This window comes from Taudactylus pleione, unplaced genomic scaffold (assembly GCF_031769625.1).
Source record: "Taudactylus pleione unplaced genomic scaffold, aTauple2 ptg000087l, whole genome shotgun sequence".
NCBI classification, from domain to species: Eukaryota; Metazoa; Chordata; class Amphibia; order Anura; family Myobatrachidae; genus Taudactylus; species Taudactylus pleione.
Window position 1 is genome coordinate 8,089,626 of NW_028284489.1, and position 72,089 is coordinate 8,161,714.

General features: G+C 44.3%; 9 pseudogenes; all 9 read left to right on the forward strand.

Annotated features, from left to right (window-relative positions):
• The first annotated feature begins 22,983 nt into the window (after nucleotides 1-22,983).
• LOC148529068 (5S ribosomal RNA) lies at nucleotides 22,984-23,102 on the forward strand (annotated as a pseudogene).
• A 113-nt stretch (nucleotides 23,103-23,215) lies between these two features.
• LOC148529069 (5S ribosomal RNA) lies at nucleotides 23,216-23,333 on the forward strand (annotated as a pseudogene).
• A 349-nt stretch (nucleotides 23,334-23,682) lies between these two features.
• Nucleotides 23,683-23,801, forward strand: LOC148529070 (5S ribosomal RNA; annotated as a pseudogene).
• Nucleotides 23,802-23,916: 115 nt separating this feature from the next.
• LOC148529071 (5S ribosomal RNA) lies at nucleotides 23,917-24,035 on the forward strand (annotated as a pseudogene).
• Nucleotides 24,036-24,858: 823 nt separating this feature from the next.
• Nucleotides 24,859-24,977, forward strand: LOC148529072 (5S ribosomal RNA; annotated as a pseudogene).
• Nucleotides 24,978-25,794: 817 nt separating this feature from the next.
• LOC148529073 (5S ribosomal RNA) lies at nucleotides 25,795-25,913 on the forward strand (annotated as a pseudogene).
• Nucleotides 25,914-26,028: 115 nt separating this feature from the next.
• On the forward strand, nucleotides 26,029-26,147 carry LOC148529074 (5S ribosomal RNA; annotated as a pseudogene).
• A 111-nt stretch (nucleotides 26,148-26,258) lies between these two features.
• Nucleotides 26,259-26,377, forward strand: LOC148529075 (5S ribosomal RNA; annotated as a pseudogene).
• A 1,031-nt stretch (nucleotides 26,378-27,408) lies between these two features.
• LOC148529076 (5S ribosomal RNA) lies at nucleotides 27,409-27,527 on the forward strand (annotated as a pseudogene).
• The last annotated feature ends 44,562 nt before the right edge of the window (nucleotides 27,528-72,089 follow it).

A 72,089-nucleotide genomic window follows, 5' to 3' on the forward strand; every position in this document is an offset into this window, starting at 1 on the left:
ACCTCACTCTCCCCCTGCTGCCCAGACATTCCCCCACTTACCTTATGGATCCGGCAACGGCTACTTCCTCCACAGTCCACCAGCACTGCAGACGCGCTCCTCTTCATCTGCGGCTCACCCTACATTGGCGCGCCGTTACGTCATGTGCACTGACTCCAAAACAAGCTCGCGGGCCGGCAGCCAATCAGGAGCAGCCGCTACGGCCACTCCTGATTGGCTGCCGTTCCGCGACCTCAAGTTGGCTTGCGGCCACCCTGCTTCGATCTTTCTCCCTGCATCATTTGCTGCTGCTGCTGCAGCGGCGCTGCTACCCGGGGTTCCCCTCCCTTTACCCTCCCTCTGGGCCCGGGACTCGAGGCCCGGCGGTCCCCCCCTGATGGCGGCCCTGTGTATAGGCATGGTACTGTACTTCCACCGTCACTGCACATCACTCCCAGGTACAAATACTGAAGGGGATCTATACACTACCCTGTGTATTTGATGGACACAGACATGCACACATACACATTCACTGACACAGATACACCCACGCTGACATATACGCACACACGCTGACATATACGCACACACACTGACACAGATGCACATACGCTGACATGACATATACACACACGCTGACACATACGCACACACGCTGACATATACGCACACACGCTGACATATACGCACCTATGCTGACACAGATGCACCCACACTGACATATCTGCACCCACGCTGATATACGCACACACGCTGACATATATGCACACACGCTGACACAGATGCACCCACAGATGCACCCACGCTGACACAGATACACCCACACTGACACAGATGCACCCACGCTGACACAGACGCACTCACGCTGACACAGATGCACCCATGCTGACATATACGCACCCACGCTGATATAAGCACACACGCTGAAATATATGCACCCACGCTGACACAGATGCACCCACGCTGACATATACGCACCCACAGATGCACCCACGCTGACACAGATACACCCACGCTGACACAGATGCACCCATGCTGACATATACGCACCCACAGATGCACTCACGCTGACACAGATGCTCCCACACTGACACAGATGCACCCACGCTGACACAGGCACACCCACACTGACCAGACACACACACTGACACAGATGCACCCACGCTGACACACACACACACGCTGATATAAGCACACACGCTGACATATACGCACACACGCTGACACAGATGCACCCATGCTGACATATATACGCACCCACAGATGCACCCATGCTCACACAGATGCACCCACGCTGACATATACGCACCCACAGATGCACCCACGCTGACACAGATACACCCACGCTGACACAGATGCACACACGCTGACACAGATGCACCCACGCTGACATATACGCATCCACAGATGCACCCATGCTGACACAGATGCTCCAACACTGACACAGATGCACCCACGCTGACACAGACACACCCACGCTGACCAGACGCACCCATGCTGACACAGATGCACACACACAGACACAGACACACCCATGCTGACACATGTACACACACGTTGACACAGACGCACCAACGCTGACACATACACACGCTGACACAGACGCACACATGCTGGCACAGATGCACCACGCTGAAACATATACACACACACTGACACAGACACACCCACACTGACATAGATGCACCCACACTGACACAGATGCACCCATGCTGACACATATGCACCCACGCTGACACAGGCATACCCACGCTGACACATATACACACACGCTGACATATACGCACCCACGCTGCAATGTGCACACACGCTGACACAGATGCACCCACGCTGACATATACGCACCCACAGATGCACCCACGCTGACACAGATACACCCACGCTGACACAGATGCACATACCTGCCGACTATCTGGCTGCTCCTTCCGGGAGGGAGCAGCCAGATCGGCAGGACAGGGGGGGGGCGTGGCCGGGACAAGGGGGTGTTGTCGGGTGGGTGACATCACTTGTAGGCGTGGTGGGGGTGGGGTCACACGATCACATCAGTTTGGCCCCGCCCCCGCTATGCAATGCCGATAAAATAGGCATTGTGAAGCAGGGGGCGGGACCAAAATTACCAAATCGGGAGGGTAGGCAAGTATGAGATGCACCCACGCTGACATATACGCATCCACAGATGCACCCACACTGACCAGACGCACCCACGCTGACACAGATGCACACACACTGACACAGACATACCCACGCTGACACATATACACACACGCTGACACAGACGCACCCACGCTGAAACATATACACCCACGCTGACACAGACGCACGCAAGCTGACACATATGCATCCACGCTGACACAGGCATACCCACGCTGACACATATACACACACGCTGCAATGTGCACACACGCTGACACAGATGCACCAACGCTGACATATACGCACCCACGCTGACACAGATACACCCACGCTGACACAGATGCACACACGCTGACACAGATGCACCCACGCTGACATATACGCACCCACGCTGACACAGATCCACCCACGCTGACAAAGATGCACACACACTGACACAGATACACCCATGCTGACACAGATGCACCCACGCTGACATATACGCATCCACAGATGCACCCACGCTGACACAGATGCTCCCACACCGGCACAGATGCACCCACGCTAACACAGACACACCCACGCTGACCAGACGCACCCACGCTGACACAGATGCACACACGCTGACACAGATACACCCACGCTAACACAGATGCACACACGCTGACACAGATGCACCCACGCTGACATATACACATCCACAGATGGACCCAGGCTGACACAGATGCTCCCACACTGACACAGATGCACCCACGCTGACACAGACACACCCACGCTGACCAGACACACTGATGCTGACACAGATGCACACACACTGACACATACACACACGCTGACACAGACGCACTCACGATGACACATATACACACACGCTGACACAGACGCACACACACTGACACAGATGCACCACGCTGAGACATATACACACACGCTGACACAGACACACCCACGCTGACATAGACGCACCCACGCTGACACAGATGCACCCATGCTGACACATATGCACCCACGCTGACACAGGCATACCTATGCTGACACATATACACACACGCTGACATATACGCACCCACGCTGCAATGTGCACACACGCTGACACAGATGCACCCACGCTGACATATACGCACCCACGCTGATATACGCACACACACTGACACAGACACACCCACGCTGACATATACGCAGACACTCTGACATAGATGCACCCGCGCTGGCACAGCGCAGGTGCATCTGTGTCAGCGTGGGTGCATCTGTGTCAGCGCGGGAGCATCTGTGTCAGCGCGGGTGCATCTGACAGTTGCACCCACGCTGACACAGACCCACCCACGCTTACACAGATGTACCAATGTTGACACAGACACATCCACGCTGACACAGATGCACCCACGCTGACACATATACACACATGCTGACACAGACTCACCCACGCTGACACATATACACCCACGCTGAAACAGACGCACCCACGCTGACACAGACGCACCCACGCTGACACAGATGCACCCACGTAGACATATGCGCATCCACAGATGCACACACGCTGACATATACGCACGCACGCTGACACATATATACCCACGCTGACACAGACGCACCCACGCTGACACAGATACACCCACGCTGACACAGATGCACCCACGCTGACATATACGCATCCACAGATGTACCCACGCTTACACAGATGCTCCCACACTGGAACAGATGCACCCACGCTGACACAGACACACCCACGCTGACCAGACGCACCCACGCTGACACAGATGCACAAACGCTGACACAGATACACCCACGCTAACACAGATGCACACACGCTGACACAGATGCACCCACGCTGACATATACGCATCCACAGATGCACCCATGCTGACACAGATGCTCCCACACTGACACAGATGCACCCACGCTGACACAGGCACACCCACACTGACCAGACACACACACTGACACAGATGCACCCACGCTGACACACACACACACGCTGACACAGACGCACCCACGCTGACACATATACACACACTCTGACACAGAAGCACACACGCTGACACAGATGCACCACGCTGAGACATATACACACACGCTGACACAGACACACCCAGGCTGACATAGACGCACCCACGCTGACACATATGCACCCACGCTGACACAGGCATACCTACGCTGACCCATATACACACACGCTGACATATACGCACCCACGCTGCAATGTGCACACACGCTGACACAGATGCACCCACGCTGACATATACGCACCCACGCTGATATACGCACACACGCTGACACAGAAGCACCCACACTGACATATACGCAGACACTGACACAGATGCACCCGCGCTGACACAGCGCGGGTGCATCTGTGTCAGCGTGGGTGCATCTGTGTCAGCGCGGGTGCTTCTGTCAGCGTGGGTGCATCTGACAGTTGCACCCACGCTGACACAGACGTACCAATGTTGACACAGACACATCCACGCTGACACAGATGCACCCACGCTGACACATATACACACATGCTGACACAGACTCACCCATGCTGACACATATGCACCCACGCTGACACAGACGCACCCACGCTGACACAGACGCACCCACGCTGACACAGATGCACACACGCTGACATAGATGCACCCACGCTGACATATACGCATCCACAGATGCACCCATGCTGACATATACGCACCCACGCTGACACATATACACACACGCTGACACAGACGCACCCACTCTGACACAGATGCACCCACGCTGACAGATACGCATCCACAGATGCACCCATGCTGACACAGATGCTCCCACACTGACACAGATGCACCCACGCTGACACACCCACGCTGACACAGATGCACACACACTGACACAGACGCACCCACGCTGACACATACACACACGCTGACACAGACGCACCCACGCTGACACATATAAACACACGCTGACACAGACGCACACACGCTGACACAGATGCACCACGCTGAGACATATACACACATGCTGACACATATGCACCCACGCTGACACAGGCATACCTACGCTGACACAGACGCACCCACGCTGACACAGATGTACCAATGTTGACACAGACACATCCACACTGACACAGATGCACCCACGCTGACACAGATGCTCCCACACTGACACAGATGCACCCACGCTGACACAGACACACCCACGCTGACCAGACACACACACTGACACAGACACACCCACGCTGACACATACACACACGCTGACACAGACGCACCCACGCTGACACATATACACACACGCTGACAAAGACGCACACACGCTGACATAGATGCACCACGCTGAGACATATACACACACGCTGACACAGACACACCCACGCTGACACAGATGCACCCATGCTGACACATATGCACCCACGCTGACACAGGCATACCGACGCTGACACATATACACACACGCTGACATATACGCACCCACGCTGCAATGTGCACCCACGCTGACATATATGCACCCACGCTCATATACGCACACACGCTGACACAGACGCACCCACGCTGACATATACGCAGACACTCTGACACAGATGCACCCACGCTCACACAGCGCGGGTGCATCTGTGTCAGCGTGGGTGCATCTGTGTCAGCGCGGGCGCATCTGTGTCAGCGTGGGTGCATTTGACAGCTGCACCCACGCTGACACAGACGTACCAATGTTGACACAGACACATCCACGCTGACACAGATGCACCCACGCTGACACATATACACACGCTGACACAGACTCACCCATGCTGACACATATGCAACCACGCTGACACAGACGCACCCACGCTGACACAGATGCACCCACGCTGACACAGATGCACACACGCTAAAACAGATGCACCCACGCTGACATATACGCATCCACAGATGCACCCACGCTGACATATACGCACCCACACTGACACATATACACCCACGCTGACACAGACGCACCCACGTTGACACAGATACACCCACGCTGACACAGATGCACCCACGCTGACAGATACGCATCCACAGATGCACCCACGCTGACACAGATGCTCCCACACTGGCACAGATGCACCCACGCTGACACAGACACACCCACGCTGACCAGACGCACCCACGCTGACAAAGATGCACACACGCTGACCCAGATACACCCACGCTGACACAGATGCACACACGCTGACACAGATGCACCCATGCTAACATATACGCATCCACAGATGCACCCATGCTGACACAGATGCACCCACGCTGACACACCCACACTGACACAGATGCACACACACTCACACAGACGCACCCACGCTGACACATACACACACGCTGACACAGATGCACCCACGCTGACACATATACACACACGCTGACACAGACGCACCCACGTTGACACAGATACACCCACGCTGACACAGATGCACCCACGCTGACAGATACGCATCCACAGATGCACCCACGCTGACACAGATGCTCCCACACTGGCACAGATGCACCCACGCTGACACAGACACACCCACGCTGACCAGACGCACCCACGCTGACAAAGATGCACACACGCTGACCCAGATACACCCACGCTGACACAGATGCACACACGCTGACACAGATGCACCCATGCTAACATATACGCATCCACAGATGCACCCATGCTGACACAGATGCACCCACGCTGACACACCCACACTGACCAGACACACCCACGCTGACACAGATGCACACACACTCACACAGACGCACCCACGCTGACACATACACACACGCTGACACAGATGCACCCACGCTGACACATATACACACACGCTGACACAGACACACACACGCTGAAACAGATGCACCACGCTGAGACATATACACACACGCTGACACAGACACACTCACGCTGACATAGACGCACCCACGCTGACACAGATGCACCCATGCTGACACATATGCACCCATGCTGACACAGGCATACCTACGCTGACACATATACACACACGCTGACATATACGCACCCACGCTGCAATGTGCACACACGCTGACACAGATGCACCCGCGCTGACATATACGCACCCACGCTGATATAAGCACACACGCTGACACAGACGCACCCACGCTGACATATACGCAGACACTCTGACACAGATGCACCCGCACTGACACAACGCGGGTGCATCTGTGTCAGCGTGGGTGCATCTGTGTCAGCGCTGGTGCATCTGTGTCAGCGTGGGTGCATCTGACAGTTGCACCCACGCTGACACAGACGTACCAATGTTGACACAGACACATCCACGCTGACACAGATGCACCCACGCTGACACATATACACCCATGCTGACACATATGCACCCACGCTGACACAGACGCACCCACGCTGACAACGACGCACCCACGCTGACACAGATGCACACACGCTGACACAGATGCACCCATGCTGACATATACGGATCCACAGATGCACCCACGCTGACATATACGCACCACGCTGACACATATACACCCACGCTGACACAGACGCACCCACGCTGACACAGATACACCCACGCTGACACAGATGCACCCACGCTGACAGATACGCATCCACAGATGCACCCACGCTGACACAGATGCTCCCACACTGGCACAGACGCACCCACGCTGACACAGACACACCCACGCTGACCAGACGCACCCACGCTGACACAGATGCACACACGCTGACACAGATACACTCACGCTGACCCAGATGCACACACGCTGATACAGATGCACCCACGCTGACATATACGCATCTACAGATGCACCCATGCTGACACAGATGCTCCCACACTGACACAGATGCACCCATGCTGACACACCCACGCTGACCAGACACACCCACGCTGACACAGATGCACACACACTGACACAGACGCACCCACGCTGACACATGCTGACACAGAAGCACCCACGCTGACACATATACACACGCTGACACAGATGCACCACGCTGAGACATATACACACACGCTGACACAGACACACCCATGCTGACACATATGCACCCACGCTGACACATATACACACATGCTGACACATATGCACCCACGCTGACACAGACGCACCCACGCTGACACAGACGCACCCACGCTGACACAGATGCACACACGCTGACACAGATGCACCCACGTTGACATATACGCATCCACAGATGCACCCACGCTGACATATACGCACCCACGCTGACACCTATACACCTACGCTGACACAGACGCACCCATGCTGACACAGTTACACCCACGCTGACACAGATGCACCCACGCTGACAGATACGCATCCACAGATGCACCCACGCTGACACAGATGCTCCCACACTGGCACAGATGCACCCACGCTGACACAGATGCTCCCACACTGGCACAGATGCACCCACGCTGACACAGACACACCCATGCTGACCTGACGCACCCACGCTGACACAGATGCACACACGCTGACACAGATACACCCACGCTGACACAGATGCACACACGCTGACACAGATGCACCCACGCTGACATATACGCATCCACAGATGCACCCATGCTGACACAGATGCTCCCACACTGACACAGATGCACCCACGCTGACACACCCACGCTGACCAGACACACCCACGCTGACACAGATGCACACACACTGACACAGACGCACCCACGCTGACACATACACACACGCTGACACAGACGCACCCACGCTGACACATATACACACACGCTGACACAGACGCACACACGCTGACACAGATGCACCACGCTGAGACATATACACACACTCTGACACAAACACACCCACGCTGACATAGACGCACCCACGCTGACACAGATGCACCCATGCTGACACATATGCACCCACGCTGACACAGGCATACCTACGCTGACACAGACGCACCCACGCTGACACAGACGTACCAATGTTGACACAGACACATCCACACTGACACAGATGCACCCACGCTGACACATATACACACATGCTGACACAGACTCACCCACGCTGACACATATACACCCACGCTGACACAGACGCACCCACGCTGTCACAGACGCACCCACGCTGGCAGATGCACCCACGCTGACACAGATGAACCCACGCTGACACAGATGCACCCACGCTAACATATACGCACACACACTGACATATACGCCCACACGCTGACACAGACACACCCACGCTGACACATATACACACATGCTGACACAGACTCACCCACGCTGACACATATACACCCACACTGACACATTTTAACAGATGCTGACACAGACTCACCCATGCTGACACATATACACACATGCTGACACAGACACACCCACGCTGACACATATACACACATGCTGCCAGAGACGCACCCACGCTGACACAGACGCACCCACGCTAACACAGATGCACCCACGCTGACACAGACGCATCCATGCTAACACAGATGCACCCACGCTGACACAGGTGCATCCACACTGACACAGACGCACCCACGCTGACACAAATGCACCCATGCTGACACAGATACACCCGCACTGACACAGATGCACCCACGCTGACACAGATGCTCCCACACTGACACAGATGCTCCAACGATGACACAGATACACACACGCTGACACAGATGAACACATGCTGACACAGACACATCCACGCTGACACAGATGCATCAACACTGACACAGACGAACACATGCTGACACAGACGCACACACGTTAACACAGACGCACACACGCTGACACAGACGCAGACACATACGCACACACCCTGACAAAGCCTACACAGACACATACACCTCTTTCAAATACAGCCAGCCTGAGAGAAATAAATACAACAGATGCAAAAGTCATCTCCCGCCCCCACAGGCACCTTCCACCCCCGCTGGCACTGCACACTGGTACTCACTTGCAGTGCAGCTTCAGAGTGCTGGGGAAGGAGAAGGACTCCCCTTCTGACAGATGTCACCCGGCACCGGCAGCAAGCCCTCAGGATCAGCAGCATGCAGAATGATAGGACTGCCTTGAAGGGGCTGCGCGCTTTTGCTGCAGCTCCTCCTAATGTCAGCCCCAGCACTAGCAGGCTGCTCAAGTCATTCACAGTCATTCTCCTCGGTCAGGGAGCAAAGGTTCCAGCGTGCGGGGGGGCTGTGCGGGTATGATGCAGCAGAGCCGTCGGATGCCCCTGGGATTCCAGTTGCCCCTACGCATTTGCTTATAATGCCTATGCCTAGGGACAGCTCTGGGCCTGATTCATTACGGATCGCTATTGCGATCACAGCCGAGATTACACACACAGTTCTGCTGCAAAAATATGCTAATGCTAATGCTTGGAACTGCTTTGCCAGCAAAGACACTCAGGGCCTGATTCACAGCCGGACGCTATTTGCGCTCGCTCGTTCAGAAAAAGGGGCCGGCTATTCAAATTGAGCGCTCGCTCTTTGCAGTCTGTTGACGCTTCTATGTCTGAACGAGCGAACGAAATATGCGCTTGCTATTTTGTAAAGACGCCCCCTGGCCGCTCGCATCCTACGTCATCTCCGCTATTTGATTAATCGAGTACATCGAAAGGCATCTGAACTGCTCGCAGTGCTTGTGGTAGCATTTTCCTACCGCAATCATGCGAACAGTTCAGGCTAAGAAACAACCAAGTGACGTGGTCGATGACGCTGCTTTGTTAATTATGCACACCCTTAAAACGCCCGTTTTGACCTTTTGGCACGCCTGCGTTCGGATCTCCACTTCCCGTTTTCAAGCACCTTCCCCTGTTACCACCCATAAACGCCTCATCCTGTCACTCAAATTAGCAGGCACTCGCTGTTTTGCGAGCGCTCGATTTCCGACCGCAATGACTGGTTGGCGCATGCGCATTACGACCCATACGCATGCGCAGATGTGCAAACATCGCTCGGAGCGAACGAGCGGCCGCTTTCCAGCGGCTCTGAATCAGGCCCTCAGTCCCGCTATCTCACATCCGTGAGGCCTCGCAGTCCTGCGTATACATCGTAACATCAGCCCCTCACTCAGAATTACAGCAGGTCTGACCTGACTCAGAAATTGCAAGTCTCGTTGCACGCAGTGAGTACACAAGCTACGTATGCCATCTCAGTGGCTAATTTATGCACACCCATACAACACCATTCAAATGGACAGGCATGCCTTCATTTCTCCAACCACTCCCCTGTCACCACCCCCAAACGGTGATGTCCCTTCACTCACTCTGAGATGGCTTTGTATCTGCGTACGTGACTGCACTGTGGTGCATACACATGCGCAGTACGCACCATAGGCCAATCTGCGTACGCTGTTGCAATTGCGCTCCATGATGAATCAGGCGCATTGTTTTGTGCTTTTTTGATCAGACTTGTTTTGATATATCTAATGCACTGATTCTCAACCTGGGGTGCTCACTGCGATGTTTGGAGGGGGTGCACAGAAATTGTCTGTAATTGCAGGGTGGAGGAGAGGACATTCAGATGGTAATTAAACACATAGGGCTATCAGTGTCCTGTGATCACTGGTGTTAATTCCTGCATAGATAAAAATAAAGAGTTGCAGTTTTTGGAACCTCCAGCTCAAATGCCCATATCCCAAGTCCCTGGTTCTGCCTCTACATTTACTTTCCAGAAAGCGGGTCCTTCTGTAACAGATCAACGCGTATCGAGAAACACTCTTCCTCAGGGCTTGTCTAGCAACTCTTTATTTTTATATACATGCCTGAATATCACTGCTTTCTGGTAACGTCTCCATTCATTACCTGTGTGATTATTGTTTGTCAGGAACTTTTTTTAACTCATTTGGAAATTCATCGATTTTATGCATTATTGTCTATATTAAACTGTATTTTTTTATTGCACTATGTTGCAGCTTTATGCTTGATGTTTTTTATATATGAAGCACAGCCACATATGACTCAAAACTTCCCTTAAGGGATGAGGAAGAGAAGTTCATCATAATAAGGGAAGTGTGTTTTTTTTATTTTCACTCGTGTATATTGAGTGTTTTTGCTTTATATGTGGTAAGGGGATTAGCGCCAGAATTCTGGTCACCTTTCTTATTGTCATATTGCATTAGTGTTAAAAGGTGTTAACCCTGACTGGAAACTGGCAGCTTAGAATCCCCATATTCTCGCCAGGTTTGTTGTTCTACCTTCCTTTTTTGTATATTCTCAGTTCACTCTCTTAATGCACTCCTATTATTATATAATTTAAATTCCCTTATTAAGAGAAATTAATAGCGTGTGTATTCAGATGGCAATCTATAGTTTTTAGAAGATTGTTAAACTTCATTTGAGTCACTTATTTCCAGGTGGCTGTTTATAATATTATGGTCAGCTCGATTCACTATCATATACTACAATATCATTATAGCATGTTCAGGACCATAAGACGACACAGATAATATGCAATTGTACTGTTAATTAAATTCTGAGTGTAATATGGTTTCCTATAGTACACCCAGCACTGTTATTCATGGATTGATTTAGCCTCGCAATAACGTGTGGTATGTGGTCATGCAGAACTACTTATGAACTGCCAATAGATACCAGCCCCGATTGCTAGGAGCAAGTGGTGTTCATAATTAAAGCATTGACTGATTAATTATTTAATACATGTAGAATACAGATATACTGTTCACCACTTGTTTAAGATCATATGGATGTATATGTTTCACCTTACATTTAATGTATTATAGGCTGCATCCCTGGTGTCTTAATATCACTAGTCACAGTTTCATTCGGCTCTGTAGAGCCTGCAAAATAATATGGTTTATTGGACTGTCAATAGTATGGACTCGTTTAGACACACAGGCCCCTATTTAACAATGAAGGCAAATATCAGCTGAATTTTTTGTTTAATGGGCTGGATGGAGCAAGGGAAAAAATGCGTTCAAAACCCGAATAATGCGAGTTTGACCACATTTCTCATATGCACCAAGCCCCAGAAGGCGATGCACTCTAGCACTTGATTGTGGTGGGTAACACCATCTTCCTGATGGCGTTACCCATAGAGCTGATAAAGTGCTGATAAAGTGATCCAATCGAATCCCTCCCAGCACCCCCTGCATTGGGTGTGTCCTTCATAAACCCAGAAGTCCCTCCATTGCAAACAGCCGCTCTTACAGACAGAGCGGGCCATTGCGGTGATCGTCATACATACCGGCGTTAGTAACACCGGCATGCATGTGATGACCGGCGGAATGCATTGCATCGGGAGAGTGATGCATCATGCATCCCACCCAGTATCACTGTGATACTAACAAAAAATCCGCTGGTATTTACCAATACTTACCCCTCCGGCGAGGTCCCGCTACGTCCTAGGCGAGGACCTTTGCAGGGCTGCTGGCACCCATAACGGTGCAGCGATGGGGCTCGGTGTAATGTGCATGCGCGCTGGTCTGTCTGTGCATGAAACGGGGATCCGCCAGTGCCTAGAAGGTTTTGCTAAAGCCAGAAAGGCACCACTTTGTCTCCATTGCAGGCAATAGGGACCACATCGCTCTCGCCATCGAAAAGATGGCGAGAGCAATGCTTGACAAACAGCGGTAATCATAGATTACTGCTGTTTGTTAAATCCACAAAAGGTGGCATAACCCCTTTAGCGAGCGCTAAAGGGGTTATGCTTAGTTGTTAAATAGGGGCCACAGTGAGAGAACAGGCAGTTTGCATTAGTACTACCGTTTGTGCCGTTAGTTCACCTCCGATCCGCCCAGGGCTTACTGCTCATAGATAACTTGTATCTCTCAGTGACATTTTATTTTTCCAGAATTACATGAGCGTGGCTAAATCATAGGATAATCAGATACAGACTGTCCCACACTTGCATTACCGGTGTGCCTCTCTAGACTGCCGCTTAGACTTAGCTTATAACTCTCAATGGTGTTTAATTGTGATCACACGGTTTACCATAAACATGGCTGTATAATAGGGTAATCCAGCACAGAGCTCCCTACTTTTGCTTCTCTTGTGCATTGGACTCCCTTGTCAAATAGCAGTCCGTGGGGTCTATTTATCAAGCAGTGAAAAGTGTGGAGAAGTGAACCAGTGGAGAAGTTGCCCATAGCAACCAAACAGCTTTGAAGTAGCATTTATCAAGTTCAGTCTATAAAATAATAGGTAGGAGCTGATTGGTTGCTATGGGCAACTTTTCCCCTGGTCCATTTCTCCACACATTTCACTGCTTGATAAATAGACCCCACAATCTCTAAAGAATCTAGGCGTGAGCTCCGACCATTGGGGGCATCTTCCACTAATAGGTCAGGATGCCAGGCGCAATGTATTAGCGTCTTCGGCATTTTCAGTGCCTCCTGTCTTTGACTAGCAAGTATTGTCTTTCTATTATTTCAACATTAATACACATTAACACATAACAACAATAGTAGCAGCATTTGTAATCAGCATACAAAACACCGACATACGTTTCACTTGTGAGTTTTATCAAGGCTAATCTGATTGTGCCATTTGGTTGAACTAAATAGGTTATTGTCAGGTTGCGGCATAGGATCGGCCATTACTCACCTTTGCGTCAGCTTCCCCTGATTTCCCGTGGGGTCAGATGTTGGGTGCAGCGATAGGTATGCGCTGAATATTCTACCTAGTGCCATGTGAACTGCCTTGGACTGTGCCATGTCTGGTTTCTGTGGTTGCTGTCTTGCATGCGGCCATGACAGTTTGCATCACCTGATGACTCCATACCCAATGGTAGCATGACTGTGGTGCTGTCCACCAATGATCTGCTACTGCAGGGGAAAAAGCCATACTGCGGACCACAGAAAGTTGCCTGAGCAATGTTGTCGTTTTCCAGTGTCTACTGAAGATCTCGTTCCTGGTCCTGCCTCATTTTTTCCCTGTGCTTACCAGTGCCGGTATTGTGCAGAAGTGCGTCCACAGCATCTTGCCTGTCTGCGGATCCTTTGCCACCTCGTGCAGAAGTGCATCCTCAACATCTCGCCTGTCTGCGAACCACTTGCCACCTCATTGTGCAGAAGTGCATCCACTACACCTTGCCTGTCTGCAGATCATTTGCCACTAAGTTGTGCAGAAGTGCGTCCACTATACCTCGCCTGTCTGAGGATCATTTGCCAACTCGTGCAACCTAGACATCTCACCTGTGTTTAGAGCAATCCTCAGTTCTGCTGTCACTACAGCATCCAGCCTCAGTACCGCTGTCACCTAGTATCCAGTCTCAGTACCGCTGTCACTACAGCACCCAGCCTCAGTAACGCTGTCACCATAGCGTCCACTCTCAGTACTGCTGTCACTACAGCATCCAGCCACAGTACTACTGTCACTACAGTGTCCAGCCTGAGTTCTGCTGTCACTACAGCATCCAGCTTCAGTTCTGTTATCACTATAGCATCCAGCCTCTGTACTGCTGTCACTTAGCATCCAGTCTCAGTACCGCTGTCACCACAGCATCCAGTCTCAGTACTGCTATCACTACAGCATCTAGACTCAGTACCGCTGTCACCACAGCATCCAGTCTCAGTACCGCTGTCACTACAGCACCCAGCCTCAGTACCATTGTCACTACAGCATCCAGCGACAGTATGACTGTCACTACAGTAGACAAACCTGAGATCCATTGTGCTTCCTAGATCCTCCGGTGTATATATTAGAAGCTATACAAGGGTATAGCATAATCCTTGTAAGAAGTATCCTCTAGGGCCACATTAGCAAGTCTCTCTATTCCCATGAGTACCAGTTACATGACCAAAGGACTGCGACCTGCCAGCTGGGTGCAGCTAAACCCATATCCTGCTTGAAGGAGTCACTGGAGAACACCTCCTGGCTGGTTAGACTCCGCTTCTTTGGTCAGGTCTTGTCAACGACTGGTACTCGTGGATGAGGAGACCTTGTGTACAGACCCCACATCTCAGACTTGCTCTAGCCCTGAACCTCAGCTTGCACCCCTCCGCAGGAGATTCCATACAGCCGGTCATGACAGTTATTGATGGCCAATCATCTTGACTTTCCGGATCATGTGACATATTCCTCTAATGAATGATCTCCCAATGTATATTCACTGTGGGGATTACAATTGCTATATTCTCTTTTTTTTTTTTAATTGAGTAAATTTTTATTGGTTTATAGAAATACATTAACAAATAACAAAATAAATAATAAAAAATATATAATAAAAAAATAAAAATAATAATAACATATATATATATATATATATATACATATACATACACACACACACACATACATACATACATACATACATACATACATACACACATATACACATAAATACATAATCAAATAACAGTATCTGGAATATAAAACCTAGATCTCCAAACTGCATGCCAGATCCATTGCTTATAAAAAATATAATATTAATGTGTATACCAAAACAATAAACATAGAGAATATATATATATATATATATATATATACATACACATATACATATATATATACACACACACACACACACACACATAAAACATTAAAAAAAAAATAATAAAAATAAAAAAAAATACCACACTACAAATATTGGAATATTGTCAAAAATAACACCTGAAAAATTGGCAAAATCAACTAGATCCCAATAAATTCTCAACTTATCACACAACACATTACCTCCAACAAAGTAATAATCTACCTCATTATCCTAACAATATATACCGGTCAATCATTAGGCAGTGCACGGGCATAACAGGATTTAAGCCAACTGCTCCAGATACGTTCATACTTCTTCTCAGCTTTGCGACAAATAAACACATGTTTTTCATGTTCAACAGTGGTACGGACCAAGGACAGCCAAGCATTATAATCTGGTCCTGTAGGAGCCATCCACGACCGAGCCACACATACCTTAGCTAGTGTACACATATTGACAATGTATTCTTTAAGATATCTGTCCACTACCTCATCGTCCATAGAGCCTAAACAGCACGTCAATGGCGTAGCTAAAGTGGGAGCAATACCTGTATTGGACAAACTCTCAGAACCTTATTCCAAAAAGTGCTAACCACCGGACAATCCCATAGAAGGTGCCAGAAAGTACCGCTACTAATTTTACACTTAGGGCATATGTCAGATGCTCTCCCCCCAAAATTTTAGCAAACGAACAGGAGTTAAATACGTACGGTGTAGAATAAACAGTTGAATCTGCTTCTAGAGCATTATCCCATTCCGTATCACTTATAAGGCCAGTATCTCTCTCCCACTTTGATCGAAGATGTGGTAAACTATCCTTATGATAAGAAGACAATATATAGGAGTATAAGTAAGAAAGCGTCTTCCAGGGACCTAAAGATAAAAGGAATGACTTCAATGGGGATATTTGAATTAGAGGAGGGCCATCTGAAAATTGAGCCGAGAGAGCATGCCGTAATTGTAAATATCTATAGAAATATGATTGAGGGAGATGATGAGCTTCTTGGAGTTGTGCAAAAGATTTAAGAATTGAAGTGTCATATAAATGACCCAATGTAGTTACACCGTTAGAACCCCATGTCACCTCAAGCTGTAAAGAGGCCAGTTCAGGTAATATATGATAACTACATAGAGAAGTGTCTGGATCTAATCCCGTAAACTGTAGAATACTAGATACCAATTTCCATATCTTAATAGCTTGCATCAACAGGGGAGGGCCTTTCTGTATAATTCTACCCGCAAGCAAGGCCTGCAATGGTGTAAAGTTAGGGAAAATCTGAGAAACCAACAAAACGTGCAGGGCATTAGGGGAGTCATCTTGAAGCCATAACCGTATATGTGCCATCTGCGCCGCATAATAATACAATTTGAAATTTGGAAGAGCCAAACCTCCCCCAGACCTAGATCAGATCAGAGCTGCCAATTGAATACGTGGTCGACGATTCACCCAGACCAATGAAGAAAGAAGACTATTCAAACGCCTAAACAATGTATCTATAATAAAAACAGGAGAATGCTGCAAAACGTACACAAATTTTGGCTGCACCACCATCTTTATTAAGTTAATTCTACCAGTAACGGTAAGAGGGAGCCGGCACCAGGACTGAAGTTTGCCCTTTAAGTAGACAAACAGGGGCTCAACATTCAATACTATATAGTCCTTTGGGGAATTAGTTATCCAGATACCTTAATATTTAAATTTATTTACCCAACAGAGAGGGAGAGTGACAATGGGAACAGTCGGATACAACCCCCTAAGAGGAAGGATAGATGATTTGTCCCAGTTTATCTTAAGACCAGAAAAAATTCCAAATTGTTCTATGACTTGAAGAACCACAGGCATAGCTGTTACATAGTCAGACAAAAAAAGTAATAAATCATCTGCATATAAGGAAACTTTGTCCATTCTATTACCCAATTGTAGACCTATAATATCAGGGTGAGAATGTATAATACAGGCTAACTGCTCAATAGCCAATGCAAACAGGGTTGGGGACATGGGGCAACCCTGTCTTGTGCCCCGAGACAGGGGGAAGGAAGGGGAGATAAACCCACTCACTGACACCCTGGCAGTAGGGTTCGCATACATAAACTTTACCCATTTCAAGAACACCGGCCCAAACCCAAAACATAACATGACCTCCCACAGAAAGGGCCACTCCACAGAGTCAAATGCTTTTGCAGCATCTAATGACACAATAACAGAGGGCGATTCCTCGCCATGGGTGTGAGTGAGTGTGCAGCCTTCTAATGTTCTCCAATGTCGACTTGCCTGGCATAAATCCTGATTGGTCTGGGTGAACAATCGAAGTAATAACAGTGTTTAGCCGAATAGAAAGGATCTTAGCCAAAATTTTGGCATCTGTGGGAATTAGAGAAATTGGCCTATAGGAATCAGGGTATCTAGGGTCCTTCCCGGGTTTAGGGAGCACAACAATTATTGCTTCAGACATAGATGGAGAGAACAAATTCTCTTCATAGAGCCCATTAAACAGATCTAAAAGTCTTGGAACAAAGATACGAGCATGTTTTTTATATATCTCTATGGGAATCCCATCAGATCCGGGTGCCTTGTTACCGGGAAAGGAACTAATCGCAGCATCTACCTCCTCCAGGGTAGATGGGGCATCTAAATACGCCCGAGCCTTGGATGACAATTTTGGAAGCCTAGCAGAAGCAACATATAATGACAAAGCATTCACGTCCTCAGTCAACTGTGTTTGATATAAGTTTTTATAAAATAAACTAAAAACCTCTGCAATATATTGTGTAGATGTGACCATAGAACCCTCAGGCCCAATTAGTTCCGAGACAACAGCAGAAGGATGATCAGCCTGAACCAAGTGTGCCAAAAAACTACCAGTTCTGTCAGCCTGCATATAATATAAATGAGAACGGAATAACAGTCTACGGTTCATTCTATCTGTCAAATGATCAGTCCACTCTGTCTGTGCAGTCAACCATTTTAAACGTGAAGATTCCAACCTGTCCCCCAAGTAATCCAACTCAAGATTTCTACAGGCCATCTCCAAAACACGTTCTTTTTCCCTATAAAATGTTTTTAATTCTGCTACCCTTTTGATCAGAGACCCACGTAAATGGGCCTTCAAGGTGTCCCAAACATTAGCTACAGAGGCAGATCCCACATTGTCAGTGAAATAGCCATCCCACATAACTTCCAGCTCTGAACCTGCACCCATTTGAAGAAGCCAACAGGGGTGTAGTTTCCATAAACGGAGACCTCTAGGACTACACATATTCAATTCTACTAGAAGTGGGGAGTGATCTGAGATTCCTCTGGCTTTATATTCAATGTTAGTTATATTAGGTACAATAAATGGGGACACCAGGGCCAAATCTAATCTAGAGAAAGAGTGATGCGCAGAGGAAAAACAGGAGAATTGTTGTACTCCAGGGTGTTTAACTCGCCACGCATCAACCCATCCCAAGTCAGTTACAAACTTAGCAAAGCCCTCACCACCTTTAGAAAGAGAACTTGAAGACTCACGCCATTTATCCATAGACTGGTCCATTATATTATTGAAGTCTCCCAAACAGAGCACTGGCATATCTGGAGAACGGGCCACAAATTCAGCAGCTTTTTTTAAACCGTCATATGAAAAAGGAGGGAGGATGTACACTGCTAACAATAAAATGGGCTTAGAATACAGTACACAATCCAGAAACACATCTGCCATAAGGGTCAGTTTGGACCGCAGTAAAAGAAAAAGGGACAGATTTATTAATAAGAATGGAGACACCCCTGGACGATGAAGTATGCGAGGAGTGATAAGCCCATCCCACCCATGGTCTATTTAGAGCTAGTACCTTACTCCCAACCAAATGCATCTCCATTAGACAAGAAATATCAGGGCCATATTGCTTAATCATTTTAAAGACCAAAGAGCGCTTTAAACGATCATTAACCCCCCGGACATTCCATGTTAAAAGTTTCACCATTGTAATACATTGAACTATAAAGCATAATTGAAGTTACCTTAAAAATAGTGTGGTAAAGAAAAAAAAAAAAAAACATTTGTAAGAAAAAGACTGGACAACCCATCCAAAACCACCCCCCACCCTGTATACCCACCCGAACTTAGGCATACTTAAACCCAAAACTAAACTAAACTACACTAAAACCCACAGGATACAACTACTCAATCCTTATAGGTGTAAAAGGCACTGGAATAAAAATAACCACCAATGCAACGGAACTCTCCGGCCATATTTTGACCGAAATATCAACATAAACAACAAAAGAAAAAGAAAAACCCTACCAGAGAAAAAAAAAAAGAAATATACCCAGTAAAGAGCGGGACATAGAACAATATCCAACCAATATCACAACATAAATACTATTATATAAATATTGGAATATCAGAAAAAGGCCTATTTAATGTCATTATGACACTAGCAATTTCTGGCCATAAACAAATATAATCAGCAAATGCAATCAGTACAGTCATTCCGGTGCCATTTGCCTGTTCCCAGGAGATCTCTGGTCCAGCCACGCCGCAGCCTCCTGTGGTGTAGAGAAAAATTTTGACTCTCCATCTGCTACCACTCGCAACTTAGATGGAAAAATCATAGCGTACTGAAGATTTAAATCCCGGAGACGACGCTTTATTGGAAGGAATTTAGGTCTGTCTTTTTGGACATCCATTGCGAAATTGGGAAACATAGAAATTTTCACACCGTTGCGTTCCAGTGGCCCCTTAACTCGAGCCAATCGAAGCACAGTATCACGGTCCTGGTAATGAAGAAATTTGGCTATAAATGTGCGCGGTGGAGCGCCAGGTGGCAGGGGACGGGTAGGGATCCAATGCGCTCTCTCCACAGCAAATTGGTTAGTAAATGAGTCTCTGCCGTATGTATCCCCCAAACACTTCTCAAGGAATGTTTCAGGTGAAGACCCCTCCTCTCTTTCCGGGAGACCAACGAACCGCACGTTGTTGCGGCGCAGTCTGCCCTCCATATCGGAAATTTTATGCTGCATTGCGGACATTTGGGATGTGAGGGAGGCCACTTGAGCCTGTAGTGGGGTCTGGGAATCTTCCAGATTAGATAGACGTGTTTCTGCCTCCCCGACTCTTTCGCGGACCTGCTGGAGACCTTGATGAAGAGAAGATATGTCGGATTGAACTTTCTCAATCTTATCTGCCAATTTAGTCTCGCAGGAGGTAACTGCTTCCAGCACTTGTTGCAGCGTAACTTCTGGTGATGAATCTGACCCAGATGCAGCAGGGGGAGGTGGGGTCACAGACTTGGATGTACTCTGGGGATCACAACACACTGGGGGCACAGGAGTGGAGGAACGGGCAAAGCGTTCCAGTTTTGCAGCAGCAGCAGCTGCATGACCTGTTTTCCCCATAGTATTAATATAATGTAGGAGAATAATGTAGGAGACAAGTTATAATATATAAATGAACAGGTAGTGACACAGCAGCAGCAACAGGCAGAGATCCCTCCAAACTTAGAAATCACTCACAGGGAAAGAAGTGTTGCTGAGTCCCACAGTTGCAGAGCTGACAGTTCTCCACACAGAGCAGGGAGAAATAGTGATGTCTGGCAGAACTCCGGCAGTATCAGACTCAGAGATAACCTCCCTGACCCCGACTCTAAACACAAGCCAGGCAGGAGAAGCAGACCAGAAGCTCCCAGCAAAGCCCCCTTGTCAGGCACAGACAGGCTGCGTAATACAGAAGCCAACAGGAGAGGAGAGGCCTGGGTGCAGCTCTGGAATCACAGGATCTGGAGACAGGCAGGCCCAGGGAATGCAATGGAGGCCCTCAAGAGCCACTCTCCTCACTCCACACAGCTCCAACCAAGTCAGCAGGTTCCTGGCAAGGTATGTGAGAGACAGCAGGGTAGTAACGTTGGTATAGGGGTCTCAGGAGGGGTAAGCAGGATTATCAGCCGGAGAGCTCAGAGTCCCTGTGTCCTACACTATTGCTGCCGTAGCCACGCCCCCACAATTGCTATATTCTTAATATTATGAATACATATAGGTATATAATTAATTAATTCATAATAAATTCTCACTGTTATAAAAGTTGGTGTAATCGAGGTAGTTATTTATATCAGTGAAGTTGAAAACTAAAATAAATAAACAACCAGGCACCTGTCTAATATATAGTGAATACCACATGCCTATATGTTTATTTATAAAGATGTTAATAATTTGAAGACCACAGCAGTATATTAATAAATCAAAAAATATATTTGTAATTAACCTGCCTCTAAGAGGCAGAGACTACATAGATCAATTACAAGCCCCAAATGGAATATTAAATACTAATAGAGTTTAATGGGGGAAAGAAGTTTATTCTTCTGGTACAATATAAATAAAATAACTATATTAGGTGAAGCAAATGTGAAGAATTATATATATATATAATCATGGAAAATACTCATAAGGATAAGATATACACATGGAAAATATACATATAAATTGAGATATTAGCCTCATTGAGTTCTAATAATGTGCAATGGTGAAAAAAATAATCATTCTTATAGTGTGATATAAAATTATATTATGTGGAAAATGTGAACACAATGATATACGGTAAAAGAGGTCTAAAGTTACACCTACAGCCACACCACACTGGACATGCCCAATCTCCCCTGATATTGGAAGCTATGCTGTGTTGGGCCTGGTTAGTACTTGGATGGTAAACCACCTGGGAATACCAGGTGCTGTAGGTATCATATACTGCCATAACGGACTTTTCTATGACATTTTACATTTATTTTATCAATTTATGAATGAATTTTTCTGGATTTGAGAAGTAAAAGGTCTAAAATTAAAGTTTTTAAACACCTACAACCACACCACACTGGACATGCCCAATCTCATCTAATCTTGGAAGCTATGCAGTGTTGGGCTATACAGTACTTGGATGGGAGATCACCTGGGAATACCAAGTGCTGTAGGTAATTAGAAACTGCAATAATAGACTTTTCTATGACATTTTACATTTACTTTATCAATTTATCAATGAATTTACTGGAGTTAAGAAGTAAAAGAGGTCTAAAATTAGATTTTTTGAGCACCTACAGCCACACCACACTGCACATGCACAATATCGTCTAATCTTGGAAGCTATGCAGTTTTGGGCCTGGATAACACTTGGATGGGAGACCACCTGGAAATACAAGGTGCTGTAGGTAATTTTATACTGCCATAACAGACTTTTCTTTGACATTTTACATTTATTTTATCATACTATCAATGAATTTACTGAAGTTAAGAAGTAAAAGAGGTCTAAAGGTAAAGCTTTGGAACACCTACAGCAATACCACACTGGACATGCCCAATCTCATCTGATCTCGGAAGCCATGCAGTGTTGGGCCTGGTTAGTACTTGGATGGGAAACCACCTGGGAATACCAGGTGCTGTAGGAAATTTTACACTGCCATAACACACTTTTCTATGACATTTTACATTTATTTTATCAACTAATCAATGAATTTACTGGAGTTAAGAAGAAAAAGAGGTCTAAAATTAAGGTTTTTGAACACTTACAGCCACACCACACTGGACATGCCCAATCTTATCTGATCTTGGAAGCTATGAAGTGTTGGGTCTGGTTAGTACTTGCAAGAAAGACCACCTGGGAATACCAGATGCTGTAGGTAATTTTATACTGCCATATCATTCTATTCTATGACATTTTACATTTATTTTATCAACTTATCAATGAATTTACTGGAGTTGAGAAGTAAATGAGGTCTAAAATTAATGTTTTCAAACAATTTCAGCCAACTGCACTGGAAATGCACAATCTCTTTGGATTTTGGAAGCTATTCAGTTTTAGTACTGGTTAGTACTTGGATTGGAGACCACTTGGGAATACCAGGTGCTGTAGCTATTTTTAAACTGCAATACAAACTTTTGTATGACATTTTACATTTATTTGATGAATGTATCAATGAATTTACTTGAGTTAACAAGAAAAAGATGTCTAAAATTAAGGTCATTGCAACCTTAAAGCATCACCACACTGAACATGCCCAATCTCGTTTGATCTTGGAAGCTGTGCAGTGTTGGACCTGGTTAATACTTGGATGGGAGACCACCTGGGAATACCAAGTGCTGTGAGTAATTTTATACTGCCAAAACATTCTTTTCTATGATATTTTACATTAATTTTACATTAATTTTTTCAACTTATCAATTAATTTTTAAGAAGTAAAAGAGGTCTAAAATTAAGGTTATTGAACATCTAAAGCCACACCACACTGAACATGCCCAATCTTGTTTGATCTTGGAAGCTATGCCATCTTATCTGATCTTGGTTCGTACTTGGATGGGAGACAACCTGGGATTACCAGATGCTGTAGGTGATTTTATACTCCCATAACATTCTTTTCTATTACATTTTACATTAATTTTATCAAGTTATCAATGAATTTACTTGAGTTAAGAAGTAAAAGAGGTCTAAAGTTAATGTTTTTGAACACCTACAGCAACACAACACTGGACATGCCCAATCTCATGTGATCTTGGAAGTTATGTAGTGTTGGACCTGGTTAGTACATGGATGGGGAATCACCTGGGAATACCAGGTGCTGTAGGTAAATTTATACTGCCATAACAGATTTTTCAATGACATTTTACATTTATTTTATCAACTTATCCAAGAATTTAGTGGAGTAGAGAAGTAAATGAGGTCTTAAATAAAGTTTTTCAAACAATTTCAGCCACACTGCACTGGACATGCCCAATCTCTATGGATTTTGGAAGCTATGCAGTATTAGTACTGGTTAGTACATGGATCAGAGACCACTTGGGAATACCAGGTCCTGTAGCTAATTTTAAACTGCAATTACAGACTTTTCTATTACATTTTACATTTATTTTATCAATGTATCAATGAAATTACTTGAGTGAAAAAGTAAAAGAGCTCTAACGTTAATGTTTTTGAACACCTAAAGGAACACCACACTGTACATTCCCAATCTCATCTGATCTTGGAAGCTATGTAGTGTTGGGCCTGGTTAGTACTTGGATGCGAGAACACTTGGGAATACCAGCTGCTGTAGGTAATTTTATACTGCCAAAACATTCTTTTCTATTACATATTACATTAATTTTATCAAATTATCAATTAATTTACTGGAGTTGAGAAGTAAATAAGGTCTAAAATGAAGGCTTTTTAACACCTACAACCACAATACACTGGACATGCCCAGTCTTGTCTGATCTTGAAAGCTATCCAGTGTTGGGCCTTGTTAGTTCTTGGATGGGAGACTACCTGGGAATAACAGGTGCTGTAGGTAATTTTATACTGCCATAATATTCTTTTCTGTGACATTTTACACTAATTTTTAATACTTATCAACGAATTTACTTGAGTTAAGAAGTAAAAGAGGTCTAAAGTTATTGTTTTTGAACATCTACAGCCACACCACACTGGACATGCCTAATCACATCTGATCTTGGAAGTTATGTAGTGTTGGGCCTGGTTAGTACATGGATGGCAGACCACTTGGGAATACCAGGTGCTGTAAGTAAATTTATACTGCCATAACAGACTTTTCAATGACATTTTACATTTATTTTATCAACTTATCAATGAATTTACTGGAGTAGAGAAGTAAATGAGGTCTAAAATTAAGGTTTTCAAACAATTTCAGCCACACTGCACTGGACATGCCCAATCTCATCTGATCTTGGAAGTTATGTAGTGTTGGGCCTGGTTAGTACTTGGATGGGAGACCACCTGGGAAAATCAGGTGCTGTAGGTCATTTTATACTGCCATAGCAGACCTTTCAATGACATTTTACATTAATTTTATCAACTTATCAATTTACTTGAGTTAAGAAGTAAAAGAGGTCTAAACTTAATAATTTTGAACACCTACAGTCACACCACATTGGACATGCCCAATCTCGTCTGATCTTGGAAGCTATGCAGTGTTGGGCCTGGTTAGTACTTGAATGCATGACCACCTGGGAATACCAGGTGCTGTTGGTGATTTTATACTGCCATAACATACTTTTCTATGACATTTTACATCTATTTTATCAACTTGTCAATGAATTTACTTGAGTTAAGAAGTAAAAGAGGTCTAAAATTAAGGTTTTTGAACACCTACGGCTACAACACACTGAACATGCCCAATTTTGTCTGATCTTGGAAGCTTTGCAGTGTTGGGCTTGGTTAGTACTTGGATGCGTGACCACCTGGGAATACCAGGTGCTGTTGGTGATTTTATACTGCCATGACATACTTTTCTATGACATTTTACATCTATTTTATCAACTTATCAATGAATTTACTGTATTTGAGAAGTAAATTTGGTCTAAAATTAAGGTTTTTCAGCAATTTTAGCCACACTGCACTGGACATGCCCAATCTCTTTAGATTTTGGAAGCTATGCAGTGTTAGTACTGGTTAGTACTTGGAACAGAGACCACTTGGGAATACCAGGTGCTGTAGCTAATTTTAAACTGCAGTAACAGACTTTTATATGACATTATACATTTGTTTTATCAATGTATCAATGATTTTACTGGAGTTAAGAAGTAAAAGAGGTCTAAAGTTAATGTTTTTGAACACTTTCATCCACATCACACTGGACATGCCCAATCTCATCTAATCTTGGAAACTATGCAGTATTGGGCCTGGTTAGTACTTGTTTGGGAGACTTTCTGGGAATACCAGGTGCTGTATGTAATTTTATACTGCCATAACTTTCTTTTCTATTACATTTTACCTTAAGTTTATCAACTTATCATTGAATTTACTTGAGTAGTAAAAGAGGTCTGTTATTGAACAGCTACAGCCACACCACACTGGACATGCCCAATCTTATCTGATCTTGGAAGCTATGCAGTGTTAGTACTTGGATGGGAGTCCACTTGGGAATACCAGGTGCTGTATTGTAGGTAATTTTATACTGCCATAACTTTCTTTTCTATTATATTTTACATTTATTTTTCAACTTATCAATGAATTTACTGGAGTTCAGAAGTAAAAGAGGTCTAAAGTTAATGTTTTTGAACACCTACAGCCACACCTCACTGGACATGCCCAATCTCTTTTGATTTTGGAAGCTATGCTGTGTTGGGCCTGCTTTGTACTTGGATGAGAGACCACCTGGGAATACCAGGTGCTGCAGGTAATTTTATACTGCCATAACAGACTTTTTTATTACATTTTGCATTTATTTTATCAACTTATCAATGAATTTACTGGAGTTGAGAAGTAACTGAGGTCTAAAATTAAGGTTTTCGAACAATTTCAGCCACACTGCACTGGACATGCCCAATCTCTTTGGATTTTGGAAGCTATGCAGTGTTTGTACTGGTTAGTACTTGGGTCAGAGACAACTTGGGAATACTAGGTGCTGTAGCTAATTTTAAAGTGAAATAACAGACTTTTCTATGACATTTTACATTTATTTTAGCATTGTATTAATTAATTTACTGTAGTTAAGAAGTAAAAGACGTCTAAAATTAAGGTTTTTGAATACCTTCAGCTACACCACACTGTACATGCCCAATCATGTCTGATCTTGGAAGTTATGCACTATTGGGCCTGGTTAGTACTTGGATGAGATGACCACCTGGGAATACCAGGTGCTGTAGGTAATTGTATGCTGCCATAACTGACTTTTCTATGAAATTTTATATTTATTTTATCAATTTATAAGTGAGTTTTTCTGGAGTTGAGAAGTAAAAGAGCTCTAAAAGTAACTTCTTTGACCAACTACAGCCATACCGCTTTGGAGATGCCCAATCTTATCTGATCTTGGAAACTATACAGTGTTGGTCCTAGTTAGTACCTGGATGTGAGACTACCTGGGAATACCAGGTGCTGTAGGTATTTTTATACTGCCATAACATTCTTTTCTATGATAAAGTTAAGGTTTTTGAACATATAGAACCGCACCACACTGGACATACCCAATCTCGTCTGATCTTGGAAGCTATGCAGTGTTGTGCCTGGTTAGTATGAGGATGGGAGACACATGGGAGTAACAGGTGCTGTAAGTAATTTTATACTGCCATAACAGACTTTTATATAACATTTTACATTTATTTTAGCAACTTATGAGTGAATTTTTCTGGAGTTGAGAAGTAAAAGAGGTCTTAAAGTAACTTCTTTGAAAAACTACAGCAACACTATACTGGACTTTCTCTAACTTGTCTAATCTTGGGCCTGGTTAGTACTTGGATGGGAGACCACCTGGGAATGCCAGGTGCTGTAGGTAATTTTTAACTGCAATAACAGACATTTTACATTAATTTTATCAATTTATCAATGGATTTTTCTGGAGTTAGGTAGTACAGTAGGTGTAAAAGTAATTTCTTTGAACAACTACAGCCACACCAAACTGGACATGCCCAATCTCATCTGTTCTTGGAAACTATGCAGTGATCGGCCTGGTTAGTACTTGGCTGGCAGACCACCTGGGAATAAAAGGTGCTATAGGTAATTTTAAACTACAACAGATTATTCTATGACATTTTACATTTATTTTATCAATGTATCAATGAATTTGCTGGAGTTAAGTGAAAGAGGCCTAGAATTAATGTTTTTGATCACCTAGAGCAACACCACACTGGACATACCCAATACTGTCTGATCTAGGTAGCTATGCAGTGTTGGGTCTGGTTAGTACTTGCAAGAAAGACCACCTGGGAATACCAGATGCTGTAGATAATTTTATACTGCCATAACATTCTTTTTTATGACATTTTACATTCATTTTATCAACTCATCAATGAATTTACTGGAGTTGAGAAGTACTGTATGTGAGGTATTGAATTGTGAAAGAATACACATACATTAAGATTTTATATACAAGTGTAGGATCATGTGTGACAATAAAAATGTATAAATAATTTTTATACAATTGTGAACTACATACATGAAAAATATTCTGGTGTTAATTGTGATAGGTGAAAGTGATAAACAATGCAAATTCGGTGAAGAACAACCAAATAAATGTAAATGTCTAGTATACACCCAAGAAACCATAATGATATTATAGTCTCATAACATAGATATCTAAATTAAATGTCACTAAAATGATACATCATTTGCTGTAGGGCCGAAAATGATGGAACATCAACAATGTTAATCTCAGAAAGAAATTATATACATCAATAGTTTTACATTAGAATGGTGACCACATAGATGTCAAACATAAAATCTAATTTACAAAATCACTGTATGAGTAACTATGAATCTTATATGCAAAATAATAACTCTTCTAATAGATACATAAAATCATCATATACAGTAGACAGACTTTATAAGTCTCATACAATAAGGTATTTAATTCCTATATATATATATATATAGAGGATACCAAAGTAGAGTTTTCTCGAGGAATAGAATGATAATCTTTTCCTATACAGATTTAATTTCTAAATATAGTATTGTCGAGGTATAAAAAGTACAGTATAATAGTGTGTAATAGTTGATTGAGCTTCATATGTTATATATAGGACTAGCGGTCATACCCCAAGTGTAGTTTGGGGAGGGGTATGATTGTCTCCAATAGGAACCTCTTCTCAAAGAGACAGGTCATTCAAGTTGGTATAGTCATAGTTTTTCATATGTAAAACAACAGGCTCATCCTGATAATCCCAATATTCACAACAATAGATTTATGGGAGAATTCAGGTCAATTTACTCAAAAACATTCATGTAAATGTGAGAATAAATCATAGAGTAGAGTGACCAACAGTTAGAGCAAAAAAATCTTGAGTAATGCTAAATAAAAATGTCATAGTAGTATTGGTATATATATATATATATATATATATATATATATATATATATAGTTAGGGCATATGGTGGTTACACAATCCTACATATGCTTATAACTTTAGTCTTACTACAATGCATATACTCTTATAAGTCATAATGAGAGAGGTAGGGGTGCTTCATGAACTTATAGATCTGCGCAAATATATAAATATGTACTTCATTAAGGAGGTGAGATTATACTCCACACCATAAGAATAGTGGGGATACAAATTATAGAATCTCAATAATTATCATAAGAATGCTAAGAAGCTGTTGTTTTCATTTAACCCTTTAGGAAATATACAGTGCATCCGGAAAGTATTCACAATGCTTCACATTTTCCACATTTTATGTTACAGTGGCTGGGTCACTCAAGGACATTCACAGAGTTTTCCTAAAACCACTCCTTTGATATTCTGGCTGTGTGCTTAGGGTCGTTGTCCTGTTGAAAGATGAACTGTCACCCCAGTCTGCAGTCAAGAGCGCTCTGGAGCAGGTTTTCATCCAGGATGTCTCTGTACATTACTGCATTCATGTTTCCCTCTATCCTGACTAGTCTCCCAGTTCCTGCCGCTGAAAAATATTCCCACAGCATGATGCTGCCACTACCATGCTTCACTGTAGGGATGGTATTGGCCTGGTGATGAGTGGTGCCTGGTTTCCTCAAACATAATGCCTGTCATTCATGCCAAAGTGTTCAATCTTTGTCTCTCATGGTCTGAGAGTCCTTCAGGTACATTTTGGTAAACTCCAGGTGGGCTGCATGTGCTTTTTACTAAGGAGTGGTTTCCATCTGGCCACTCTACCATACAGGCCTGAATGGTGGATTTCTGCAGAGATGGTTGTCTTTCTGGAAGGTTCTCCTCTCTCCACAGGGGAATGTTGTAGCTCTGACAGAGTGACCATCAGGTTCTTGGTCACCTCCCTGACTAGGGCCCGTCTTCCCCGATCACTCAGTATAAATGGCTGGCCAACTCTAGAAAGAGTCCTGGTGATTCCAAACTTCTTCCATTTATGGGTGATGGAGGTCACTTTGCTCATTGGGTCCTTCAAAGCTGCAGATATTTTTCTGTACCCTTCCCCAGATTTCTTCCTCGAGACAATCCTGTCTTGGAAGGCTACAGACAATTCCTTGGACTTCATACTAGGTTTGTGCTATGACATGCACTGTCAAGTGTGGGACCTTATATAGACAGGTGTATGCTTTTCAAAATCATGTCCAATCAACTGAACTTACCACAGGTTGACTCCAGTTAAGCTGTAGGAACATCTCAAGGATGATCAGTGGAAACAGGATGCACCTGAGCTTAATTTTGAGCTTCATGGCAATTCAATCCACTGTATGATTCAGACACATTTGAAGGTAAAAAGTTGCATAAAAGACGCTCGCGCTACCGAATCATGCCATGGCATGGCGCGACTAGATGGCCTGTTTAAAGTGCAAGGAGGTTGGTTGTATCAAGACCCATCTGTGTAGGCATTTGTATAAATAACAGAATTCACACACACCACCAAGTGATTTATTTTTAAAATAGAAGTAAAGATAAATAAACTATAGAAGAAAAAAAAAACTCACCTTCTTTGATTCGAACCACAGAAACCCAAGATACAAGGTACAGACCATAACCACTAGCACACACACTCTAACCATGTTGGGAGCTGCACCTGTCATATATGTGATGTGAAGTGTGCAAATTAAAGCAGGCAATATGTACAATGTCAATAGCGGGCTCAGCATGCAGCAGAATTTAATAGAAGTGAATGATGGTGGGGGTGGTGGTGAGCCATGCGATGAGCTCAATGGAGTTGAATAGTAATTGTGTTATGGTGGGGGGAGGTTGTGAAGGAACTTGGGTGGCCAGACACAGAGAGGAAGGGAGAAGGGAAGTGTAAAGTAGTGTATTTTAAAAGTATTGAACCTTACATGATCTCTCTTTATGAAAACTTGCCCCCTGTTATGTGTACAATACAATGTCTACTGTATAGCAGAAATGCCAAGTGGTAGTATGTGTCGAAGCTGGATAATTCGCTGAGACAGAATCTGTTAAAATTAAAATCTGCACAATGCCATTTTGCGAATGGCAACAAGACGCCATTTTGCGAATAGCCGCCCAGCACCATTTTTAGTGAAACTCACACATAAGTACATATGGCGATGCTATTATTTAGTGTTGTGCGATTCTTATGCAATAGAACAATGTTAAAAATCCTCATTCTATAAATACATACATTTACTAAAACATATAATATGACCAATCCTGCAAAACATGTACCTCGGTGTACTTCCCAAACATGTAGCGCACAACGCTAATTAGTGTCTTTTCTTAATATTCCAATACTTACGCACTGCACACTGACATAAAAAGGTTCCCTAGCATTAAGGTTAATATTTAAGGTTTTATTCATTATCATTAATGTTGTGAAATACATGTTATTTGATATCTAAGGTTTAGTACATGATAAGCAGACCGTGTTTGGTGTCATTCTAAACCACTGTGTATTTACAGATTTCCGGTTCCATCAGTGAGGAAATCGCAACATGCATCTGCAAATTATGGAGTTAGGCATTAAAATGTACTCCATAATGCAGCCAGTTTAGACTTGTTATTCAGCTGGAAAATGGACACAAAGAGCTGTTGGAGGCTGGACTGTGATCATATGAACTGACCTATGAACTATACTGTAACAGTAGAACCAGGAAGAAGAATCAATGGAATCATGCCAACTTGTTCTATTGTGTTGCCTATCTCTGTAAAGGTATATATGCAAGCTTTCTGAATCTAGCTAATCAGTCATCTTTTCTTTGCTGTTGACGGAGGTTTCATCTTTGATGCCGGGATCTGGATCCAGAGCGCATGTGTATGTAATGACTGTACCTTGTGACTGTATAATTTGTTTGCACTAATTGTATTTAGATCACAGCGTGTATCAATCTTCTTTTTGGTGAATAATATATTTTTGTGCTTTGGAACCACAATCAAAGTCTGAAAGCAATTATTTCTTGTGTGACTTATAATGCTAAATAGCGACAGTTTAGAGTGTATAGATAGGCAGGAATCAATAGTTGGGGGCTTGTAGAGTGAAATCACTCTACCGGTCACATTGTAATAACACATGGTCATTGATCTCTCAGCAAAAGGGTGGAGGCGCCATACGCAGAAAAGAATGCATTGTGCCTTCGAATACCTGCTACCACTTTGTTGCTGAGAGACCGCTACCCGTTACTGTGTGTGTTCAAGGAGTGCTGATTAGTATCCAGGGACCAGGAAGTAAAAAGTTTGTTTTCCTTCGTTGATAAAACTTAATGTTAAAAGGGGATGTTGCAAAATAGCGTAAGGGTAATAATACGTTTTGTGTAGCGGTTGCATTTTTGTGTATGCGACTAATTGCACAATAGTGTATACATATTTCCTGTATTGCTGCCGCATGTTTAAACAAAGCCATTGAGATTGCATTGTGATATTGATAGCGTGATAGCATTGTTGTAAATATCTTAGTCGGTGTTGCCATAATCTGGGAAAATGTTTATTTTTCTGCACAGGAAAAGGGTGTGTAACAGTGAACGTGTGTTGGTAGGGGTAACAGGTTCCCTAGCTAGGGGTATCGTAGGACCATTAGGCGCATGGTGTCAGCCTAGTGGTTCGGTAGTAGATACCGAAGTCTATACACATTGCAGGTGTAGTTGTTGTCTTGTTGTAGGTATTGGCTCTCAGTGTGATTGCAGCATCCAGTGATCAGTTAGGGTTATTGGGCATTGTGATTGAACCACACAGTTGTGGCAAATTGTGATTGTGAACTGAGCAGTGGTGGACAAAATCACTAAAAAGGGTAGGTGTTATTGGTATGCCTACATGCTAGCAGTGCAAAGTACTCAAAAAGGGCTTAGTTGCGTGGAAGCAGCCTGGTTATTCTTCCATAGGTGTGTGGGCGCATCCTGTTAATATCATCCACAGGTAAGTGAAAGTAGCCTTGACATTCTTTCACCAATTTAAATCTCTATTGAAAAGTTTAGTGTTAATTTCCCAAGATGGGAGCCAAGCAAATGGTAGAGATGTTAGATGATGTGCTGCTTTTGGAAGCGCTGCTTGGGTCGGCACAGCATATTATGCATACTAGGTACGGTGCTTATGCAACTATGTACTGTGATGTATGGTTTAAAATGATGAGAAAGAGTGTGAAACCATTTCCCAGAATTGGCAGCTTTGATAAGGAGGTATAGAACAATGTCCACGCAAAATAGCGTCACGAGCACGAAGCAGGAGAGTGCGTACGCAGCACTAAAGAGCATTGCGTGCACGCAGCAAAGTAGCATGCACGCACAGCAAGGTAGCATTACGAAAGGTAATGTCAGTGGTTCACGCGCACCACCACCGCCCTATGCAGATGGGGATGGAGGTACAGTCGATGTAAAAACTCATAAAAATTTAACATGTAACCTGTACCCTCTCTTGATTAATTATAAGGAAAATGTTTATGATATGGATGATGAACCTGTTGTTATGTCTGCCATTTCCCATGCTGTACAAATGTTAGATGATCCATCACAACGAGCACGGGTGGTGGCCCCATCTTCATCAGTGGTAGTACAGGAAGTGTTAACATCCACTGCACCCAGAGGAATTTGTTAACCCTATACTTAGCAGTAATAGACTAAATCTCCAGCCAGGTAACTAAGTCAAAGGTAAAAGTGTGGCTGGTCTCCATCCCATCTGGACAATAACTGTTCCCAATGGGAATCTGGAAGCGAATGGTGTGGTGCCCACAAGGGATGTAGCAATGCATTGTCCTCGGACAAGAGCTGAACTAAATTCCATAATGACTCACTTCATTGACCCTAAGAAGGAATTAGCAAAATGCCAAAAATTTGTGAAAAATGTGGGTAATGCTCACGAGCCAACCAATAAGGATTGGCGAGTGGTGTTATGGGCGTGTCTTCCACACAATACCGACGTGAAAAAGTTTATCACAGATTGCGTATTGGAGGGAGATGGTCCCTTAACAGACAAGGATAACCAAGGTAACATTACCCGCATAATAACGCAATTGGGTGTATATTTTCCAGTAGTAGTTAACTGGAGTAAAAGTTTCACCATAAAACAAAAAGAGAGTGAATCTGCAGAGGATTACTGTACCTGAGCTCTGCAGGCTATCACCCAGTACACTGGGATAGAAAATATTAAAGATAGCACCCATTACAGGGAAATGGTCATCACGGTACTTATGGATGGTCTTAAAGACAATCTAAAGACCCGAGTCCAGACCTCTCTACCTGGCTGGAGAGGAGTTACTGTAGACATACTCAGGGAGTCCGCTATTGAGCATGATAAAAACATCCTCAAGAAGAGAGAGACCCAGAGCGAGAAGCTAATGGCTGTTAGTATTCAAGCTCTAGAAGGAATGAATGTAACATCATGGCCACCAGACACATATACACCTGCACAGCTAAACACCCTCATAAATCCTGTTCAGCCACAAACACAGCCCTATCCCACTTATCACTCAGCCACAAAACCCATACTATCCACAACCACCATATTACCCTCAAAATCCCTATCCACACCCACAATCTTTCTCTACTGCTCAACCCATACAGCAACCTTTTCACCCACCCCACTCATGAAGGTGCTTTAACTGCAACCAAGTGGGACGTGTAAGTAGGAACTGTAAGGTGAAGAAGGTAGGACCTCCTAACCAGGGAGTACCTTGATATCCACATAAGGGATATACGCAGAATGCAGGAAATTTCCCACAGTCACCATACCTGTAGTCTACAGATAGTCAGGTTAACTGGAAGTTCTAGGGAAGAACCGGTGATGATGGTTGATGTAGCTGGTACTAAACAGCCTTTTCTTGTAGACTCAACAAAAAACTATGTGTAAGTCGCTAGATATAAGATATTGACTAATTTAATACATATACACAATAAAGCATGTTCACACAATCAATAATAGCATATATAAAAAACTATATTAAATTGAATAATGAAAAATAATAAGTGACATCAGAGAAAGTGATACTTGCACTTGCAGTGTCACATCAGTGATCTGAAATTATGGATATATTGTACACAGAAAGGTAAATATATGACCAAAAAAAGAAAATAAAAATTATTTGTAAAAAAAAGTGTGGCCATAAAAGAAAATATATATCTAAAATAGTTATCCAACTGTGGGCCTGATTCAGACCCGCTTGCGAGCGCCGAGCGCTCGCATGCGGGTCGATGTTGCCCAAGTGCGCATGCTTATGACAGTCAAGCCATCATTATGGGTCTCACACCAAAGGGGGCGTGCTGTCGATGGTGATTGACAGCACGCCCCCTTTGGTGGGCGTGCCATGGGCGTGGCTGCCCAGACGGAGGCGTTTCCTACCATCTGGAGCTGGCCCCACTGACATCACTAGTGATAGAGCCAAAAGCACTCCAGGGCTTGCGCAGCGAGAACCTACCGCAAGGGTCTCGTTGCAAGCCCAATGGTCGCGATGGTCTTGACCCTCACGACCATCATTTTGGCCACTCACTATAGCTGTGGGTGGTCACCCACAGCTATGCGAGTGGCCAGGAGGCCGCTCCAAAAACTAGGAGGGACGGCCCTGATTCAGAGCGAGCGCTCTGTCAGAGCGTCTGGCTCTGAATCAGGGCCAGTGTCTCTTTTATGGAGAATGTTGTAATTTGTATCCTTTTTTATGTGCACATGCTTGTTCTGATTCGTTTATGTCATGTTTAAATGATACTAAATTTCTGTTGCTTCATCTCTTGCAAACAGGACACAAGGTTGCTAAGGACAAACTACAGCCATGCCAGTCCAGGGTTAAATACCAGGGGTTACGACATCTGACAAATGACAGAATCCAAGCCATACAGACCATGACACTGCCACAGAACCAACAGCAAATCCATACCTTCTTGGGAATGTGTGGATACTGCAGAATGTGGATCCCAGGTTGTTCTATTTTGGCCTTGCCATTACAGGACTTAGGGTCTCATTCAGACCCGGTCGCAAGCGCCGATGCGCTCGCAACCGGGTGAATGGTTAGCCCTGCGCATGCGCAGCGGCCGCACTGCACGTGCGCAAGCACCGGAGTGAGAGAGAAACTCTCTCGCTCCGGAGCTCTCTACAAAAGGGGCAGCTGTCGATGTTGATCGACAGCTCACCCCGTTTTGTAGGCAGGCCAGGGGGGTGGTTTCAAAAACGGCTACCGTTTTGTGGGTGGCCGCACTGACATCATCAGTGACATCAGTGATGTCAGTGGGGAGCTTCCTGCTTGATCAGAGCAGGAAGCTCCCTGGGGCTTGCGGTTGCCGAGACCCAACCTTAGGGTCTCGTCGCAAGCCCCGATGGTCGCAATGGTGTTCATGTTACAGTGTGTATATTAAAATCGATAATAATAATTCCTTATACAATTAGAATCAAATATATATATATATATATATATATGTGTAATTCATATATTCCAGAGAGAGTCAGATCCCAGAACTAGTCTGACCAGATGGTTTAACATACCCATAGATGGGAAGAGACCCCACAATACAAGCTAATTAGCATTTGTTTACATATAGCCACAGTTCACAGATAGCTAGCCTCACACAGGAAAGCTTAGAACAATAGCCCAAGTTTAAAGTGAATAGTAGTTCCAGTTGACCAATAGGATATTCCCTTTCTGACCACACCTCACAGGTAAGGGAGAGCAGGATAGCATTCATATAAACACTTGGAGAAACACACATGCTTGCAAGGACACACCAGAGACAGGCAGAGCAGACTCCCCCCCCCAGAAGGCCAGAATGCAGCTTCATTCCCCAGGGGAGGCCTGGAGATATCTACGCATAATGGCTAAGTAAACTGTACATTAGATAGCCTATTTGGGTATCTCTAACTAGTTTGATTTAATCTGTTTATAGCTTATATAAATAGTTTGTAGTGATTAATATTGTGGTTCATAGTGGAATCTTTGTTAACGGCCAGGTTATCAAGCTGTAATGCATTGGTTATGCCTTAGTTTGTGTTAATCTGTAGTAGACGATATGTAAAAGTTTGCAGTGATTCGGGTTCAGTTTTATATATATATGGCTGGCTGTGATATATATATATTAAGTTTCTTCTTTCCCCCTTCCTTCCCATGTGTTGTATTCTTGTGGTCTGACTGTATCATTGTGTAGTTAAGATTAAGATGGAAATTGGGTAAAATATTGCAATCTGTAGATATATAATTGTTTGATATCAGCTGGTGATGAAGGAACCCGTAATTCGGTAGTGGTCAGTTCAGCTAGTGGTTGTGGTTCCATGGGAGTTGCGGATTGCTAGCCATATTGTAATAGTATTGTGAAGTTATATATTATCATAGTTTGGGGATTTAAAGACGGCTACCTCCATGTGGTGTGAACAAAGGAAATTCCATGTGCTCCACATTTCCCCATTGAATCATGTGCTTGATTCAAAGGAAGTTGTGATGCAAGTTTTCTTACTTTCAAAATGGAGTGTATTATGGGAGTTTTCAATGTGAGTTTTCATAATGGAGTTTGCCTAGGGATCATGAGGCTTGCAAACAAAGGAAAAACATGTGCTTCGGCCCTTCCCCCTCCCCACGGTCTAGTGGGTACTGGATGAGGTCTGTTGTAGGATGGTATTGTTGTATATTGGAATCAGCTTGTGTTGTACATGTTGGAATATTAAATGGTGCAGTGTTTGCCTGATGTGTTGGCATATGATATTCAGCTTGCATATTTAATTAACTATGGCATTATGGGAGATTTCAATGTGAGTTTTCAAAATGGAGTTTGTGTTCACAGACCATGCGGTTTGAACAATAGGATATGAGCCCTAACAACCTCCACACACACTCTCACTCAGCAACCATTTCTCTCTCTCTCGCGCTCTCTCTCTCTCTCATCTTTGTATCGTCTATATTGTATTTTAACAAATATTGATATTATGAAGATTGATTTGAAGAATATAAAAACATTTTACTTATAACACTTTGTGTGCATCGTTATCTTTATGAAAGGAAATTATCCAAATGATTTAAAAGGTATATAATTCTGGTTAACACTTTGCGAAGTTCATATATTTATGTTACTTATAACCTGATAGTTATTATATGAAAAATAGAATAATTTGCTTCAGATATATTGGGATTAAACAAGCTGGCAATGGCCTGTGTGTACAAAAAGAAAGAAGAAAAAAACACCCCTTATCAGTTCACCATCGTGACCATCAGCCTGGTTGGTCGCTAAGCTGTGGGTGGTAACCCACAGCTTAGCTAGCGACCAGGAGGCCACACTAAAAAAAAGGATGCGGCCACCCTCATTCAGAGAGAGTGATTGCTCCAGGCAACCACCTCTGAATGAGGGCCTTAAACAGAGCAGGTTTTCCTTAACCTTAAGGATAGTCTGACAAGAGCACCTGCATTGGAAATACCTTATTATGAAAAACCTTTTGATTTGTAATGTACGGAAGCTAATGGTTGTGCAGCAGGTGTCCTCACACAAAAACATGGTGATGCCAGTAGGCCCGTAGCATACTACAGTGTACAATTGGACACTGTGGCAAGATCACTCCCAACGTGTTTAAGAAGTGTAGCAGCAACTGCTCTATTAGTCAGTAAGAGTGAGGATGTAGTATTAGGCCATGATATGATTGTCTATACTCCCCATGCTGTATCTGCCCAAACCAGACATGTCTCCTCAGCTAGGTTCACAAAATGGGAACTAGCCCTAATAGCACCTGCAAACATCAAATGGTGCAGTACATATGTGCAACAGGATGTACAAAGGGTGGAGAGAGGTGAGTCGCTGGCAGAAGGTGAGTTCTGCAGGTATCTTGATGCACATAATTGTATGAAATATCTGAATCAGACCTTTACTGCAAGACCTGAAATACGGGATACACCTTTAGAAAATGTAGATGTGACATTTTACACGGATGGGAGTTGTCATAGACAAACTGACACTGGAGAGTTATGTACAGGTTATGCTGTGGTAGATGATGAAGACATCATAGAGGCCGAACCTTTAGGTCCACCTCACTCAGCCCAAGTGGCGCAGCTGGTGGCATTAAGAAGAGCGTGTGAATTAGCAGAAGGCAAATCTGCTAATATCTACACTGACTCTAGGTATGCCTAGTGGTTGACTCTAGGTACGCCTTCGGGGTGGTACATGATTTCGGTGCTCTATGGCGTCTGAGAAATTCTATGACAGCAGCAGGCACACCAATCGCACATTCCATACATATAAAAGGACTACTGACAGAGATCCAATTACCTAAGGCAGTGGCGGTAATTAAGTGTAAAGCCCATACATGTGAGGATGATCCAGAGTCACTGGGTAACAACAGGGCAGACGAAGCTGCCAAATGGGCAGAAGGGTTAAAAATAAATGTGCAAATTAACCAAATAATGTTTCAAATGATTGACATGCTGAAATAAATTGAGATGCAAAATTTGTGTTCCATTCAGGAAAAGGCAGTCTGGAAGTCCAAGGGATGTGGGCAAGAGTCCTCTGGACTCTGGAGAGATGGACAAGGTAAGCCAGTGGCCCCCAAGGTGTACTACCGAAGCCTGGCTGAGGCAGCGCACAGTCTGACTTACTTGGGAAAGCAAAGTATGTGCAAATTGGTGAGAGCATACTGGTGTGCACCGGGTTTTTCTTCTCAAGCGGAAAAGAGAGCAATGTCATGTCTGACCTGCTTGAGGAAAAACATTGGGAAAACGATCCCTGCCGAACCATCCCACATTCCCCTGACCGACGGACCTTTTCAGGTAATACAAATTGATTTCATCCAATTACCACCCTGCAGGAATCTCAAGTATGTATTAGTGTGCACTGATGTGTTTTCTAATTGGGTTGAGGCATACCCAGCTGCCACTAATACAGCTGTGTTTACTGCTAAGAAAATAGTTCAAGAGTTTGTATGCAGATACAGTATCCCTAGAATTATTGAAAGTGATAGGGGAACTCATTTCACAGGTGATGTTTTCCAAGACATATGTAAGTTGATGGGTAATAATAGTAGACTTCATACCCCCTAACAACCACAATCCAGTGCCAAGGTGGAGAGGATGAACGGAACTATTAAAAACAAATTAAGTAAAATCATGCCGGAAACTGCACTGGGGTGGCCAGAAGCACTACCACTTGTCCTTCATAGTATCAGGACAACTCCTAGGCCCCCTCTAAATCTGTCCCCCTTCAAAATACTGTTTGGTAGACAACCTCATTTCATTATAAGCCCACAGGAAGATTTTGAAAACAATGAGGTAACTGTAAGGTAACTTATAATAATGAGTAAGCAGTTAAAATAGCAACAGCAGAAACTGAAATTGTTGTCACATGATAAACTGTCATGATGTTGAACCTGGAGAATTTGTTATGATCAGAAATTTCTTGCATTCAGGTTGTTTGACAGATCGGTGGGAAGGTTCATATCAGGTGTTGCTGATGAGTACAACTTCATTGAAAGTGGTGGAGAGAGATACCTGGGTCCATTCCACTCACTGTAAGAAGGTCAACCAACCAGTGCAGAGACAAGGCAGATAATGTAGACCTGTCAATTGCGAGTCTGTTCCAGGAAGGTTAAAGGTTACAGTGAGATACCTGAGCTAAAGAAATTTGCAGACCCTTGTTTTCAGCAATGGATTGGTCTGCTGTGGTTATCTTTGTGTTTTCTCCCAGAGTTCTCATTATCTTGGGTTGTTTCGGGATCTCTGGTTTCTGTGATGGAGGACAGAGGACGGAGAGGGGAGCTGATGGTGATATCAATGAAGTGGAGTTGGGAGAAGGAGTGCTAAACCAACCTGGGGAGAATCTGACCAAACCCAGTACAGTAATTGTTAATAGATCTGCTATGTTGGAAACTCGGAGACAGTGTGAAGGTCTATCATCTGAGGATTATTGTATGTGTGAGTTTTGTGGTTCCTTAGTTGATGAGAATTGCATCCAGCAGTGCCAACCTAAGCATAACCAGTATTGGGGTGGGTATCCTTTAGAGGATTATCATTCTATGATGGGCAAAGTTTTAAACCAGACTGACTGTTGGGTGTGTTCTCATGTGCCCCAGGGACAGCATAATGTAGTAACCCTTTCCATTAAATGTCTCTGAGGTTTTAGAACTGCATCAAGGGTAGATGCTGGATGGAAAATTTCTAAACACCAAACCCCTAATTTTAAACTCCACCAGTACCAAGTAGATAAATCACTTTTATGTTTGAACATCACCAACTCCAATAAACCAGGAAGTTGGGATGTGACTAGGAATAACCAGACAATGACCTCACTAAGAGCTGATTATGAGCCTATAAATTTTGAACTGTTACGCATAATTAGGTTAAATGGGAGACACTTCCGGTATCGGTATACGTTAAGTAACATCAAAGAAATTGTTGGCAGAGTACCAGAAGTGTTGTGTGCCAGGGTTATACAACCAGAAACGTGTATTAGCCAGATGGGAGAACCTGGGAAAGGATCATTTGTTAGGGAAATGTGTTGGATGATCATGATACACTCTATTCCTTATGTTCTCCCTGTTGATGTATATTTTATATGTGGAAGGAAAGCATACAAGTGGCTCTCTCCGAGTTCCGAAGGTTTGTGTTATTTGGGGAGATTACTCCCTGAGGTTATGACCCTTACAAATGGTGAAATGCTTGGTATTCATAAAAACAAACCATCACCATATCTTTACACACAGTATGAACACAGAGACAAACGAAATATGATACCTGGTGATGTACATAAAGCCACACAGTTAATTAGTGAGACAACTGGCTTTCAAGTTTTAGTCGCATTGGATCCCACCAGGATCGCTCGGGGTACACTGAATTTCAGATATATTCAAGACCTTGCTAAATTAATAGATAATATCACCGAGATGTATGATGACAAAGTTAGGTACACAGGTAAGGAGTTACAGGCCTAGAAGAAAGAACTGGTGCAGTACAGATTAGTTTAAAATTATTTGACAGCTGGACCTTAGCCACCCAATTTGGTGTAAAGTGTTGCACATACATTACAAACGATACTAATGACCCCAAGGAGGTGATAGACCAGAAGATGTATGAAATTCTGCAGTTAAAATGGGAATTTCGGAAGATCCATAATGCTTCAGTGGTTGAAGTAGAGGAGAAGGTAGGGTAATGGGTTTCTTGGTTGAACACAGTGAAATGGTTCTCCAGTCTAGGAAAGTGGGTCCAAGAAATGGTTGCTAGCATAGGTAAACTCCTGATCCTTATATTGGTTGTCATCTTAGTAATTGGCATATGTTTCAGGTGTGTTCCTACTGTGTTGAAATGTGGAAAATGTAAAGATAAGGTAAATCGAAGGAATGAGATTATGATTGTGATTAGAAGTAACAATATGAATACTGAGGTAAATGTAGGACTGCATTACAACCCTGAACTAGAAGGTACCATTGATGACGTATAAGATTTAGACATGCATGAAATGTATTATGAAATGTTAGTTTTAAACACCTTCAATAATGTAAGTCTCTATTCCCCTTCAAGACTTCCTTTATAGGATTGGTGCATCCCCACATCTTTCCCACGATCTCCCAAGATCTGCGGTGTGCATATAAGGGTAGTTATATGTCCCCTCCTAGAGACACATTATTGATGGTTTAAGAACCACCTTGTGTCATCCCATAATATAACATTAAATATGTCATAATGTAAGCCTAATATAATTGTAAAATCAGAGTGTGATAGCATGTTGTTTGCTACCAAAGGGTGGACTGTCGAAGCTGGATAATTGGCTGAGACAGAATCTATTCAAATTAAAATCTGCACAACGCCATTTTGCGAAAGATAACAAGATGCCATTTTGCAAATGGCCGCCCAGCACCATTTTTAGCAAAACTCTCACATAAGTACATACGGTGATACTATTATTTAGCAACGTGCGATTCCCGCGCAATAGATCTGGATCCAGAGCACATGCATATGTAATGACTGTACCTTGTGACTGTATAATTTGTTTGCGCTAATTTTATTTAGATCACTGCGTGTAACCATCTGATTTTTGGTGAATTATATCTTTTTGTGCTTTGGAACCACAATCAAAGTCTGAAAGCAATTATTTCTTGTGCAATTTATAATGCTAAATAGCGACATTTTAGAGTCTATAGATAGGCAGGAATCGATAGCTGTCGAGAGAAATGTTTTGGGTCTAAGGTCACAGGAATGTTCTGTGACTCGGTAGCGCTGAGCGTCTCTTATGCATCTTCAACCACTAAAATGCAACTTATTGGCACAAGCAGCTTCTGCTGCTTAAAATGATATGCAGCATGCCTATCTTCTGTGAGCCAGTATGGGTGTATCTGCAAGCAAATCACTACATTAAAGTGGTACAGTCACTGTATGATTCAGACGCATTTGAAGGTAAAAAGTTGCATAAAAGACGCTCATGCTACTGAGTCATGCCAGGGCATGGCATGACTAGATGGCCTGTTTAACGTACAAGGAGGCTGGATGTATGAGGACCCATCTGTATATGTATTTGTATAATAAACAGAATTCACACACACCACCAAGTGATTTATTTTTAATCTAGTAGTAAAGATTTATAAACTAAAGAAGAAAAGCAAAAAATAATCTCCCGTGCCGTGATTCGATCCCTGGACCCCCAAGATGCAATGTACGGATGTTAACGACTAGTCCACACTCTCTAGCCATGTTGAGAGCTGCACCTGTTGTGTATGTGATGTTAAATGTGCAAATTAAAGCAGGCAATATCTACAATGTCAATAGTGGGCTCAGCATGCAGCAGTATTGAAAATAAGCAAATGATGGTGGGGGTGGTGGTGAGCCATACAATGAACTCAATGGAGTTGAATAGTAATTGTGTGATGGTGGGGGTAGGTGGTGAATGAACTTGGGTGGCCATACACAGAGAGGAAGGGAGAAGGGGTGCAAAGTAGTGTATTTTAAAAGTATTGAACCTGACATGATCTCTTTTTATGAAAAACTTGACACCTGTTATGTGTACACTACAATGTCTACTGTATAGCAGAAATTCCAAGTGGTGGGATGTCGAGAGAAATGTTTTGAGTCTAAGGTCACAGGAGTTCTCTGTGACTCGGTAGTGCTGAGCATCTTTTAGGCATCTCTTATGCATCTTCTTACCCTAAAATGCATCTTATTAACACAAGCAGCTTCTGCTGATTAAAATGATATGTAGTATGCCTATGTTCTATGAGCCAGTATGGGTGTATCTGCAATTACTACAATAAAGTATTACAGTCGCTATTAGTGTAAAGTAACATATCGAGTGCAGATACACCCGCACTGGCTCACAGAACATAGGCATGCTTCATAATTTATTTTTATCAGCAGAAGTTGCTTGTGCTATCAATTTGATTTGCTGTATGATATAGATGCATTTGAAGGAAAAAAGTTGCATAAAAGATGCTCACGCTACCGAGTCACTCCATGGCATGGTGCGACTAGATGGCCTGTTTAACGTGCAAGGAGGCTGGATGTATGAGGACCCATCTGTATAAGTAACAGTATTCACACACACCATCAAGTGATTTATTTTTAATCAAGTAGTGAAGATTTATAAACTAAAGAAGAAAAAAAACGCACCTTCCATGATTCAAACCCAAACCCCCAAGGTGCAAGTTGCAAACCTTAACCACTTGCCCACACACTCTAACCGCGTGGAGAGCTGCATCTGTCATGTATGTGATGTGCAGTGTGCAAATTAAAGCAGGCAATGTGTACAATGTCAATAGCGGGCTCAGCATGCGGCAGCATTGAATAGAAGTGAATGATGGTGGGGTGGTGGTGAGCCATACAATGAGCTCAATGGAGTTGAATAGTAATTATTTGATGGTGGGGGGAGGTGTTGAAGGAACTTGGGTGGCCATACACAGAGAAGAAGGGAGAAGGGAAGTGCAAAGTAGTGTATTTTAAAAGTATTGAACCTTACATGATCTCTCTTTATGAAAAACTTGCCCCCTGTTATGTGTACAATACAATGTCTACTGTATAGCAGAAATTCCAAGTGGTGGTATGTTGAGAGAAATGTTTTGAGTCTAAGGTCACAGGAGTGCTGTGTGACTCGGTAGTGCCGAGCATCTTTTATGTGTCTTTTATGCATCTTTTGACCCTGTCTCTTATTAGCACAAGCAGCTTCTGCTGATTACAATGATATGCAGCATGCCTATGTTCTGTGATCCAGTACGGGTGTATCTGCAAGCAAATCACTATGTTAAAGTCTTACAGTTGCTGTTAGTGTAACGTAGCATTTCGGTGGCAGATACACCCGAACTGGCTCATAGAATATAGGCATGCTGCATATCATTTTAGTCAGCAGAAGCTGCTTGTGCTATCAATTGGGATCAATGTGTGATTCAGATGGACTTGAAGGTAAAAAGTTGCATAAAAGATGCTCACGCTACCGAGTCATGCCTTATTAGTACAGTACATGTAAACACATTCATCATGTCTCAATGAAAGCTGTGCATGCCTGTGACCCCTGTCTGAACCCATGAGACAAATATATATATATATATATATATATATATATACAGCAATAATGGCGGCACTCAGAAATAAATAACTGACACACAGCCAGTGTATATGAATCATATGATGTGTGATTCATTTACACTGGCTTTGTGTCAGTCATTTATTTCTGAGTGCCGCCATTATTGCGCTATGTATTTGGATCCTCACTGCAGGATACCTAGGAAGGCACCAGCATTTATCATCTTATTTCAGAGGGAGTGCTACCCGCTTTGGAAGTGTATATTTATATATATATATTTTAACCTTGACAAAGGTCCATGCATAGGACTGAAACATCGGACTTTCAAATGTTGTGACATTTTCACTGAAGATGTAATAAAGATATGCTTTTAAGAAGACTGGTGAGTGCTACCCCCACTTCTTCTTTATATATATATATATATATATATATATTAATATTATTTTTCTTTTTAACAGTACAGGACTCACACACATACTGTACTGTTATTATTTAATACTTTATTACACATTCTTCTATAGCCCTGATTCCATGACCAAAATGCTATACTATAGTGTACCAAATCACAGCTTCTGTCAGTAAATCATAGGGCGGTGATACAGAAAATGTATTGGAACTCTGACACATATGCTGTGTAGTTTAGGAAAAGTGACACCTGGTGGACAGAAAGTTTTATTACATGATATGACTTTTTGCTAGTGCTACGCTACATTCCGTTAAGAAACAATCTGTGTGGCGCAACTCAAGGCTACTGTGTGGCACGAGATGCATGGCATACTACATGGCTGTATGGAGCAACAAACTAGCCTGGCACATCTGTATGTACATGTGATTTTTTAGTGTTTTTTTTATTAAATTTGCTAGAATCTCAAAAAAAACTTTTTACACGTTGTCATTATGGGGTATTGTGTGTAGAATTTTGAGGACAAAAAGTGAATTTATTCCATTTTAGAATAAGGCTGTAACATAACAAAATTGGGAAAAAGTGAAGCATTTTGAATACTTTCCGATGCACTGTACAGTCCATAAGAAAAATCATGTGTATATGTTGCTTTCCAAAGGCGTTCAATCTCGTGGGGCAACCATCAAACCATTATGGTAATGTAAGAAGTGGTTAACTACTGGTTGCAAGGTTTTAACCCTTTCTGAATCCCATCTGGCATTGAGGGTACTGTTCACATGTTCTAGTATCCTAATTTTTAAGGGCCAACAAATTGGTACACTACACCCATAGTAGTACAACAAATATAGTTGGTAATAATCCATTATTTTGCCTGGGATTGGGAAATGAGTGTACCCACCATGCACTGAGGCCACAGCCAGCCTGGCCAGGGGTACTGTGTTGCTGGAATGGCTGGGTGCAGATTCTATATAGTGCTATATTTCTTTGCGGCTGGTTCTGGGGAATACGAGACATGACTCAAGATGGTCTTGATAAAGGAGTTAGGTTTTCAGATATGTTGATCCATAGAGCTGCACTGTCAGTGTTTTATATTTGCTGATTGATTCTTAGGTGCCGTCTAGCTTACTGCATACATACCCATTTTAGGAAAGGTACCGGAACAAGTTTTAACTGAGATATATATATATATATTTGTGGTGGGATTATCTGCTAGGGGCATCAGCCAAAATTTTGCCTAAAGTACCAAACTGGCTAGGGCCGGATCTGGTATGTATTATCTGATTCCCGAGAAACATTGATGCAAACCATGTTTACTGATAAAGAATTTCATTTTTTTTATAAACTCTTTTTATTGAGCAAATCACAATAAAATAGTACAGACAAATATTCAGAAATAAATGACAGCGCAAACTATACTCATGATATAACAGCTGTAACAATGCAAATAATAATATAGTGATTACATTTTCTCGGTAAAAGAAGAAAAATTATAAAAGCTAGAAAAATATCTCGCAGCAACGGTGTGTTCTTGAAGGCTGGCTTCAAGGAGTAAAAGAGAGAGAAGAGGGAAAAAAGGAAATGATTGGGAAAACCATAAAGAAAACAAGGGGAGATAAGAGGATAGAAGTGTGGTAGAAAGAAAATTAAATGTTGAATGGAGAGGGAATGTTTTGGTATGTCAACCAGGGGAACCATATTTTATCAAAAGATTTAGAGCTGTTATGTAATATAGCAGTCATGTATTCCATCTTGTAGACATACCAAACATGTGATATTATTACCTGCATAGGAGAAGGATTGGGATTCTTCCAATCCACTGCTATTTGGCAGGTCATAGCAGATATGATGTGTCAGAACAAATTATTCTGATGCCGAGATAGGGAGAGCAAATATAAGGGAAGGAGAAAATGCTGAGGATCAGAGGGAATAGTTGTCTCAAAGAGGCATGAGAGGAGATTGACAATCTCCTGCCATATACTGGCTAATTTTGGACAGGTCCACCAGATATGTAAAAAGGTACCCTCACCTCGACAGCCCCTCCAGCACCTATCTGAAACATTGGGAAGCATTACTTTTAGTCGGGAAGGTACATAATACCATTGATATAGTAATTTATAAATATTCTCCTTGATTTTGATGCAAATAGAACTAGAGGTGGCGTTGTCCCAAATTTCTGTCAAATCCTCAGTATCTATAGAGTGCTCCAAATCTCGCTCCCATGCCAATTCATGAGAGTCCTGATTAGGACTTACTTCCTCACTTAATAAAGAGTAAATAGTAGAGATGAGACCCCTAATGGAGGGTCGTTTCCAACATATAGACTCAAAAGAAGTTAAAGGTCTGCTAGTCAGAGTTGAGCTAATTTTGGAGTGGAAATGCCTAATTTGTAAAAAATGAAAAAATCTTTAGATGGAATTGCTACTCTATCTCAAATTTCAGAAAATTGGGTAAAATTAGTATCTGTAGTGATATAGTTTAAATAGTAAATATTACCCGACGACCAGGCAGTAAAAGAAGATTTGCATAAACCTGGAGGAAAAATAGGATTATGCAGTAATTGTTATGTTCTGGGTTGTTTGTGGACCTGGGGTGGTAGCAGGAGCGATCACAGAAGCGGGTTTGAATAAAAAACTAGGTTTTTTAATAAGTGCTTGAGTAGACATAAAATATGGCAGTAAATAAAAGTCCAGGAATATATAAATGTACACAAGAGTTCTGTGGTGGGAGTAATGGGTTAATGTCCAAGTAGAAACAAGTAGAGCTGTCCAGGTGTGCAGGTAGTGAGACTGAAAATAATCAAGCAGGTATGCAGGTAGTGATGCAGGAAATAATAAGCCAGGTATGCAGGTAGTGAACTAAGGCAAATGAGCAGGATGTCAGCAGGCTCAGGCACTCAGGTATGGGCAAGGGTGATGGAGGAAGCGGGGTAGTCCAGCGGAAGCTAGGAGCTGACAGGCAGACTGGCAGACAGCGAATTCACAGGAACAGGATAAGCACAGAGAACTCCCTCTCAGCTAGGCTGAGATACACGTTGCACTGGCAAAGAAGGAGGCACTGACCCTTCCTAAATACCCCATGCCGTGCTGTTACTGGCCGGAGGGAACATGTGACTCACCAGGATTGGCCAGCCACATTACATGGCCAGAAGGCAAGATGGCGGCGCCCATGCCAAACGGAATGGAGACGCCGCCAGGCCTTACCAGCGCAGAGTGACAACAGGCCCGCACAACAACGCACGCAGCCAAAGCCCCCTGCCAGTCACCAGCTCCACCACCTGACAACCCGCGCCACAACGACCTCACAGGTAACACTCGCCTAGCGCCATGCTGAAATACCCTGGCCGTGACAGTAATTATATCAAAGGGGACGGGCTTGGAGCTAACTTAAAATATCTATTGATTAAGGGCCAGATTCAGAGCCGCTCGCTGCTGGCGAGCATTCGTTCTGAATCAGGGTGTGTTTTTTTTTTCTCTCCAGCCCACTCAGAAAACTGTGGGTGACCACCCACAGCATGTGTGAGGGCCTGGAGTCTGTTGTGATTATCGCGACCATAAGGCTTGCGACGAGACCCTGTGGTTGGGTCTCGGCTCCTGCAACCCTGAGTGGACTTCCTGCTCTATCTAATGATATCTAATGATATCACTAGTGATTTCAGTAGGGCCACCCACAAATGGCAGGCATTTATTAGGGAACGCCAGCATTTGTTCAGCCACCCCCCTCCCCGCCTACAAAACGGGGTGAGCTGTCACTCACCATCGACAGCTGCCCTGTCTTGTAGCGAGACCCATAGCAATGGAGCTGCCGTTGCTGGATGGGTCTCGCGCATGCGCATGCCGTAGGTGGCGTATGCGCAGTGGGGGACCATCGACCCGCTTGCGAGCGCTGTGCGCTTGCGAGCGGGTCTGAATCAGGCCCTAAGTTCAAAATTGCTAAAGAATGGGAAATTACAGGGTGAGAAGAAACTATCTGGGGGCGATGAATCCTAGAAAGTCATAACAGTGAAGATACAGTGGTCAGTCCCAGCTCCTCGACTTCAATAGCAACCCAGACTTTTCTCACATTAAAATTGCACCACTGAGCAAAATGAGAAATCTAAACAGCATAATAATATATTTAAAATCAGGAATACCCAAACCTTTCCCCCTGGTAGGACGCTGAAGCAGCTTTAGTCTAATCCACAGGCGTTTTCGGTTCCATATGAAATATGAAGTTTGATACTGAAGGAATTTGAAAACATAGGGAGGAATATAAATTGGAAGGGTCTGAAATAAATACTGAGGAGCAGAGAAAGATGCTCATCTTAACAGAATGTATTCTACCTATCCAAGAGATAAACTAATTAGACCAGTCATGCATATCAGACTTAATACAATCAAGAAGGCGAGGGAAATTTGCCTGAACAGCTGGTGATAGTGGTGGGTTAAGAAAACACCAAGGTATTTGATTTTCTTTTAATGCCAGGTACAATTGAGCATGGCCTCTAGGGTTTGTTTTAGAGTAGCGGGGACATAGAAATCGAGATTTTCAGTCTTGGTAACATTCATTTTATAACCCGAATGTTGAGAGTATACATTTATTTCCTCTAGAAGTGAATTTAGAGATTGGGCTAGGTCAGTGAGAGAAACTAAAACATCATAAGCATATAATGCAATTTTATATTCCGAGGGGCCTGTGGATATTCCGGAGATAGATTTATTACAATGGATCCTTGCTGCCAGAGGTTCCTTAAAAAGTGCAAATATTAAGGGAGAGAGGGGACAACCCTTCCGTGTACCATTAATGATCCCAAAACTAGTGGAGTAAACACCATTAACCAAGACCCATGTCGTAGGGGAACGTTAAAGCGCCAAAACACCATCTAAAAATTTGCCCGAGAAGTCCATTTTGTCTAGCACAGCAAATACAAAGGGCCAGAAAATGCGGTCGAAGGCCTTCTCCGCATCTAGAGCTAAAATCAGAGAGGGAAGTTTCCATTTATGAATAGAGTGTATCAAATCAATAGCCCGTCTAATGTTATCCGATGCCTGACGTCCCGGTATAAACCCGACCTGATCCGGGTGTATCAAATAAGAGAGAAAAGGCGCTAACCGAGTAGCTAAGATTTTACCATAAATTTTTAGGTCGACGTTTAATAATGAGATTGGTCTATAGCTAATACAGTGAGTAGGGTCACAATCAGGTTTAGGGATCACCACGATATCAGCCTGCGTCGTATCAGGAGCAAAACATGCGTCCTCCAAAATATCATTAAATAAAGATGTAAGATGTGGAGCAAGGACAAATATGAGCGCACCTCCTCGACTCCAGAAGAATTGGAAAGGGGAGAACCCGATAAATTATAAAGGGAACTATAAAAGGTCCGAAATTCCTCGGCCATAACTTCAGGATCATAAGTAAAAGAACCAGATGAAGGAGAATATAATTTGTCTATCGCACCTAACGCTTGCATGCGACGCAACTTATTGGCTAATAAATAATCAATTTTGTCAGATTTATCATAAAAGCGTTGACAAAGTTTTTGCAAGATAAGCGCAGTGCTATGAGATAGAAGGGCGGAGAGCTAACCCTGTAGTTTCTAGTTGGGACAGCACAGAGGCGCTAGGAGAGAACTTATGTTGAATTAGTAGCGTAGAGATTTGTTACTCAAGGAGATTAATTTCTTGCACGGCCGCTTTCCTAACCACTGTGGGCCTTATGGGCTTCCCAGAGGATACTAGAGGTAATATCAGGAGTGGTATTCTCCTCAAAATAGTAGGTCACAACCAATTTTATTTCTTGCAAAGAGGGGGGATGTTGTAAGAGAGAGTCATCAAGGCGCCAATTACGCTTCATACGAAGAGAACGATATACAGCTAAAAGAATATAAACACCAGTGTGGTCTGTCCATGTAAAGGGTGAAATACTGGCTTCTGTAACCAGAGAGGTGATAGAGGAGGAAATATGGATCATATCTATTAAGGAGTAATGTTGATGTGGACCTGAAAAATGAATGTAGTCCTTTGCATGAGGATGTTTAAGACGCCAGGAATTGCAAAGGCCATAATGTTTAAGAGAAGCCAGGAGAGTACGAGAAGCTCTGGGGAGAGACATCCCAGACGAGATCTATCTAACAGGTAATCAATAATGGTATTAAAATTCCCACCCATAATAATATGGCCCTGTGTATCTCTGCTAATACGCCAAAACAGAGAATCAAAAAATTGGGGCTGGTCTTGATTAGGAGCGTAAACTAACACCAAGGTGTAAATCTCAGAACGGAGGGTACCAGTTACTATAAGGAATCGACCCTCTGGGTCTATGACAGTTTTAATGTCAACAAAACGGACATTACGATGAATTAAAATGGCCACCCCACGTTTTTTACAATTCGCTGAAGCAAAGGAGGTCTGGGTGAACCACCTACCTTGGAGCTGGGAATGCAGGCCCGTAAGATGCGTCTCCTGTATGAATGCAATATTGGCTTTCTCCCTCCTACAAGTCCCCAAGAAAACAGTATGCTTCCTAGGAGAGTTAAGACAATTCACGTTAATAGATAGCAATTTCAGAGACATGGAAAGATATGTAAAGATATGCTACATACATAACACATAAATATAATGAATCAGGAATTTGGCCCAAATAGAGCCACCCTTGGGGACAGAAAAAATAAATATGGGGAGAAACATAGGAGAGCCACAGAGAAAAAATAAAACAAAAACCAAAAAAAGAAACTGAAAACCCATATGGGTAAAATCCCTGGCAAATTGGGTCAGAATTAGTCAGCATAAAATTTTTTAGAAATATTGAAGGGAGCATGGGGGTAGTGGAAGAACTGTTTGACATAGTCGGGGCTGCCTGGACCCTTACATATAAAATTGGCAATAACCAAACCAAACAAAAATCCCAATAATACAGGGATCATAAACCTGTGTCAATATAAGAAAAGATAAATGGGAAAAACAGGGAGGAGAAGTAGGGGAAAAGGAAAAGGGGAGGGATAGGCAAGGACTGAGAGGCAGGGGAAAGAGAAAACACAGCATATAAACCTCAAAGTATATATAAAAATAATAACATATGTCGCAAAGAACCAAAAAAAAGAGGACTTTTCCTCACAAATAACATAAAAAAATTACAGTGCAGGGGAATTAAACCCTATTATAAAGAAAGTGAACAACTATAGAGTAACCTCACAGTTCAAGTGGGGTCACAGTCCTCAGATTGGTGATGGGATACCCTCGTCCAGTCCAGAAACGAAGGTTGGGAGCATTGTGGCTTGGGAGAAAGAGTAGTAGTCACCAGAGCAGAAGTTGGCGTCGGGAGGAGATTAAGCTTGGCAAATAATTCTTGACCTTGAGTAAGGGTCTTGACTATGCACACTGTTATTTGCTGCAAACTGAAGCATAAATGGGAATCCCCAGTGATAACGGATTTGATGCTGTCGCAGAATCTTAGTAACCGGCTGAAGGTCTCACAATTTTTGAATAGTGGAGGGGGCCAAGTCCTGAAAAACCCGCAACTGCATATCTTGAAAGGGAGTCTCTAATAGCTGACAGGATCCATTCCTTTGAACGAAAATAGTGCAAACGGACAATGACATCCCTAGGTGGTTGAGTAGGAGAGGGCTTCGAACGGAGTGCCCTGTGGGCTCTATCACATAAGCAATCTTCATCTGTGAGGGCTGGCACTATGTGTTGAAAAAAGTCTTTTAGGAATGATGATAAGGAAGAGCCAAGGACCGATTCTGCTATGTTATGGATACGTAAGTTGTTACGACGAGAATTATTCTCTTGGTCTTCCTGTCTTTCTTTGAGTGTCTCCATCTCATCATGAAGTGTGGAAAGTTCTTTAAGAAGGTGTTGTTGGGAACAGCATAAGTCATCCCATTTGGATTCCAGAGCATCCGTTCTGTTGCCGAGAGACGTAAATTCCGATTTCAAATTTTTTATGACTTTAGATAATTCTTGCTGGAATGCAGATTGAACTCCCTCCAGCATACCCATCATCATCGCTTGAATTTTGGGATCAATACCTGTGTCAGACGAGCATGGGGAGGAGGGGGATTCTGGAAGCAACAGAGAATTCTGAGAGCCCCTGGACTTAGATCCGAAAAAATTTGCAGTGGACGGGGGAAGTTTTTTACCTCTCTGCGACATAGTGAAGTAAAAAATATAAAGAAAAAACAAAAAACTACCATTTGAGAAATAAGACCCAGGGTTCTACAATATTGATTCAGGCAGGCTGAGTGATAATAATAAGCGTACATCTTTAGCTCGTGCGACTCGGGGGGATCGTTAGAAACAGGAAAAAATATAATAGCAAATGGAAATTCACTCAATGAAGCCACTTTCAGTGCTTGATGTAGTAATCACTAAGGACCACAAGAGGGGGATAGTGTATAAGAAATAGCAAATAACCACCGGTACCAGAGCAAAAAATATCAGGGGAAAAGCAGATAAAATAAATGAGAGATATTAACCCTGTGGAGCATGTGAAAAAGGGCATGTACTGGTAATTATGCAGGTTTCCAGTTACTGAGAAAGGGCCAACAGGTCTCAAGACCACAATTCAAATGCCATGGTAAAGGAGGGCAGAGGGGGGCCATGGGGCAGACAAAACAGGACTATATGGAGATGTGATAAAGTCTCCCCGCAGGGACTCACTGCCCCCTATTACTCCTGGCTCTCCAAGGAATCTCACATTGAAGAGACACTTCTGTCAGCAATCAGGGCTCCAAAGCTGACAGCCCGGCTGAGACTTGCTTAGCAACAGCAGAAGGGAGAAATCAAAGATGGCTGCCGGAGGTTGAGACATCCTTCGGAAGCTGTCCCCCGGGAGTCCCCAGGAGCAGGAACACAGGCCCTGGTACAGTGGTAAGGCAGCAAGGGTTGATGGACCAGGGAGGCTTCTTGTGTACAGTGGCGGGGAGCACTCCGTAGAGCACCCACGGGTCAGGCATCCCAACCAGACACCGCCGGATGTCCGCTGTGATTGGTCTCCAGACTCCAGTCCCTGGCTCAGGAGGTGGCAGGTAGGTCTCAATCCGCGAGAGCGCCTGGCACACTCCGATTCCGTAGACTGTAGCCGCTTAGATGGTACAAAGTACAGGGGGTGAGGGGAGGCAGTTAGCAGGCACGTCTGGCTACGATAAAGGCTGTCTCTTATAGAGGGCCGGAGCTCGGAGAAGACGCAGCTGCCTCCATTGACAGCCAGGCCACATCCCCCATAAATTCAGTATTTAACTTTTTTTACCTTTTCCTATTTCATTTATGTGAAAAACAATTCTTTAATTTCAAATGAGTCCAATTCCCAGTAAGTGTCTGCTTTGGCATGACAATAAATAAAGCACAGGAACAGACACTTACCGTGGCTGGAGTTGACCTAGGTAAAGACTGTTTTTCTCATGGACAACGTCAGGAGGAAAAATGACTAATGTTGTCTGCAAGGTCATCTTATAAGACCTTGGTTAAAAATGACTATCGCCGTAAATTTAAAATTGCTCCTGAGCAAAGCCAGGGTGGTCACTAGCAATGATATATATAATAAATGGGTTATGGTATTAAAGATAAACAGTAAAAAGGTTGACAATGTCTAGACAGACACCAGATTTTAGACAGGAAATAGGTCAACAGGGACAAAAGGTTGACACAGTACAGGTCAACATGGAAGTAGGTCGATGAGTACAACTGGTTGACATAGTTAAAATGTCAACATGTAAATGATCGACACACAAATGGTCGACCATATCTATAGTCCAGTTACCGTAGTAAATACTGATAGTTCATGCTGTATAATCTACCAGATTTTGCATTGCGGTGAATACACCATAGACCTGGAAATGCAGTATAATATAACATATTTATATAATAAGCGAGAAAGCATGTCTGTCTGTTTGTCCTTTATGCACGGCCAGAGTCTTAGCCAGGCTTGGACTGGGCCATCTTGTAAAATCCCCAGTGATTTGTAGCCACGCCCTCTATTGCATGAGGGCGTGGCCTAGAGCACCGTTCGTTAGCAGCAGGCTGCACTGCACACAAGCACATCCCCAGTGAAGAAAAAAAATACTCCTCCCACCTGCCACCCAACAAACAGAAAACATTCAAAAAAGCATAAAAAAACCAGACAGATCATAAAACAGAGAAAAAACCTTATCTTAACTGTAAAGGTGGACATAGGTCTGGGCAGAGAGACTGCACATGTGCAATGGCAGGAAAACACACAGGGCCTGATTCAGACCCGCTCGCAAGCACTTGAGCGCTCGCAAGTAGGTCGATGGTGTGCTCTGCGCACGCGCAGCGGCCGCACTGCGCGTGCGCAAGCCCCGAAGCTAGAGATAAATTATCTCGCTCCGTGGCTCACTACAAAAGGGGCGGCTGTCGATGTTGATCGACAGCCCACCCCATTTTGTAGGCATGGTGGGGGGGTGGCTTCACAAACGGAGGCGTTCCCAAGCGAACTCCTGCCGTTTGAGGGGGCCCCATTGACATCACCAGTGATGTCAGTGGGAGAGCTTCCGGCTCTATTAGAGCCAGAAGCTCTCTGGGGCTTGCGGCCACGAGACCCTACGACAAGGGTCTCATTGCAAGCCCGATGGTCACGATGGTCTTGACCATCGCAACCATCATCCTGGCCACTCTTAATAGCTGTGGGTGGTCACCCACAGCTATGCGAGTTGCCAGGAGGCCACACAATTAAAAAAAAAAAACGCCCAGATTCAGAGCGAGCGCTCTTTCAGAGCCTCCGTCTCTGAATCAGGGCCACAGTGCATGCACCGACTTCAGAGAAAAAAAAAACTTCATTCATCAGCGCTGCTGGCATGAAAAAACAGCACTGCCTGGTTTATTTTCACTAGAGCTCACCAGTGAGCACTTCAAAAAAAAATGCGGTGAGCAAAAACGGTAAATAACACTGCAGCAGAAACTCGTTAGTAAATGGAGCCCTAAATCCCAGTAGTCTCTGCAGGGGTCAGAGGAGCTTGTGCTGGGCTCTGATTGGAGGAGCCCATCACATGCTCCTCTGACCCATGAAGATCATTAGCAGTACAGCCTCATGGGTGTGACTCATTCTGGGGCTGTGACTCAGGGGCAGGGGCACTTAATGGGTGCAGGGTGTAGAGTTCACACGGGTCCCTAGTCAGGGGGGCCCACACTGCACACCTCGCACTCATAGTTTTTAATACTTAACTCTCACGTCATCTGGTGAGGTGCTGCACAAAATGCCTGGAACATGGCCATTGCGACCATTTTCCTGGCGTTCTGCGCAAGCGCAATAGGGAAATCACCGGGAAAATGGTTTCCACACCATTTTTCTGGTGACCTGCGCATGTGCAGTAGACTCCGGGCACAGATTAGTGCCTGTAGTCTACTGAGGCTGTCAGTGTGTGGGTGCTGCCATAAAGAGAGATTAGGGGGCCCCGGATGGCAAGTGAACACGGGCCCCCTACTCTCTTAATATGCCCCTGGGTGCATCCATCTACTGTTCTGAGAATTCTGGCCAGAAGTGGTCTTCATGGAGGAATTGCAGCCAAAAAGCCATACTTTTGACATGGAAACAAGGCCAAACGTCATCATACAATCAGGGAGGCGTCAGATTATCTGGAAAAATAACTTGTCCTGAATAAGACAGCGATACTGTTTTTACAGCTGGCAGGATGGGTACCATTCTCAGAAAATTAAGTGGTCATCAATTACTTCCTCTTATCAGTAGCTATACTGTACTAAAGGTCCGTCACTAATAGTGACTTAGTATGACCCTGTGAGAGTTATGAGGTAGTCCTCTGATGCTAATACTCTTAAACTATAAACTTTGCATCACATGCTTAAAGTTGACAGCTGTGTCTTGGGTTGTGTCTGTGCTATGCTGGCTGTGTGGATGTCTCTACATCTCTTATGCTGCAGCTTCACTGAAATTATTTTGTGTGATAGTGTAATCAACACTATACTGGTCCTGAATCTGACCTCCCTCAGCAATAGTTAGAGAATGGAATAACTTCTTGTCAGTGGTGATGTGCTTTAGTACAGACCTGATCCAGCGTAATGCTGCCAATTCAGCTGCTTTATTCACCTCAGATTCTACGGTCAAGTCTCTCTTCGTCTGTTGCATCAAATCATCTGGTCACTGACAGCTGCTTCTCCAGGCACTCCTTGAAGGCTATCACACACCGGAAAGGAGAGACCAAGGGCTGTTTATTCTTCCCACTGGCTTCACCTCCTCCCAGCTCACTGCTCTCTGTCACTGCCTGGGGATCCGACTTTTTGCAGGGAAGGAGCGCCGGGTCTCTTTCCTCAGTGACAGCTGCCTTCTCTCACTAAGGGGGTATCCAATTAGCCCCGAACATTTTTCGGGTGTTAAAGGATAGCCACGATCGACGAAAGGTGGGAATTTTTCGCCGATTAACCCATTTTCGATAATGTTTTTTTTCACCCTATCCTATTATTTTGGTTGAAATAATAGAATAGTTCTCCCGAAAACACAGAACGCGGACGTATGTGTTTTCGCCATTTAGATGGTGAATAACTGCATTTATCATGGATTATTTTTCAGGATAAATCAGGTCCCAAAATATATCCACAATAAGTGTCGGTGTCGGGCGGCACTTTGGGCTAATTGGATAGCCCCGCTGCGATCAATTAGCAGTGCTACTTTAGCACTGCTAATTGGATACATCCCTAAGAGCACTGTAGTGGAGGCCAGCACTAGTGTCCATGTTCCACCTGGTCTGCCGCTGGTTCAAGCCCACAGAACTCCTGCCTGCTGGGATGCAGCTTTCACACACAGCCATTGCTAGACATCCCTACAACAGCACAGCTAGCTCTCCTCAGCAGTCACCTCAGAATTCCACACAGGGTCAGAGGTCATAAATGGGCGCCCAATGTTGCAATTCAATTGCTTTCATCATTCATTCATTATCGCAATCTTTGAGGGCAATTAGACCGAGTTTAGCATGTAAAATGTCTAGACCTGTCTAAAGTCCAGGTTAGGATGCCCAAAAAATATTTTTCTCATTCACATCAGTCCTTGCCCCAGTAGAATCCTTGAGTGCTATGCCTGCTGCTGCTGGGAGTGCATTTTCATCCCAGAAGGGGACCGGGAAGACTACTACTGCATTCAAAAACAATTGAATGTTAAACAATCCTTTGTAAAGATTCCACTTCACTAGAAAAGCATTTCCCAACCTGTACAGGGACATTAAAAAAAATTAATTAGTTGCCTCCAAAATGCCATTGTACCCACTGTCCACTCAATCATAGATATGTGGACAAGCTAAACAGAACAAATGCAAGATTTAAGATTTTAGGTTTAAGTCTTATGTTGTATCTTGATAGCTATGCCTGCTGCAGGGATTGGATCTTCATCCCAGAAGGGATGAAGACGTTGTGTCTTTTTTCCCAATGGACACAGGACCTGATTCACACCCACTTTCTAGGATGTATTCACTCGTAGCTGGCCAATTTTAGCATTCTGCGCATACGTATGCATCACAGAGCGCATGCGCGAACCAGTGATAAAGATCTGGAAGCGTTTGCTCACTGTGCATAGACTGCCCAGCAGAGTGAGTGACAGAAGAAACCATTTGTGGGTGGTAACAGGGGCAGGCCACTAGAAATGGGGGAGTGGAGGTGCGAACACAGGCGTGCCTGGGCATCTCAACACCGTTTCAGAGGCATGCATAATACGCAGTGTCATAGTACACGTCACCTGGGGTTGTATTTCACACTGAAGTGATCGCAGTGTTTAAGGTAGGGTATAGTCAACCTCAAGCGCTGCATTCGCTTCCGTTTGTCCCTGATGTACCGATGGTTGCATACACTTCCCGGAGATGACGTGCACAAGTGGGTGTCTTAAGACAGGCTGGTGGTCGTCTGCATATACAAAGTGATCGCACGCCAAGAGATAGTGGGCGTAGTTAAGCCTTGCTGTGCGATCGTCTGCCGTGATGTCAATTAGCCAAATTTGCATATGCTGGGTGAGAGCAAATACATCTAGCAAGTGGGTCTGAATGAGCTCCACAGATCTGAAGAGATGCAAAGAGCTGTTGGTAAGCAAATCGTTAGCTCAAGTGGCACATGATGCAGCGGTGGCTTCTCCTTCAGTTTCTCCAGCAAGTGCATCTACCGAGAAAAAACTAAACTAAAATCCACTGGTGATTCAGATGAGTCAACACAACCAAGTATTTTTGTCTTGTGCCCTGGCATGACAATAGGCTTTTCCTTATCATGGGCAACAACTGTTTCATCCACTGGTGCCTAATTTACACAAACAACATCCTCATCAACAACATCCTCATCATCAACATCCTCATTAGCATCAGCTACACAAATATCCTGCACATCCTGGTGCATTTCCACAGAAGCATCCTCGATTTCTATGTCAGCATGTTCACTTGTGCTTACATCATCATAAGAGGCAGAACCGCCAGTCATAAATAAAGCCTTTCCTAGCCACTTCAGGGGGTGAAACTGGCATATTGCCAATATTATGTCTTTCTGCAGCTAACTTTCCCTTTGATATTATCTTCTTTACCACTGTAAAATATTGGTTCTTGATTTTTGATGCCCTGACTTAAGCCCTGTATGCCCTTGGGCATCGACTTTAGTAGATGATGTAGATGGACTAGTATCATCATGACTGGTGGCACTGGCAGCAGCTCCAGCACTAGGATGTGGTTCCGGCTCTCCTCTCAAGTCTCAACTGATCATCCTCCATATCAACAAACACAAATGCAGTGGGGTACAGAACACACATCAATTTGTGCCAATTTTAAATATTACACTGCGGTATCAATGAACTACAGTGTCACAAGATTTTTTATGCATAAGAAAAGAATAACACTGCGCTAAAACTTACAGTGTCACAAAATGATTTATGAATAAGAACACACTGCGCTACCACTTTGTGTCGCAAGATTAATTATTTATGAATAAGAATAGCACACTGCACTAACACTTTGGACCTCATTCAGAGCCGCTTGCAAAAAGTGAGTGCTCGCTCTGAATGAGGGCGGCCGTTTTTTTTTTAAGCCGCAGCTTAAAAAACCCACCCACAGCTTTTGCGAGCGGCCAGGTGATGGTCACAATGGTCGTGACCATCAGGCTTGCGACGAGACCCTTGTGGTTGGGTCTCGTCTGCCGCAAGCCCCAGTGAGCTTCCTGCTCTAATAAGCAGGAAGCTCACTACCAACATCACGAGTGATGTCAGTAGGGCCGCCCACAAATGGCCACTCCATTTGTCCAGCCACCCCGCCCCCCTCTCTGCCTACAAAACGAGGTGAGCTGTTGATCAACATCGACAGCCGCCCCTTTTGTAGCAAACCCCAGAGCAAGTGAATTTCTCACTCACTCCGGGGCTTGCGCACGCTCCACCATCGACCCGCTTGCGAGCGCATAGCGCTGGCGAGCGGGTCTGAATGAAGGCCTTAGTGTCACAAGATTAATTATTTATGAATAAGAATAAGACACAATGCACTACCACTTAGTGTCACAAGATTAATTATTTATGAATAAGAATAACACACTGCACTAACACTTAGGGCCAGATTCAGAGCCGCTCGCAAGCGGCTCGATGTTATAGCCCTGCACATTCTCCGCATCCTGAAGCCACTAGTGATGTCAGTAGTGGACTTCCTGCTCTATTAGAACAGGAAGTCCACTCGAGCCAGACCCTACCCTATGGTCTCGTCGTAAGCCCGATGGTCGTGATAATCGTGACGGTCTCCAGCCCGCTTGCACAGGCCTGTGGGCATTTTTTTTTGTCTCCAGGCTGCTCGCAAAGCTGTGGGTGACCACCCACAGCTTTGCGAGCAGCCTGGAGACAAAAAAAATGCCCACAGGCCTAGTGAGCGGTCAGCGGCTGCGAGCGGGTCTGAATCACAAAATTAATTATTTATGAATAAGAATAACACACTGCGCTAACACTAATGGTGCATACACACGGTCAGATTTGTCAGCTCATCTATTTCATTGAACGATAACGATGAACGATTGAGCGATTTCAACAACAATTCAACGATGAACTATGAATGATTTCTGACATTAATTAAATTGAATGAAATCATCCAAATCTTACTGCAAACACAGTCGATGTCACATATCGTTATCTGACATGCGGGAACGCGCATCGTTGGTCGATGCATGCCCAACATGTCAATGATCTGAACAAGTCAATGATTTTTACAATTGGTTTCATTCAGATCGTTAAGAAAATTTGACCGTGTGTATGCAGCATTAGTGTCACAAGGTTAATTATTTATGAATAAGAATAACACACTGTGCTAACACTTAAGGTGCGTACACATGGTACGATATCTTTGAACGATATGAACGATAATGATATCGTTCAACGATATATCATTTATATCGTTCATTTTTATGCAGTGAATGACTAACAATGCGCCATCCCGCATGACCGATAACGATATCTATGATTGTTTGTGCATGCAGACCAATCTGGACGATGTCATCAACTTTGCCTGTTCAGAGACGTGGAGCAAGTTGCACAAGAAAAATTGTTATTATCTTACTCAGGGGCGTAGAGAGCCACGCGGGGCCCCGGTAAAGAGGGGGCATGGCCTAATTTCAGAAGGTGTGGCCACGCCCCCTTGAAAAAAAATAGCGTACCGGGGAGGGGGCGCTGTGAGCCTCCTTCAGGCATAGGAGATTGCTGTGGCTGCTACTTAGCAGCCGCAAGCAATCTCCCGCTGCAGCCCAGCACACGCTGTGTGCTGGGCTGCTGCAGAGGGAGGGAGGGAGGGAGGAAGTGAGGGGGGGCGGCCCTAGACCCGGGCCCCCGCCGGGCCCCTCTGGAAGCCCGGGCCCGGGTAAACTGTAGCCGCCCCCCCCCCTCTCGGCGCCCCTGATCTTACTCCTCAAAGAGAGAGAACAGACACCCTCCTATTGCATATCCTAAAAATCAAATCATACATCTGAGGGGTGCTACCACAGACATCTTTATTATACGTATACAAAGACAGAGGAAAATAAATGAAATGTCATAGGTGGTGCACTATATATTAAAACATAACTTTTAATGTTTTGCAGGTTAATACCAAATTATCAAAAAGAGAAAACAGCGAAAATTGCTAAAAATATATAGCAAAGTGTCACAAGAAAAGAAATGTGATTAAATATAAACAATGGCTGATACTCATTGATGGTTCCCGTCTGTATTTAAATTAGGGGTGAGCGGGTTCGGATTTCTGAAATCCGAACCCCCCCGAGCCCCCCCGATCTGAGGCCGATCCGAGTCAGGCTCGACTTTTCCCGCCTGACTCGGATCTGAAATCGAGGCAAAACGTCATCATCCCGCCTTCCGGGTCTCGCGGGTTTTGGATGCTATATAAGGTACCCGCGTCGGCGCCATTTTCTCACACGGCTGTGGACAGTGAAGAGGGAGTTAGGGCTGGCTGGGCTGTGTAGTGTAGTGTAGTGTAGTGCAGTGTAGTGTTGTGCTGTGCTGCGCTGTGCTGCTGTTGTCCATAGGGGCTGTGTACACTCCTTCAGAGTCCATAGGGGCTGGCTGGACTGTGTTGTGCAGTCAGTTGTCCATAGGGGCTGTGTCCACTCCAAAGTCCTGTGCAGTGTCCCAGTCCTAAAGGGGTGCTGTAGTGTTGTCCAGGGGGTGCTCTGTCCATCAGGGGTGCTCCCCCCAAGTGCAAAACAATATATATTTTTTCTGTGTTTGTGAATTGTGTGCACTGTGGCTGCACGTGCATCAACAAAGGAGCAGCGCCAAGCGTGTGCCTGTGTCCCATAAGTAAAAGGCCGGCTGGCTTGTCCATTAAAGGGTACTGTAACCCCCAAAGGGCACTCCAAACAAAATAAAAAAATATATTTTTTTGTGTTTGTGAATTGTGTGCGCAGTAGCCGCACGTGCATCAACAAAGTAGTGCCAAGCGTGCGCCTGTGTCCCATAAATAAAGGGCCGGCTGGATTGACCGCTAAAGGGTGCTGTAACCCCCAAAGGGCACTCCAAACAAAATAAAAAAAATGTTTCTGTGTTTGTGAATTGTGTGCACTGTGGCTGCACCTGCATCAACAAAGGAGCAGCGCCAAGCGTGCGCCTGTGTCCCATAAGTAAAAGGCCGGCTGGCTTGTCCGTTAAACGGTGCTGCAACCCCCAAAGGGCACTCCAAACAAAATAAAAATATATATTTTTTTGTGTTTGTGAATTGTGTGCGCAGTAGCCGCACGTGCATCAACAAAGTAGTGCCAAGCATGCGCCTGTGTCCCATAAATAAAGGGCCGGCTGGATTGACCGCTAAAGGGTGCTGTAACCCCCAAAGGGCACTCCAAACAAAATAAAATTTTTTTTTCTGTGTTTGTGAATTGTGTGCACTGTGGCTGCACGTGCATCAACAAAGGAGCAGCGCCAAGCGTGCGCCTGTGTCCCATAAGTAAAGGGCCGGCTGGCTTGTCCGTTAAAGGGTGCTGTAACCCCCAAAGGGCACTCCAAACAAAATAAAAAAATATATTTTTTTGTGTTTGTGAATTGTGTGCGCAGTAGCCGCACGTGCATCAACAAAGTAGTGCCAACTGTGCGCCTGTGTCCCATAAATAAAGGGCCGGCTGGATTGACTGCTAAAGGGTGCTGTAACCCCCAAAGGGCACTCCAAACAAAATAAAAAAATATATTTTTTTGTGTTTGTGAATTGTGTGCGCAGTAGCCGCACGTGCATCAACAAAGTAGTGCCATGCGTGCGCCTGTGTCCCATAAATAAATGGCCGGCTGGATTGACCGCTAAAGGGTGCTGTAACCCCCAAAGGGCACTCCAAACAAAATAAAAAATTTTTTTCTGTGTTTGTGAATTGTGTGCACTGTGGCTGCACGTGCATCAACAAAGGAGCAGCGCCAAGCATGCACCTGTGTCCCATAAGTAAAAGGCCGGCTGGCTTGTCTGTTAAAGGGTGCTGTAACCCCCAAAGGGCACTCCAAACAAAATAAAAATATATTTTCTGTGTTTGTGAATTGTGTGGGCTGTAGCTGCACGTGCATCAACAAAGGAGCAGCGCCAAGCAGGCGCCTGTGTCCCATAAGTAAAGGGCCGGCTGGCTCATTTCTTAAAGGGTGGTGTAACCCACAAAGTGCACTAGTCTCCAACAAAAATAAAAAATAATTTTCTGTGTGTGTGTACGCCTTAGCCGCACGTATATATCAATATAACATAAATGGAGGACCAAACTTTCTCTGATAAAAATAAAATAGGGAAAGATCAAGAACCACTTCCTCCTAGTGCTGAAGCTGCTGCCACTAGTCATGACATAGACGATAACATGCCATCAACGTCGTCTGTCAAGGCCGATGCCCAATGTCATAGTAGGGGGCACATACAATCCCAAATGACAAACTTCAGGAAAATGACCTTGAAAAAAAACATTTAAATCATCTGAAGAGAAACGTAAACTTGCCAATATGCCATTTACGACACGGAGTGGCAAGTTATGGCTAAGTTCTTTCCATATGTTCATGACTAGTGGTTCAGCTTCACATGATGATGGAAGCCCTCCTCCCACTAAAAAAATCAAACGAGTTAAGCTGGCAAAAGCACAGCGAAGAACTGCGTTCTAAGATATCACAAATCCCCAAGGAGAGTCCAAGTGTGGTGGTGGTTGCGATGCCTGACCTTCCCAGCACTGGACGGGAAGAGGTGGCTCTTTCCACCATTTGCACGCCCCCTGCAAGTGCTGAAAGGAGCACCCACAGTCCACTTGCTGATATGCAAATTGAAGATGTCACTGTTGAAGTACAACAGGATGAGGATACTGGTGTAGCTGGCGCTGAGGAGGAAGTTGGCGAGGAGGATTCTGATGGTGATGTGGTTTGTTTAAATCAGGCTCCGGGGGAGACAGTTGTTGTCCGTGGGATGAAAAAGCCCATCACGGTCATGCCTTGGCAGAAGACCAAACATTCCACCTCTTTGGTCTGCCAATATTTCTATCCAAATCCGGACAACAACTGTCTTGCCATATGTAAAGGTGAAATAAGTAGGGGTAGGGACGTTAACCACCTAGGAACATCCTCCCTTATACGGCACCTGCAGCGCTTTCATAAAAAGTTACTGTCAAGTTCAGAAACTTTGGCTAAGACCGTAAGCAGTCCAGGGACACCTAAATCCCGTTGTCCTGTTGTATCCAAGCGCCTGCAAATCACACCGTCAACTTAGTCAGGATCGGAAGTAGTCCTGCAGGCCATGTCACTGGCATGACTGACTCTCCTATCCGGGATTCCTCCGGAGGATCCTGCATTGCTACGCCTCCTGCTGCCACTGCTGCTGTTGCTGCTGCTGGGAGTCGTTCATCATCCCAGAGAGGAAGTAGGAACACCACTACTTTTACTAAACAATTGACCCTCCAACAGTCCTTAGCGAGGAGGATGAAGTACGACAGCAGTCATCCTGAAGCAAAACGTATAACTGAGGGCCTTGACTGCTATGTTGGTGTTAGACGTGCGTCCGGTATCCGCCATTGGTGCAGTGGGATTTAGACAATTGATGGAGGTAGTGTGTCCCCGGTTCCAAATCCCGTCTAGATTCCACTTCACTAGGCAGGCGATACCGAGACTGTACAGAAACGTCAGAAAAAGTGTCCTCAGTGTCCTGAAAAATGCCGTTGTACCCAATGTCCACTTAACCATGGACATGTGGACAAGTGGAACAGGGCAGACTAAGGACTATATGACTGTGACAGCCCACTGGGTAGATGTATCACCTTACGCAGCAACAGCAGCAGCCTCACCAGTAGCAGCATCTCAGAAACGCCAGCTCATTCCAAGGCAGGCTACGCTGTGTATCACCGGTTTCAGTAAGAGGCACACTGCCGACAACCTCTTCGAGAAACTGAGGGAAATCATTACCCCATTTAGACTCTCCTTGGGATTTGTGATATCTGACAATGCCACCAATATTGTGTGGGCATTACATCAGGGCAAATTCCAGCACGTCCCATGTTTTGCTCACACAATAAACTTGGTGGTGCAGAATTTTCTGAAAAGCGACAGGGGCGTGCAGGAGACGCTTTGGATGGCCTGAAAAATTTCTGGCCACTTTTGCCATTCAGCGACTGCGTGCTGAAGACTGGAGCACCAGCAAACACTCTTGAACCTGCCCCGCCATCACCTGAAGCAAGAGGTTGTGACTCGGTGGAACTCAACCCTCTATATGCTTCAGAGGATGGAGGAGCAGCAAAAGGCCATTCAAGCCTATACATCCACCTATGACATGGCAAGGTTCTCCAGCCCTTTGAACTTGCCACATGTGAAGTCAGTTCAGACACTGCCAGCTTGAGTCAGGTCATACCCCTCATCAGGCTTTTGCAGAAGCAGCTGGAGAAAGTGAAGGAGGAGCTAAGACGGAGCGATTCCGCTCGGCATGTGGGACTTGTGGATGAAGCCCTTCATTCGTTTTGCCAGGATTCCAGGGTGGTCAATCTGTTGAAATCAGACCACTACATTTTGGCCACCGTGCTCGATCCTAGGTTTAAAGCCTATGTGGTGTCTCTCTTTCCGGCCGACACAAGCCTGCAGAGGTGCAAAGACCTGCTGGTGAAAACACTGTCAGCTGAAGCGGAACATGACATGTCAACAGCTCCTTCTTCATTTTCTCCCGCAACTGGGGCTGCCAGGAAAACACTTAGATATCCTAAGCAACCCGCTGGCAGTGATGCAGGGCAGGCAGGACCAAGTTTGGACATCTGGTCCGGACTGAAGGACTTGGCAACAATTTCTGACATGTCTACTGTCACTGCATATGATACTGTCTCCATTGACAGAATGGTGGAGGATTACATCGGTGACAGCATCCAAGTAGGCATGTCAGACAGTCCGTACCTGTACTGGCAGGAAAAAGAGGCAATTTGGAGGCCCCTGTACAAACTGGCTGTATTTTACCTGAGTTGCCCCCCCTCCAGTGTGCACTCCGAAAGAGTGTTTAGTGCAGCCGGGAACCTTGTCAGCAGAAGGCGTAGGAGGTTGCTTCCACAAAATGTGGAGAACATGATGTTCATAAAAATGAATTATCAACTCTTCCATGGAGACCAGCCTCCAGAACGTACAGAGAGACCTGTGGCGGTGGATTCCAGCGGGGACGAGTTAATACTCTGTGAGGATGAGGATGTACACAACACTGAAGAGGGTGAGGAATCGGTGGATGAGGAGGATGAGGACGACGTCTTGCCTCCGTAGAGCCAGTTTGTGCAGGGACAGATTAATTGCCAGCTTGTTTTCTGGGGGCCCAAACGAACCAATCATTTCAGCCACAGTCGTGTGGCAGACCCTGGCGCTGAAATGATTGGTTTGTTAAAGTGTGCATGTCCTGTTTATACAACATAAGGGTGGGTGGGAGGGCCCAAGGACAATTCCATCTTGCACCTCTTTTTTTTCTTTGCATTTGCATTATGTACAGTTTGGGGCCTAGTTTTTCAAACTGCCATCCTGTTTGTGCCGCCCACTCGTATCGCTTAGCATAGTCATTCAGCTACCTCGGTGCAACCTTTTGGACATAAAAACAATATTGTGAGGTGTGAGGTGTTCAGAATAGACTGGAAATGAGTGGAAATTAAGATTATTGAGGTTAATAATAGCATAGGAGCAGAAAAACCCACAAATTCTGTGATTTTAGCTGTTTTTATGCTTTTTAAAAAAAAAAATACAGATCCAAAACACAAAACCCAGAACTCAAAACACGGAAGGGTGGTTTTGGCAAAACCAATCCAGATCCAAAACACGAAGAAAGATCCAGATCCAAAACCAAAACACGAAAAGTGGCCGGTGCACACCCCTAATTTAAATACAGACGGGAACCATCATTGAGCATCAGCCATTGTTTATTGTGACATAATAGAGATGGGTACATGCACCGCAATCTGTATTTAAATCACATTTCTTTTCTTGTGACACACTTCTATATATTTTTATATATTTTCGCTGTTTTCTATTTTTGATAGTTTGCTATTAACCTGCAAAACATTAAAAGTTATGTTTTAATATATAGTTCACCTCCTATGACATTTCATTTCTTTTCCTTTGTCTTTGAATATGTTCAGAGATGTGGCAGGATGACTTCACTGAAAGATGTCTTTCAAAGATATATTTCAAGTCGTTGGTGGTACAGATAATTCCGTGTGTACTCAGCATTAGTGTCACAAGATTAATTATTTATGAATAAGAATAACATACTGCGCTACGACTTATAGTGTCACAATACATGGACGATAAACCGGTGTCTGGCCGGCAGTATCACCAAACAATAATAGCGCAGCTAAGTTGCTAATGCACACACACAAAAAAATATCTTTTTTTTTTGTGGATTGATATTGATATTATTAATTTAATTTCACTTTTATTTTTTTCACACTGGGGAAGAGCACCCCTGAATGAGGCAGCAGCCCCTTAATGAACAGCTCAGACAGCACCCCTTTTTGATGGACAACAAAACACCCCTGCCGAGTGCGGACAGACCACCTGCAGTGCAGAGTCAAAAATACGTGGATGATAAACTGCGGTCTGGCTGGCAGTGTCACCAAACAATAATAGCACAGCTAAGTTGCTAACGCACAAAGAAATAAAACACTTTGATTTTTTTACACTGGGGAAGAGCACCCCTGAATGACAGAGCACCACCCCTGAACAACACAGCACCCCTTTATGGACTGCAGCCCTAGCCCCTTGATGGACAGGACAATAGCAGCAGCCCTTATGTATAATAACACAGCAGCAACTCCTTGATTGACAGGACAAGTGACACAGCAGCTGCAGCACCCACTGAAGCCCCCCTTTTTATACTGCAGCCCCAGCCCCTTTATGGACAACACAGCAGCAGCCTTCAGCCCCAGACCCAGACAGGACAAGTTGGTGAACGCACTGCCACAGACAGTGACAACAACATATCTGTTCACTTCACCATCCACACCCAGAGTGAAAATGGCACCGATCACCAGGACTTTTATAGAATCCAAAACCCGTGAGAATCTGACAGCGGGAGGATGACATTTTGCCACGTTTTAAGATCTGAGTCACGCGGAAAAACTCAAGCCTAGCTTGGTTCTCGCTTCGGATCTGGAAGTTTAGGTGGTCCGGTTCTCTGAGAACCGGACCCGCTCATCTCTGCTAAAAATGTGTCCTTTCCAGCCTTTCATGTCACTTAAATAATTTCTAGCTGCAAACTACAATATAATGTTTGAACTGCTATGGAAAACTACAGTACATGCATAGGTACATCTACTCCATAGTTGGCAAGGAACACTCTAACTTGGTCTAACTCCTCCCATCAGCTGGTGCAAATGGCTGCTCCTGCTCATATTCTACAGTCATGCTGTGTAAATTACATCCTATGTACTTTTGCAGAAGTTCTCAAGTTAGATGCAATCTTTTGAGGGTCTTACAAAACATCGGCATTATTGATCTGCTTTTGTGGTACCCCAAATAATTATAGTTGCAATGAGATGTGATTACTACAGGCCCAGGGTTAACTAGTTGCAGCAGAAGACAATGGTTCAGCTTCTTGCTATGGCACCAATCTTCAGTCTTCTTTTCTCGTACTTTTTCCCTACACCACAACAAAGAGGAAGGAGGTTCCAACCCAGCAGTGTAAACCACATCGAGGAAGTTAAGAAAACAATATTGAAAATAAGCCCATATTATTGAGATGGGTTGTTATAGTTTCAATTAGGCAAGGCAGTTGCGTCACTGGTTTTGGTGATACACAGTGCGGCAAATAGATCCCCTACATTTTGTTTTAACTTAGCAAGTACAATAAAACCTGAAGTTTTACATGATACCTTGCAAGGCGGTTTGCCCTAAACTGTGTAAATGCATGACGGCAAAGCTCGGCACCATTAGGTATTTCATCCTCACCTGTATAGTAGACAAGTACCATTTTTGCAGGATTTAGAGCTAAGGTGCATTTGATAAATTAGCATTTACATCTCCGCACAATGGGCCTGATTCAGACCCGCTCGCAAACGCTAAGCGCTCGCAAGCAAGTCGATGGTGGGGCATTGCATACGTGCGGCGTGCGCAATGCACATCCGCAAGCCCCGGAGCGAGTGAGAAATTCACTGGCTCCGGGGCTCGCT